General features: G+C 38.5%; 1 protein-coding gene across 1 annotated transcript; it reads left to right on the forward strand.

The window, feature by feature from the left end:
* Window positions 1-3,763: 3,763 nt before the first annotated feature.
* Window positions 3,764-9,453, forward strand: SCG2 (secretogranin II). Its single transcript, XM_019923424.3, has 2 exons — window positions 3,764-3,963; window positions 7,154-9,453. The coding sequence occupies exon 2, from the start codon at window positions 7,168-7,170 to the stop codon at window positions 9,016-9,018; it is 1,851 nt and encodes a 616-aa protein (XP_019778983.2). The 5' UTR covers window positions 3,764-3,963; window positions 7,154-7,167; the 3' UTR covers window positions 9,019-9,453.
* The last annotated feature ends 62,636 nt before the right edge of the window (window positions 9,454-72,089 follow it).

The raw sequence follows: 72,089 nt of genomic DNA on the forward strand, positions 1-72,089 counted from the left end.
AATAAACTTACCTAGAGAGACAAAAGACCTGTATGCAGAAAACTATAAGACACTGATGAAAGAAATTAAAGATGATACCAACTGATGGAGAGATATACAATGTTCTTGGATTGGAAGAATCAATATTGTGAAAATGACTATACTACCCAAAGCAATCTACAGATTTAATGCAATCCCTATCAAATTACTAATGGCATTTTTTACAGAACCAGTAGAAAAAAATCTTAAAATTTGTACAGAGACACAAAGGACCCTGAATAGCCAAAGCAGTATTGAGGGAAAAAAGTGGAGCTAGAGGAATCAGACTCCCTGTCTTCAGGCTATACTACAAAGCTACAGTCATCAATACAATATGGTAGTGGCTCAAAAACAGAAATATAGATCAATGGAACAAGATAGAAAGCCCAGAGACAAACCCATGCACCTATGGTCAACTAATCTACAACAAAGGAGGCAAGGATATACAATGGATAAAAGACAATCTCTTCAATAAGTGGTGCTGGGAAAACTGGACAGCTACATGTAAAAGAATGAAATTAGAACACTCCCTAAAACCATACACAAAAATAAATGCAAAATGGATTCGAGACCTAAATGTAAGACCGGACACTATAAAACTCTTAGAGGAAAACATAGGAAGAACACTCTTTGATATAAATCACAGCAAGATCTTTTTTGATCCACCTCCTAGAGTAATAGAAATAAAAACTAAAATAAACACATGTGACCTAATGAAACTTAAAAGCTTTTGCACAGCAAAGGAAATCATAAACAAGACAAAAAAACAACTGTCAGAATGGGAGAAAATATTTGCAAATGAATCAACAGATAAAGGATTAATCTCCAAAATATATAAACAGCTCATGCAGCTCAATATTAAAAAAAAAAACAAAACCCAATCCAAAAATGGGCAGAAGACCTAAATAGACATTTCTCCAAAGAAGACAAACAGATGGCCAAGAGGCACATGAAAAGCTGCTCAAAATCACTAATTATTAGAGAAATGCAAATCAAGACTACAATGAGGTATCGCCTCACACCAGTTACAATGGGCATCATCAGAAAATCTACAAACAACGAAAATCTACAAACAAACAAATCTACAAACAACCCCTGGAGAGGATGTGGAGAAATGGGAACCCTCTTGTACTGTTGGTGGCAATGTAAATTGATATAGCCACTATGGAGAACAGTATGGAGGTTCCTTAAAAAACTAAAAATAGAATTACCATATGATCCAGCAATCCCACTACTTGGCATATACCCAGAGAAAACCATAATTCAAAAAGACACATGCACCCCAATGTTCATTGTAGCACTATTTACAATAGCCAGGTCTTGGAAGCAACCTAAATGCACATCGACAGACGAATGGATAAAGAAGATACGGTACATATATACAATGATATATTACTCAGCCATAAAAAGGAACGAATCTGGGTCATTTGTGGAGACGTGGATGGATCTAGAGACCATCGTACAGCATGAAGTAAGTCAGAAAGAGAAAACAAATATCGTGTATTAACGCATATATGTGGAATCTAGAAAAATGGTGCAGATGAACCAGTTTGCAGGGCAGAAATTGAGACACAGAGGTAGAGAACAAACGTATGGACACCAAGGGGAGAAAGCTGGGTGGTGGGGGTGTGATGAACTGGGCGATTGGGATTAATATGTAAATATTGATGTGTATAAAATGGAGGACTAATAAGAACCTGCTGTATAAAAAAATAAATTAAATAAAATTGAAAAATTCAAAAAAAACTACTCTCTTAGCAACTTTCAAGTATACAATATTGTTAATTTTGGTCATTACGCTGTGCATTACATCCCGAGAATCTATTCATCTTGTTAAAAAAAAAAAAAAAGAGCAACTTCCTTGAGGGTTGTTGAGACCTCTGCTGAACCTACTCAACCCTCTAAGAGTAACCTTGTGGAATTTTCTGAGGCTGTGTTGATACTGGTTGGTTCCACTGGCCACACAGAACTACTGGAAAGCAAATCAGGTGAAACTCAGAGTGGCTTATCTTTGTCAAGATTTAAAAACATATTATCATGTGTGTAAACTAACAAAGATGTCTGCAAATGAGCTGATTTCATTGAGGTGGTGCTTGAGAAATGAGATTTGTTAACTCAGGTCTCTCCAACCTAGTGCTTAACCTTGCTCGAAAATCCCATTATGAGGCATAAATAGATTAGACAAATTGGCCACAGGACTCCAGTTTAAGCCTGTATGAGTTCCATGTCAATCCACAAATGATGGTCTACCACTCATTAGGAATCAAATAGCTTTACCAGGAGATCAAAGAGAGAGAATGAAGGGCTACTTTTCCCAAGACTATTTTTTTCCCTAAGGTTTTAAACTATCTCTATTTCCTTGAGGAGTTCAAGAGTATTGTGGTTTACCTAGCATCGTTAGAAATCATTAAGTAAAAGCTGGTAATGAGTAATCTCAGCTCAGGCTTCTTTTCCCAGGACCCCCACTGAATTTCTAGATTGAACCATGCTCCCTGCTGTCTGTTCTGGCTGACATCTTTCTTAGTACTTTCCAATTTATATAAAGTCAAAATAATCTGTTTGTCTCTCATCCCCACCAGGCCAAAGGATCCTCAAAAGAAAAAAAGAGCATATATATATACATATATATATATATATATATGTATATATATACATACAAATATATATGTCGTCATCTTTGTATCTGGCAGTTAGTAGGCATTACAACTTACTGAATGGATAAATCAGTGGCTTATTATTCATTTAACAGAGACAAAAGGGATCTCTTATACAGCAAGATTCTTTTGTATACTTAAAGTATATTTCAAAATATACTGTTATTAGGAGAATCATATCTTTAATAAAATGAAGTTACAAATTTAGACTTATATAAATTATTAAAATATATAATCAGGTTACCTGGTAGAGCACAGGAATGATTATGAACTACAAGTCTGAGAGGTTGGAGTTGGAAGTATTATATTATTCCCTAAACTGGTCCCATTTATGGAAGGTATTCAATTCATCTGATTCAACTGGAGAAGGAAAATATTCATAGTATAACTTCAGTTACAAATGAATTACAATTACATATGTGTCACACTTTCCTCAAACAGTGAATATGTTTTTTTTTTTCTTATTGGAAGTATTTTCAACTTCTGAACTTCCTTTTTTGAGATCAAATGTTGTAAAAGATGCCAACAGATTCATATAAAATTATTAATTACTAGACCTGAGACCTTAGAAATACTCACTTCAAAATTATATTGAAGCTCTAAAGCAAAATTCCAACTCGTTAGAGCCTTAAAGGTAACTCACATAAAAAAGAGAAAACTTTTTTATTCAAATAAATATGGTTTTAAAAACAATGCTCCTTGTGGTTATGATATAAAATATGATTTCATATTCATAATGTGTCTTCTGTTCCTCTTGGCGCATATGAGGAATGGTAATGTAATTTCTTTGTGACCACTGAAGGAAAAAAAAAATAGTCCTTGTCTGTAAAACTTTCTTATAACGACGATTACAACAGCAACAGCAAGAGGAAACACTTATCACAAGCTATTAGAACATAGACGAGATTATATTGCAATTAGCCATGTCTACCTGATGGATTTTTCTTTCTAAGGGAAATTGTGCAAAGCATTTTATTTCAAGCCTCAAAGATTTTGATAAAAGAAAAAAAAGGAAACTGCAGTTTTTGCCACAAAAAGACAGGTGGCGTAAGCATGCAACTTTTTTTTTTTTTTTTTTTTAAGATATATAAAGTGCTTATTTTCTCTCTGAAGAAGCTCGCCTATGCTCGGGTTTGTGGCTGAGCCGGTGACGTCAGTGTGGCAGTGCAGTGTCAGGCGCGGCGGCTCTCTATAAGCCGAGGAGCTGTCCGGGTGCTGAAACGGTCCGAGCAGCTCACGCAGCGGGCCAGGAGGAACGTGCTGTGGACGTTCTCTGCCATATAAAAAAGAGGTAAGACTGCTTTTCCCTTTGATTTACTTGAAAGTTCTAAATTGCATGTTCTCTCCTTAATTCTTAGCTAAGAAGAAAAAGACCGTTTGGCAAGCTTGTATGTATAGAATAGCTGAACAGCAACCTGCTGCTCATCAGCCAGTGTAAGGACACTATATATGTGTACATATATATGATCGAATCTGTGATTTATACCACTTGCTGTTAGGTATTTACTAACCGTAGTGCTATTTACATAATCATATATAAGAAGCATGAAAAAGTTTAGGATATTTGTGTCAATACACATTATTAATGTAAAGTTAACCAAGCCTGATATTTTGTTTCTTTCCTTAATTTATTGTTTCTTCCCCTAAGAACCAGATACAAGGCCAAGGATATAATTTATATGCTTAATATTCTTAACAGTAGGTTTCCAATGATTCAAAGGCTGTTAAACACGTTAGTGATAGAAGTAACCAATTTTGGAATTAGGTTTTTTTTTCCCCTTTGACATTTACCTTGCAAGAGCTCAAAGTTAACTAACTATATAAAATTATTTTCCCAATTGGTATACTCTGAAAAGGCTTACATTATTATTTCCTAGTTTTAGTCCTAGGAAGGTAAGATTAGAATGGGCTTCCTTGTTTATTCAGGGTGAAATATTATCTTGGGTTACAGGTTGGATATGACCATGGATTACAGAGAGATCATAATTTGGAATGTATGAGGAAACCATTGATAACTGTAAAAACTATTATTATTATGCTTTGGTTGAAAGAGGTTGTGCAATATTTTGCTAAATATTTTGAATGGGACAAGTGTTTCTTTTTTCTGCATCCTAACTAGTTGAATTGCTCAAATTTGATATATCCAACTGCATTTGTTAATGCTCTAGTCTAATTTCAATAGAAAAGACAGTTTAACTTACAAGGCTTTAGTTCAAACTCTATATAAAATATTAGAGCTGTTGAAACCACCTTCACTACTTAGATGAGCTGCTACCTGGGAAAGAAATCCCTTGAGTCTTACTCAAAGGCAATAACTATGTCATCCAAACTGAATCTGAATAAATGACAAAACAGTAGCTCTCGTTAGGCTGTGGTTTAAATAGCTGCATTGGGTATTTTGCCCCAACTCCACAGCGAAGCCCACCTACAAGACAATGATTTTAAAGACCAGCACATAACCCATCTGTTAAAAATACTTCAGGATAATGGTCTCAAAGAAAATAAGTTCACTAAGATTCTTAAAACTACTAGTCCAAATGCCAATGTTGAAAATTGATTTCCAAATCTAAATTAATCCTGAAATAGTATAAAGAAGAATGCATAATGTACTTTTACTCAAACCTAAGAATTTATGAATACAATTTCCTTTAGTAAACATTGATTCATAGCAAATATTTTAGAAGTTTTCTCTGACATGCCTTTAAAGATTTTCCTTTCAGTAAATTAAGTAGTCAAGTTAATGGGGATCTTTTAAATAAATGTATATATTTACTAACTAATTTTAATAATCATTTTAATAAATAAATATGTGCTAAAGAAATTTCTGTAATTACAACTTTTTTTAGGTTCTAAAAACTGAGAACATTATTTAAATACCAATATAATCTAGTGAACAATGATATTTTCTACAATTGATGTCTAAGCTAGTAGATAATTTTACCTACGTAACTTAGCTTATATATCACAAAACCATAATCCAGTAAAATATCATGAACAAACATAAAATTCTTTTACATTTACTTTATTTGTAACAAAAATTGCAACCTAAACCTATTAAAATAGGTTTAAATGCTATCAATTCCAAATGTAATATATGTAAAAACTAATCCTTTTGCTAATTCATACGTGAGACTATCAGGGCTTGGAGAAAAAAAATGAATGAAAAATTTTAAGTACGAAGAATTCAACACATTGTCTGTATTTATCTAAATTGGGAGTTTCATAGTGGTTATTTTAAGATTTTCTAACAGTATGAGTCATTTAAGATTTCATAGGTCCACACCCAAATAGACACAGACATAAGTCAAGCTGAATCTGAACGCTCACAAGTTCAGAAATAGACTGGTTAAGAAAGCTTATGTTCTCTCTGTAGCATCTGTTATTATTTACTATACACTCTTGAGGGCTGAGGAAAAATATAACCATGATTGCATTTTACAAGACAGTCACAATAAAATTATTAGAAGAAATATGGAGTGCAGATATTTTAAAACAGTTTATATTTTAGTACATTTACACTGAAATAAACTCCACTGGATATCATGGATTTATTATTTTTTGTAACTCTGGCTATTGTGCTTGTGTGTCCTGACAATACCCTGTGTGTTATTACATGTCAATCAAGATGAGTAATTATAAAATACCGACTTCTAAATTAAATATTTTGGAATTCAATGGGTAAATAAATACTGCTTTGGGGATATTTAAAGAAAAACTTCATTAGGTTTACCTACTAGCTGGGACTTGAGAAGACCCATATTCTGGAGGTCATTAAGGTATAGACCTTCCAAAATTAATAGTATGATTTAGTGGCAGAGTGAGAACAAGTTATTTCTGAAAATGTATGTGAATGGGACTCATCCACAAGATAATTCAGTATGATTAACATTAACATGGTGTATCACTTCATCATATATAGTAATGTCACTGCTGCTTTCTGTGTTTCTACAACAAATTAGATGGACAATTCAGGAACTAAATCACATGGTTTTTGATAAGGAGATAACTCTATGTGTGTGTGTGTGTGTGTGTGTGTGTGTGTGTACATGCATGTTTTAAATTAAGCCAGCTAATTTTTTTGCCAGTGATTTCAGAAGGATTGCTGTACACGATAACTAAAACTCATCTTGGAAAGTCTTTATTTAACAGGAACAATGCATACTACAAAACAAACAACATGTTTTATAAATTAAAAAATAAAATTTGAGAAACTTCCTATCAGTGTTTTTGCTATTATTTTAACCAAGAGAATGCCATACAAATTTGATGCAAATGGCTAACAATTTTGCTAAAGATTCCTGTGGTTAGCTTGTGAGGATTGTGTAGGAAATATTTATAGATTTTAAAAAGAGTCATCCTAAATTAATGTGGAATAATCTCTACTATGGTTTCTTTTTCCCCTCAATGGTCAGTAACCTCTTTTGCTATAGCGTCTATTAGTCTGTTTCATTTGTGTTAACTCATGTTTTCTGTGCTTTAAGGAAATCTTTCAAACATGGCAGAAGCTAAGACTCACTGGCTTGGAGCAGCCCTGTCTCTCATCTCTTTAATTTTCCTCCTCTCTGAGGCTGAAGCAGCTTCATTTCAGAGAAACAAGCTGCTTCAGAAGGAACCAGATATCAGATTGGAAAACGTCCAAAGGTTTCCCAGTCCTGAAATGATCAGGGCTTTGGAGTACATAGAAAAGCTCCGACAACAAGCTCACAAAGAAGAAAGCAGCCTAGACTACAATCCCTACCAAGGTGTCTCTGTTCCCCTTCAGCAAAAAGAAAATGGTGACTTGCCAGAAAGTTCAAGGGATTCCCTGAGTGAAGATGAGTGGATGAAGATAATACTTGAAGCTTTGAGACTGGCTGAAATTGAGCCCCAGTCTGCACCAAAAGAAAACAAGCCCTATGCCTTGAATTCAGAAAAGAACTTCCCAGTGGACATGCCTGATGATTATGAGACTCAACAGTGGCCGGAGAGAAAGCTCAAGCACATGAGATTCCCTCCTACATATGAAGAGAATTCCAGGGACAACCCCTTTAAACGCACAAATGAAATAGTAGAGGAACAATACACTCCTCAAAGCCTTGCTACGTTGGAATCTGTCTTCCAAGAGCTGGGGAAACTGACGGGACCAAACAACCAGAAGCGTGAGAGGGTTGACGAGGAGCAAAAACTTTACACAGATGATGAAGATGATATCTACAAGGCTAATAACATTGCCTATGAAGACGTGGTTGGGGGAGAAGATTGGAACCCAGTAGAGGAAAAAATAGAGAGTCAAACCCAGGAAGAGGTAAGAGACAGCAAAGAGAATACAGAAAAAAATGAACAAATCAATGATGAAATGAAGCGTTCAGGGCAGCTGGGCCTCCAGGATGAAGATTTCCAGAAAGAGAGTAAAGACCAACTCTCAGATGATGTCTCCAAAGTAATTGCCTATCTGAAAAGGTTAGTGAATGTTGCGGGAAGTGGGAGGTCACAGAATGGGGAAAACGGGGAAAGAGCAACCAGGCTTTTTGAGAAACCACTTGATTCTCAATCTATTTATCAGCTGATTGAAATCTCAAGGAATTTACAAATACCCCCTGAAGACTTAATTGACATGCTCAAAACTGGAGAGAAGCCAAATGTATCAGTGGAACCAGAGCAGGAGCTTGAAATTCCCCTTGACCCTGAAGACATCTCAGAGGTTGACTTAGACCATCCAGATCTGTTCCAAAATAAGATGTTCTCCAAGAATGGCTACCCCAAAACACCTGGTCGTGCTGTGGCAGAGGCTCAACCAGGTGGGCTCAGTGTTGAGGACATTTTAAATCTTTTAGGGATGGAAAATGCAGCAAATCAAAAGCCTCCATATTTTCCCAATCAGTATAACCAAGAGAAGGTTCTGTCAAGACTCCCCTATGGTCCTGGAAGGTCTAAAGCAAACCAACTTCCCAAAGCTGTCTGGATGCCAGATGTTGAAAACAGACAAATGGCGTATGAAAAGCTGAATGACAAGGATCAAGAATTAGGAGAATACTTGGCCAAGATGCTAGTTAAATACCCTGAGATCATGAATTCAAACCAAGTGAAGCGAGTTCCTAGTCAAGGCTCATCTGAAGATGATCTACAGGAAGAGAACCAAATCGAGCAGGCCCTCAAAGAGCGTTTGAATCAACACAGCTCTCAGGAGACTGACAAACTGGCCTTGGTAAGCAAAAGGCTCCCTGTGGGGTCCCCGAAGAGTGACGATACCCCCAACAGACAGTACTTGGATGAAGATCTGTTAATGAAAGTGCTGGAATACCTCAACCAAGAAAAGGCAGAAAAGGGAAGGGAGCATATTGCTAAGAGAGCAATGGAAAATATGTAAGCAGCTTTCATTAATTGCCCTACTTTCACCCCTCCCACCCCAAGCAAACACCAACATTTCTCTTTAGTGTGTTGACTTCTATCTTGTTAACACTGTTATACCTTTAAATGATGTACAGGCAGGTGATTCCATTTCACTGGGGTGTCTACTTCACTAGCTCTGAGCTGTTCTCGTGTATGGATATGTGTAAATGTTATGACTTCTGAATAAAAATACTAATCATATCCCTTATTCAAGAAAGATATCTATGATAGTGTTTAATAGTGTATCTAATGGCTGTGGCATTGTTGATGCTCACATATGACAAAGAGTGTCCTATAATTCTCTTGAAAGTTTTTAATACTTATTGAATTATTTTGTTACTGTCTGTAGTGTTTTGTGGAGTATTGGAGCAAAAAAAAATAAAGCATTATAAATATATAGTTTTATTTATAAGGCCTTTTCTATTGTGTGTTTTGTTGTTGATTAATAAATGTTATTTCTGGACAACTGTGGGTTATTCATTCTGGAAAACCAGAGACGGTGACTATGGAGCAAGCAGTATGGAGCTAAAAGAGAAAAGCATCACCTTCCACAGTCTATCCAGGTAAGAAATAAGGAATTTAAACATATGACCATACTGCACATTTGTAGAATGCAACATCCTCTAGCAGCCCACTACCTAACGCTTGCCTGTAGTTTTTCTCATATTTATGATTATGGAATAAGACTTTTGGTATCATATTTATACCTTTTACCCTTGTTTTATATAAATGCAAACATTTAAGTCTTCCATAACCAGCACTGAAAAAGAAGAGATGTGTACGGTGCAGTCAGAAACAGTTATAGCAATCTACTATATTGGAAGCAATCTACCTATTCTCAGGTCACCCTGGTCCCCAGAAGACAAGGCTGCTACTATTTTGTATGGTTTGAGAGGGGCCAAAGGATCCGCAAACTGACTGTCAGGTAAGTGAATGGCTTAGGCACAGTGGGAATACCTCAGCTGCCCTCTCTCTTGTCCACGTGTTAGAGAGAATCCTGAGTGGGCTAAGCAGTACATAATTGTTATGATGTGCATCACTTCAGGGGTAGATGCTATCAGCATCCTGACATATCAACAGGGAATCAACAACAACAGCAGCAAGAAAATATATAGAGCAACAAAGCAACAGTGGTCGTAAAAAACTGAGGAAATAAATCAGAGTTACTATTTACTGAATATTTATTTTGCACCAGGCACGATACTAAACACTTTATCTCGTTCAGTTTGTACTGTATCACTGTCAAGGGTCACTTATTATCACCCTTTTACATCAGAAAAAGCAAAACTCAGAAAGTTTAAATAACTTCCCCCAAGTCACCCAATATTATAAATTGCCAAAGCCTGTGTTCTTAACCACTTCACTACACTGCCTCTCTGGGGAGGGCCGTTTCAGCTGAGGGATGGGGCATTGGATGTGGGGTGGTGGGAGGCTTATGTAGTCTCAGTATGGGTCACTTCCAAGGGAGGCCAGTTGTGTGTGTGTGTGTGTGTGTGTGTGTGATAGGTGGGGGGGAGGGACAATCCTGGAATGATTAAAAGGCAATGAGAAGGCCCTGCTCACCTTGGGGAAAACACTAAATGCAGGGTTTCCTATTTTGTAATTTTGCCCAGACTCTTTTCTGTCCAATTATCATACACTTTCATGGAATTCTAGAATCTATAATCTAAGACCTTAGAGGGGAATTGTCTCTACAGTGTTTCTAATAAGTGGTTTTTACTCAAATACCTCATGGGGCAGTACTATGAATTTAAGATTATGGAGAGATCCAGGATATTTGTGCAGCTTAAAGTCTAAGTACATATTTATATGCCATGCTTTGCAGATGTTCACATACACCACTTGCCCATTACATTTTCTCTTTGATTTTCTGTTTCATGCAGCCAGCCACTCCTAGTACCCTAAATCAGTCACGTGACTCTCTCCATGCTTGCCCTAAGCAAAATGAGACCTTGGCACATGTCCACCCAGCAGTGACATGTGATGTGTGAATGTTCTTCACTGTGATGTGTGAATGTTCTACGGGGAGGTTAGAAAACGAGAGCAAGTTAATTGACACAACACAGCTGATGAGGCCCCAGGCTAGGATTTACACACACATTAGTGGGCTGGCAAACCCTGCACTCATTCTGCTACACTGTGCTGCTTTTTCTCAAAGTCTCAGTTACAGTTGAAATTCCCTGATTCTCTAACAGTGACATTTCTGGCATCAGGATTGGCAGTTGGGGAAATATATTAATTTGGGATATATATTCTTTACCTGACTTCTCTCAGACACTAGTCAGCAAGCATCTTTGCCTTTTTGCAGCATCACCATATACCCAGCTATCGAGTCATCAGATTTATTTATTTCTGATCTAAAGGTATTTTTTCATAAGTGTTTTAGTACATTGCTTACTAGCATAAGAAACTAAGCTCTAAGTATCATTCAAGGATGTGGATGACAAAGTAGTCGGGATTAGGGCAACACTGCCCTTTTCCCTGGCAAGAAGCCTCCTTCAGCAGAAGTCAGGAAGTAGCTTGAGCCCTCCTCACAAATGCCTCCTACAGGCCACCGTTGGAAGGGTGCACTACGACTGTACCCCTTTGTAGGAGTCCATGCCTTGACAGGAGTCAGATGGCCTAGCACTCTGTATGCTTTCAGCAAGACCACAACCTACCAACCCTTCCCTTCCTTCAACACTCCCAGCCTCTTGACCCTACCTATTTTGGGGACAGTTAGGACTAAGCTGATGGTGCCCTTTATAAAAAGACTTCCAAGTCATCCCTCATTTCCCATACTGACACCTCCAAACTTTGTATATCACTTCTTTGGACCCCAATTCCCACTCTGTCCCATATCCTATATCTTTTTTCATTTGTCTTTGATACTCAAGGTCAGTCATCAGCAAAATCCCCTGCATCCTCAAACTCTTCTGTGAATGTATTTTTTAACCTTCCTTCTCTGGGGAAAACCTGCCTCTCCTCTGAGGTTCCTGTTTCCCCTGAAACTCTCTTTCTCCTCTTTGCTGCTTACAGTACATCTTCTCTCTTCCATAAAAACATCCGACTTTGAATCTCATGCCATCACTTACTTCCCACCCTTTACCCCCACTGTTGCAGACATCTACTGCCCCAGGTCACTTACCCTTACGCATTAAATATAGGTCCTGATCACTGTCACTTTTTCTAGCACTGCTACTGTGTTCATACTTGTTGTTTTCAATATTCATAAAGATGATCTTTCCAATATTTTCCAGGCTCCATCCTCCATCAGCTATTCACTTGCATGGTTATGCCCTTGCTCTTTTCCTTACTAATAACTGCAACGTATCCTAAAACTGAATTCCAAACATTTTACTCTAACAACCACCTTTTATATTTCCATGGTACTGCCTCTAGTACCTTAATACCAGTAATCCCCCACACCCACAAAAATGTAACCTATGGATCCTACCATCTTTCCACTCTCTCTTATCCCCTTTATTCCTCACCACCCACGTTGCCAAGTTTAAATTTCATGGTTCATCATTATAGTCATTCTTTTGTAAACATTAACTCCCTTCTGTCTCTTGTGTTTCATTGTAACTTCTTTGCTAAACAAGAATTCTAGTAAAGTCCAATTCTCCACCCACTCTTACCTTCTCTCCTACAACTGCATGATCTGGCTCTGAGTTTCCTAATACTCTCTTATTTACTCTCTTTTCTGCCTGCATTGGCTTTCTCACTGTTCCTTGAATATGCCTCAAGAGTTTTGCAATTGCTGTTTCCTCCTTCAGAAGTGCTATTTCCCCAAATATCTACATGGTTTTCCCTCTTACTTCCTTCAAGTTTTCTGTACAAATATTGACTTCTTGATGCCACTCTTTCTAAAATTTCAACTCCTACACACTTTTCCTGTCTCCATTCATTGCCTGATTTTTTATCCTTAGCACTTTTATCTAACATTCTTAATTTTCACTTTTATTTTTTTTATTGTCTACTCCTCCACCACTAGCATGTAATCTCCCTGAGGGTAGGTATTGTTTGTTTTATTCATTGTGCTATCTCTAGCTTCCTAGAACAGTTACTGGAATATAAAAAATGTACAGAAAATAGATATTGACCAAATGAATAAATTGAGAATGAAGAAATAAGGGAGAAAAGATAGGAGAGAAGGAAGAATGGAACTTGACTCTAAATTTAGAATAGTGGGACTAGGAACCAAGATGGCAGAGTAGAAGGACTTGCTCTCACTCCCTCTTGTGAGAACACCAGGATCACAACTAGCTGTTGGACAATCATTGACAGGAAGACACTGGAACTCACCAAAAAAGATACCCCACATCCAAAAACAAAGGAGAAGCCACAATGAGATGGTAGGATTGGCGCAATCACAGTAAAATCAAACCTCATAACTGCTGTGTGGGTGACTCACAGATGGGAGAAGACTTATACCACAGAAGTCCACCCACTGGAATGAAGGTGCTGAGCCCCACAACAGGCTTCCCAACCTGGAGATCTGGCAACAGGAGGAAGAATTTCTAGAGAATCAGACTTTGAAGCCTGGTGGGATTTGATTGCAGGACTTCAACAGGACTGGGGAAAACAGAGACTCCACTTTTGGAGGGCACACACATAGTAGTATGCACATTGGGACCCAGCGGAAGGAGCAGTGACCCCAGGGGAGAATGAACCAGACCTACCTGCTAGTGTTGGAGGGTCTCCTGCAGAGGTGGGGGGTGGCTGTGACTCACTGTGGGGACAAGGACACTGGCAGCAGATGTTCTGGGAAATACTCCTTGGCATGAGCCCTCACAGAGTCTGTCATTAGACCCAACAAAGAGCCCAAGTAGACTCCAGTGTTGGGTTGCCTCAAGCCAAACAACCGACAGGGAAAGAACCCAGCCCCACCCATCAGCAGTCAAGTGGATTAAAGTTTTACTGAGCACAACCCAACAGAGCAACAGTCAGCTCTACCCACCATCAGTCCCTCCCATTAGGAAACTTACACAAACCTCTTAGAGAGCCTCATCCACCAGAGGGCAGACAGCAGAAGCAAGAAGAACTACGATCCTGCAAACTGTGGAACAAAAAGCACATTCACAGAAAGGTAGACAAGATGAAAAGGCAGAGGACTATGAACCAGATGAAGGAAGAAGATAAAACCCCAGAAAAACAACTAAATGAAGAGGAGATAGGCAACCTTCCAGAAAAAGAATTCAGAATAATGATAGTGAAGATGATCCAGGATCTCAGAAAAAGAATGGAGGCAAAGATCGAGAAGATGCAAGAAATGTTTAACAAAGACCTAGAAGAATTAAAGAACAAACACCTAGGATAATAAAAGAACAAAGAAACAGAGATGAATCATACAATAACTGAAATGAAAACTACACTAGAAGGAATCAATAGCAGAATAACTGAGGCAGAAGAACGGATAAGTGACCTGGAAAACAGAATGGTGGAATGCACTGCTGCAGAACAGAATAAAGAAAAAAGAATGAAAAGAAATGAAGACAGCCTAAGAGACCTCTGGGACAACATTAAACAGAACAACATTCACATTGTAGGGGTCCCAGAAGGAGAAGAGGGAGAGAAAGGGCCTGAGAAAATATTTGAAGAGGTTATACTCGAAAATTTCCCTAGCATGGGAAAAGAAATCGCCACCCAAGTCCAGGAAGTGCAGTGAGTCACATACAGGATAAACCCAAGGAGAAACACAATGAGACACATAGTAATCAAATTGGCAAAAATTAAAGACAAAGAAAAATTATTGAAAGCAGCAAGGAAAAAAATGACAAATAACATGCAAGAGAACTCCCATAAGTTAACAGCTGATTTCTCAGCAAAAAAGCTACAAGCCAGAAGGGAGTGGCCTGATATACTTAAAGTGATGAAAGGGAAGAACTACAACCAAGATTACTCTACCCAGCAAGGATCTCATTCAGATTTGATGGAGAAATCAAAAGCTTTACAGACAAGTAAAAGCTAAGAGAATTCAGCACCAACAAATTAGCTCTATAACAAATGTTAAAGGAACTTCTCTAAGTGGGAACCACAAGAGAAGAAAAGGACCAACAAAAACAAACCCAAAACAATTCAGAAAATGGTCATAGGAACATACATATTGATAATTACCTTAAAAGTGAATGGATTAAATGCTCCAAGTAAAAGACATAGGCTTGCTGAATGGATACAAAAACAAGACCCATGGCTTCCCTGGTGGCACAGTGGTTGAGAGTCTGTCTGCCGATGCAGGGGACATGGGTTTGTGCCCAGGTCCGGGAAGATCCCACATGCCACGGAGTGGCTGGGCCCGTGAGCCATGACCACTGAGCCTCCGCATCCAGAGCCTGTGCTCTGCAACGGGAGAGGCCACAACAGTGAGATGCCCGAATACCACAAAAAAAAAAAAAAAAAAAAAGAAAAAAAGAAATAAAGTACAGGGAAGAAAACGTAAAAAACACAAACACATGGAAGCTAAACAATATGTTAGTAAATAACTAAGAGATCACTGAAGAAATCAAAGAAGAAATCAAAATATACCTAGATACAAATGACAATGAAAATACGATGATCCAAAACCTATGGGATGCAGCAAAGGCAGTTCTAAGAGGGAAGATTATAGTTATACAAGCCTACCTCAAGAAACAAGAAAAATCTCAAATAAAAATTCTAACCTTACACTTAAAGGAACTAGAGAAAGAAGAACAAACAAAACACAAAGTTAGCAGAAAGAAAGAAATCATAAAAATCAGAGCAGAAATAAATGAAATACAAACAAAGAAAACAATAGCAAAGATCAATAAAACTAAAAGGTGGTTCTTTGAGAAGATAAACAAAATTGATTAGCCAGACTCATCAAGAAAACGAGGGAGAGGACTCAAATCAATAAATTAGGAATGAAAAAGGAGAAGTTACAACAGACACTGCAGAAATACAAAACATCCTAAGAGACTACTACAAGCAACTTTATGCGAATAAAATGGACAACCTGGAAGAAATGGACAAATTCTTAGAAAGGTATAACCTTCCAAGACCGAACCAGGAAGAAATAGAAAATATGAACAGAACAATCACAAGTAATGAAATTGAAACTGTGATTAAAAAATCTTCCAACAAACAGAAGTCCAGGACCAGATGGCTTCACAGGTGAATTCTATCAAACATTTAGAAAAGAGCTAACACCCATCCTTCTCAAACTCTTCTAAAAAATTGTGGAGGAAGGGACATTCCCAAACTCATTCTATCAGGCCACCATCACCCTGATACCAAAACCAGACAAAGATACTACAAAAAACAACCATACAGACCAACATCACTGATGAATATAGATGCAAAAATCTTCAACAAAATACTAGCAAACAGAATCCAACAACACATTAAAGGAATCATACACCATGATCAAGTGGGATTTATCCCAGGAATGCAAGGATTCTTCAATATACGCAAATCAGTTAATGTGATACACCATATTAACAAATTGAAGAAGAAAAACCATATGATCATCTCAATAGATGCAGAAAAAGCTTTTGACAAAATTCAACACCCATTTATCATAAATTCTCTCCAGAGAGTAGGCATAGAGGGAACATACCTCAACATAATAAAGGCCATATATGACAAATGCACAGCAAATATCATTCTCAATGGTGAAAAACTGAAAGCATTTCCTCTAAGATCAGGAATGAGACAAGGATGTCCACTCTCACCACTATTTTTCAACATAGTTTTGGAAGTCCTAGCCATGGCAATCAGAGAAGAAAAAGCAATAAAAGAAATACAAATTGGAAAAGAAGAAGTAAAACTGTCACTGTCTGCAGATGACGTGATACTATACATAGATAATCCTTAAGATGCCACCAGAAAACTTCTAGAGCTAATCAATGAATTTGGTAAAGTGGCAGGATACAAAATTAACGTACAGAAATCTCTTGCATTCCTATACACTAATGATGAAAAATCTGAAAGAGAAATTAAGGAAACACTCCCATTTACCATTGTAACAATAAGAATCAAACACCTAGGAATAAACCTACCTAGAGAGACAAAAGACCTGTATGCAGAAAACTATAAGACACTGATGAAAGAAATTAAAGATGATACCAACAGATTGAGAGATATACCATGTTCCTGGATTGCAAGAATCAATATTGTGAAAATGACTATACTACCCAAATCAACCTACAGATTCAATGCAATCCCTATCAAATTACTAATGGAATTTTTTACAGAACTAGAACAAAATATCTTAAAATTTGTATGGAGACACAAAAGACCCCAAATAACCAAAGCAGTACTGAGGGAGAAAAGTGGAGCTGGAGGAATCAGACTCCCTGACTTCAGACTATACTACAAAGCTACAGTCATCAATACAATATGGTAGTGGCACAAAAACAGAATTATAGATCAATGGAACAAAATAGAAAACCCAGAGATAAACCCATGCACCTATGGTCAACTAATCTACAACAAAGGAGGCAAGGATATACAATGGAGAAAGGAGAGTCTCTTCAATAAGTGGTGCTGAGAAAACTGGACAGCTACGTGTAAAAGAATGAAATTAGAACACTTCCTAACACCATACACAAAAATAAACTCAAAATGGATTCAAGACCTAAATGTAAGCCTGGACACTATAAAACACTTAGAGGAAAACAGGAAGAACACTCTTTGACATAAGTCACAGCAAGATCTTTTTTGATCCACTTTCTAGAATAATGGAAATAAAAACAAAAATAACAAATGGGACCTAATGAAACTTAAAACCTTTTGCTCAGCAAAGGAAACCATAAACAAGACGAAAAGACAACCCTTAGAATGGGAGAAAATATTTGCAAATGAATCAATGGACAAAGGAGATTAATCTCCAAAATATATAAACAGCTCATGCAGCTCAATATTAAAGAAACAAACAACCCCATCCAAAAATGGGCAGAAGACCTAAATAGACATTTCTCCAAAGAAGACATACAGTTGGCCAAGAAACACATGAAAAGGTGCTTAACATAACTAATTATTAGAGAAATGCAAATCAAAACTACAATGAGGTATCACCTCACAGCAGCTAGAATGGGCATATCAGAATATCTACAAACAACAAATGCTGGAGAGGCTGTGGAGAAAAGGGAACCCTCTTGCACTGTTGGTGGAATGTAATTTGATACAGCCACTATGGAGAACAGTATGGAGGTTCCTTAGAAAACTAAAAATAGAATTACCATATGATCCAGCAATCCCACTACTGGGCATATATCCATAGAAAACCATAATCAAAAAGACACATGCACCCCAATTTTCATTGCAGCCCTATTTACAATAGCCAGGTCATGGAAGCAACCTAAATCCCCATCAGCAGACGAATGGTTAAAGAAGATGTGGTACGTATATACAATGGAATATTACTCAGCCGTAAAAGGAAGGAAATTGGGTCATTTGTTGAGACATGGATGGATCTAGAGACTGTCATACAGAGTGACATAAGTCAGAAAGTGAAAAACAAATAACGTATATTGACGCATGTATGTGGAACCTAGAAAAATAGTACAGATGAACCGGTTTGCAGGGCAGAATTTGAGACACAGATGTAGAGAAGAAACGTATAGACACCAAGGGGGGAAAGCGGCGGGGTGGGGATGGTTGTGTGATGAATTGGGAGATTGGGATTGACATGTATACACTGATGTGTATAAAATTGATGACTAATAAGAACCTACTGTATAAAAAAGTAAATAAAATAAAACAAAAATTAAAAAGAACAAAAAACTAATACTAAACTTTCTTTGGGTTATTTGTATGGAAATATGTTAATATAATCATTTCAGACATTACATGAAATTCCTAAAAATCTTATATGTTCTGGTATAATGTTAAAGTCATAATTCTAGTTCTTATTTTAAAATGTATATCTCAGAAATAACTAAATTTCCCTGTCAATTGCATTATTATGAACTTTCATCAAATCTTTAACTGTGGTCATTTTTAAGTCTTTTGTCATTTACAGACAATTTTGGGTGTACTCTGATGCTTTTGCAAAAATGTTCCTATAAAAGGGTTTCATCTTCAAGGAATTCATGGAAAAGACTGACAAGTACAGGTTTCTGGTAACTGACTATACTGCTGAACTGAATGAATAAGCATTTTCAGAACTCTAATGGAAAACTGATGAATTCATTAAAGTGCTAACAAAAGATCAATATAAAAAAAATTAATTACATGGGACTGAGTGAACTGATGAGGATGATTATAATTTTTGTGACTTTCTCTTTGAATAAAAAAAATTTAGAACAGTGAAACAAGGTAAATCTTTGTTGAAAAAATAAATATCAATTTTATTATATCAATACAAATTTGATTAGACTCATTTTAAATTTTTCAGAGTGAAATTAATGAAAATTAATAACATCAGTAATTAAATTTTTACAGAATAAAATTAATGAAATAAAACTTTTTGATCCAGATTTCAATATCTTTCTTTGCCAAGTCTTTTACCTTTGCCTAAAGGAAACGTAGCAGCAGCTTTGGAACTCAATTACCTCTGTACCTTAGCATTCACAGAAAGGGGATAGGTAAGAGCTGTCAGCTTGTGACAACTGGACCTAGATATTTTTTTCAGTTTAACTTATGCATTATCAGAAGGGCTGATGTCATGATTAGGCAATCCTCTAAAATGCCATAGTTCTCTACCATTACAAAATTATAGTTATTTTGGTATTTTTATCAATATAGGTGAGAATTATAGTTATTTTACCCCATACAAGAAAAAAAATCACTGCTATTATAAATGCTATGGAAATTGGTCACATGCTGATATAAGTTATGCTAGCCCAAATACGTAGCTATTACGGCTAATGATATTTATGCTGCAACTATTCTTCCTGATGGTTGGAAGGATAGGAAGTCCCATGGGCTTTGATGAGGGAACTTCTGAAGGGTGAAAAGAACCAGGGACTGAAAAGCCAGTGGAGTTTTCCTGGCAGATTTAAAACTTTTGATTTGGAACAAAGATGACAATTTGTCTGCAAGTGTTCAGACAGTGTCTACCTTCTAAGGGGTTTATTACAGCAATCATTAGCAAGTTTCTTTTTCTGGAGGGCCAAAGCCACATGTGTATTTATAGTTAATTTCCATATCATTTACATATGGCTACATCCACTCCACTTTCCATTCTCAAGACTTTTTCAAGTAAGAATGTATTGTTTTGGTAGTGTATATATGTCCATGCCACTCTCTCACTTTGTCCCAGCTTACCCTTCCCCCTCCCTGTGTCCTCAAGTCCATTCTCTATGTCTGTGTCTTTATTCCTGTTCTGCCCCTAGGTTCTTCAAAACCATTTTTTTTTTTTTGTTTTAGATTCCATATATATGTGTTAGCATATGGTATTTGTTTTTCTCTTTCTGACTTACTTCACTCTGTATGACAGTCTCTAGGCCCATCCACTCACTACAAATAACTCAATTTGTTTCTTTTTATGGCTGAGTAATATTCCATTGTATATATGTGCCACGTCTTCTTTACCCATTCCTCTGTCGATGGACAGTTAGGTTGCTTCCATGTCCTGGCTATTGTAAACAGAGATGCAACGAACCTTGTGGTACGTGACTCTTTGAATTATGGTTTTCTCAGGGTATATGCCCAATAGTGGGATTGCTGGGTCGTATGGTAGTAATAGTTTTAGTTTTTTAAGGAAACTCTATACTGTTCTCCATAGTGGCTGTATCAATTTACATTCCCACCAACAGTGCAAGAGGGTTCCCTTTTCTCCACACCCTATCCAGAATTTATTGTTTGTAGAGTTTTTGATGATGGCCATTCTGACCGGTGTGAGGTGATACCTCATTGTAGTTTTGATTTGCATTTCTCTAATGATTAGTGATGTTGAGCATCCTTTCATATGTTTGCTGCCAATCTGTATATCTTCTTTGGAGAAATGTATAGCTAGTGGGAAGCAGCCACATAGCACAGGGAGATCAGCTCAGTGCTTTGTGACCACCTAGAGGGATGAGATAGGGAGGGTGGGAGGGAGACACAAGAGGAAAGAGAAATGGGGATATATGTATATGTATAGCTGATTCACTTTGTTATAAAGCAGAAACTGACCCACTATTGTAAAGCAATTATACTCCAATAAAGATGTTAAAAAATGTATTGTTTATGCCTTGAGGTTTGTTATTTTATAGGATTCCTTCTTTTTTCTTGATGACCTTTTATTAAATCATTATCATTGTTGTGACTTCTAAATGTCATCGGGGAGCAGTGGGTTGTAGGGTAGAAGGTCTTGGTGAAGATGGGCTATAAGGTTCATGCTAAGACAAAATGATGTAAGAGCCACATTGGTACTTCCTGTTGCTCCAGCACATATTTATATCTTGATGCTCTTGCTTCCTCAGCCTGCTGGAGTTTTCCAACATTTTAGTCACTTTTCAAGACTTAGTGTACATGCTGCCACCTCCATTAAGAGTGCACTGACTGCTCCTTTCTCTTAGCTCTCACGGTGATTTTCTTTTACCTTTGTTGCAATATTTCTTTTTCTCTTGGTTTTGCTTCATAGCGATGGCTAGTCATGTTGACCTCTCTGTTTCACCTGTTAAATTATAAGCTCTCTGAAGTCAGAGGCTTGCTCTGAATCCCCTCTGCCTATTCTCTACGATGCCCAACCCATGGCTCTTTCATGTGAGCTGCTCAGTATACATGTGTTGAATAAATGAGAAGATGTTATCTAGCATACCTTCCTCTTTGCTGTCTTGTGTTTTTTGGAATCTGTGCATGGACCTCTGTAACCTCAGCTCAATTTAATAGAAAAGAAAAAAGTGCCTACTGTGCCTCCCACATGGTCATCTGAAGGGCTCTTTAGCCTTGGTGTTTTCAGAACATCTGAAATCCCAGAATAGTACCATGGTTTATGCTTCAAACAGTATCAAATTTAATATTTACCTTAGTTTGAGTTTGAACCCGACTGTAGCTCCCCACACTGGTATCCCTTTTTAACTGGCAGTTTTCTAATCCTGAGGTCTAGAAACACGAGTTTGCTATTTTAAACAATTAAGTTTTCACACATGTTTTACAGGGTGAGTTTGGACCACCACGTAATAGTAGCCTTTCTAATGTTGGCTGGCATATCAATTCCTGTATCACACCTCAAAGAGCATTCAGACTTCAGTTCCAGAAAGTCCCTCTGACCTGATAGATTGGAATATTTACTTGGAGAAGAGGCTTTGGAGCTAATAAATGAAACAAAACAAAACAAAGCTGAGTAAAATTCTGGCCTTGTGATTTATTTGATCAGGCACTTAATCTAGCTGGATCTGAGGAAGGGATAATACTTACCTTACAAGGTTATTGTGAGGTTATTGTGCCCAGAACAAAGTAATTGCTAAATATACAAGGTAGAATTTCCCAGTCAATTAATCAACAACTATTATTAACCATTTGCAATGTGTAAATCCTAGTATTAGACATTATGTAGAGAGAGGGATATAAAGGATACATATAATTTATTTCCACAAAAACAGACCACACTCTGAAGGCACTTTGACTCCATTTACAAACAGGATTATTTCTCATGCTGTGGCTATTTTGAGAAAGTGATTTGTGATTAAGCAACAAGTTCTGATTCCATCTGTCATGAGTTCCAATTTAACTGGGGCCATTTCACGGGAATTGGAATATTCAGAAGTCTGTGGGTGGTATGAACCAACACTTCAGGTTTATTTTAAGCTTAAAATTGCAAATCATGCTAAAGTTCCCCAATATGGGCAGGGAAAACTGACAGATCAAGTTCCAATTTCATATATTGTCCTTTCTGCACACTGTCCAAATCTTTTTTTTAAATGAATTTTCAATGAGATAACGAAGACTTTAATCTGATTTTATTTGTTCTCTACATTCCAATGATGATACAATGATAAACTAACCCCTATAGGTTTAACATGAATAGTTAATAACCACGGTGTGTTTAAAAAGCCACATACATTTTAAAAGAAACAACAGAATTATTTCTTCTTGGTCTTCCCATTCATAGGCATTACACAGTAAGCTGACTTAAAAAATAAATAAAGCAGAAGCCCCTTCCCCGTTCCCCTTATTGGTAACCCCACAATTCAATTCATTCTGAACCAACAGGTTGCTATGGTAGCAGGAGAGTCAGGGTTACAGCACCGCTCTGCAGTGTGAAATCAGCACAGCGCTGGAGCCGCTTCAAAATTCATGAGACGGGTGGGAACAATTTTGTGCTTTAACCTTCCGGCTTCTTGCATCTCTAGGAAAATAAAAATAAGAAGGCTGCAGTGCCAACCTGAGCCTCTTTGGTGGTTTAGCGGCCTTTCCAGAGTGTTGGAGGGAGTAAGCCACGGTGTGTGCTTTCTAGTTATTGAGTTTAAGATCTGATCCTGATGAGACTCGTATTATTATAGGAAAGTTACATGTGACAAAACATAATGAGAAGAGTTTCTAATTTTGTGTTCTATACTTCTATTCATTACCAGCCAGAGCTAAACTAAAGGTTTAATTTTAAAAATGCGTATGTTCAACAGATACACTGCGACTGTATTATAATTGGAATGGTTGGAGCACAGAATTCAATATAATATAAAATGCTCACTTTTGAGTCTGCCCATTATGTGAAAACTGCCTTCTTAATACATGTAAATCTCTGTGATATATATAAGATATGTGAATATATATTATGCACAGGCACGTAATATATGCACATTTAAAAGGCATTTTTCACATAATGAACAGACTCATGCGATAAACTCCACATATGTTAATCTTACATGTACACATATGCAAATATACATAAGTATACTGTTTATTTATTTTACTTCTTTAAAGTCTTAACAAGTTTAATAATTGCTAATATCACTTAATATACTCTCCCCATTCTCTCCTCATAAGGAATTGTTGTCTCTCCTTTACCCAGCTGAAATCCTAACCTCTCCTGTGAATGCAGCTGTGACTATAAAATTAAAGAAAAATAGCCATAAAAAGATAGGTAAGCCAACAGACCAGCCTGATTTCTTAAATGCACAGTTTATTCTTACTTGCCATGAATTGAAAGTATCTTAGGACTAAGGGTGCCTTGGAGCTAGAGATGTGTTGTGTCTAGTCCATTAGTCTACCTCTGTGGAAGTGCTCAGATAGGGACTTCAGGGGAGGAATGATGTACCACCATGATGTTCTATGCCTCAGTGACCTGGCATATTCCATTCCCTCCATCTGGATGGTCCTCCATTTTGTCTTTCTACCAACCTTCTGTTCATTCTTTAAGATGTGACCTTGTGAAGGCTTTTCAGACACGACTTTGTCCTACTTCCTGCCCTGTGTACCCTGCCTTCACTGTCTTCCCAGATTTAGTCTTTTCCTTCTTTGTAGTAACTACTCCTTCACCAGCACCTACTGTATTCTACTGTAATTATCTATTTCTATGTAACTTGATGATAAAATATTGAGCTTCTTAAAAACAGGGAACATGTAGTAAGGAACTGTGTATTTTTTGTTTGTTTTTGTATGCTCAGCACTCCACTCCTTCTTTCTTCTGCTCACACCACCACACCTTGCCTTTCCCCATTTCATATGTATGTGTTGGGTCTGGTAACTGTGGTACCTCCCCACCTGCAACCACAGAACCACACGGCATCCTGAGTTTGTTCAATCATGGTACTCCATCCTCTTAGTTATGGCTTAGGGATGGGCATGTGATCCAAGCTGGGCTCATCAGCGTTCTTCCCTAAGAATTTATATATGATGCTATGAGAGAGAATTTATTAGGACTTTGAATATTTTATGCCTGCATATGTCTATTGCCTTGTTGGACTCCCAGGCCTGAGGCTGATGAAAGACATGGCAGAAAGAGGAATGTGTCCAGGGAAAACTGAAGTGAGACTTAATTGACCAGGGGCTACTACCAATCACTGACAAAACTTAGAGAGATCAGACTATGAGTGAGATCAGCCTGGAAAGCCAGCAAGGCAAGCAGCCTTTGGTTGGACAAGGGCCATTGTCCCAGGGTGCCAGTAAACTTCTCCAGGAAGCAGGCCCTGAGATGAGGTAAGGGTTCAAAATGTTTATTGAGGGGTAACACTCCTGAGAGAAAAAGGGAGTGTTGGTTTGTGCCCTTAGGAGCTGCCCAGGTGAAATCTGAAACTGGCCCCCATACACAGAGGGCAAGGAAGGACCAAAGAAAGAGGCAAACCACACCAGGTTTGTAGGTGGCAGTTTTAATAAGCCAGGGAGAGTTGTCTCGGGAGCTGCAAGATGGGTAGATCTCCACCCCAACCAGCCAGAATCTTAAAAGTCTATATAGAGGCCTTAATGGGCTCAGTCATGTGGTAAGTCCAGATGGGCTCACAATGCCCTACTCTTTCAAGGTTACATGCTTGGAAAACTCCCACTGTGGGAATGGTGGGCAGAAAGTATGTTCCAAGGACAGTCCCGCACTCAGACATTGATCAAGACCACCCAAGAAAAGCAGGACCCCAGCCTGAAAGTTGAGTCTGACACCCTGAAGGAGTTAACATCTGGAGGTTGTCAGCTAATGTCTTGCAAATAGGCAGAAAGTTGTTTCTTGCAGTGAGATCTGGGAGCTGCACCTCTGTGTCTGAAACACTTGAAAACAAGAGGGAGATGATGACACTGCAGAGGATTCTAATTATTTCCTGGGGTTTCTAGGGGTTCCTAGGACACATATGTCTTCCTCTGACCCTATAGACACCATTTTAAGGAGAAAATCTGATGAGGTAGGAGATGATCTAAGAGACCTAGTATTTTTTTTTTTTTTTAAACAGGATTTTTTTAGATAGTAATTTTTGGGTTAGGGTCTGTTACTGCCCTTTTTCAAGGGGTGGGAGGCTTGTTTGTTTTTGTTTTTTGCAGTACGCGGGCCCCTCACTGTTGTGGCCTCTCCCGTTGCGGAGCACAGGGTCCCGACACGCAGGCCCAGCGGCCATGGCTCACGGGCCCAGTCGCTCCGCGGCATGTGGGATCTTCCCAGACCGGGTCACGAACCCGTGTCCCCTGCATCGGCAGGCGGACTCTCAACCAGTGCGCCACCAGGGAAGCCCAGAGACCTAGTATTTTTAACAACTGGAAAGTTATTTCCTGAAGAGACTGTTCAAATTATTGTATTGGATATTAGGTTGTTTTTCTGGTAATCCAGTAATGAGGGCTCAGGAGAATGACTGAATTAGTTATAGCAAAATAAAGTTTTTTATTCTTTCTCATCACAAAGAAATAGTAATTGAATTTTGTACCCTATCATTAGTGTTATTTTTACTGTCAGATTCATAATGTAGTGCTAGCAAATCGTTACAGAGAAGACCATCTTAGCTGTGAGTGTGTGCAAAGTACTTTCAGGGGATGGTTATTTTTAAGATTTTACATAATTTTAACGTTTTTTTTTTTGGTTGGGAGTGTTGTGGGAAAGAAAAAAAATTTCTACTTCTTGTTCCTTTCCTCTGATAATGTGTTTCTTCCCCTGTATATATATTGTAAATCAACAACAGAGTGTAACAAAGAAAATTGGGTCCTTGCAGTGAAAGCATGTTGGAGGGTAACTCTCACCTGAGGGTGTCAAAGTGACTTATTGATGACATGTTACGTATTGTATTTCATGTGCTCTGACTGCATCCCAGGACACAGCAACAATTAGTCTGGCTGACTTCTCTGTAATGGATGCAACAACTGAAGTCATGTGACGAGGTCAAACTGCAAGAGAAATAATAGCAGAGTGTTGGAGCTGAAACCAGGAGAATGAGAACTTTACTTTCTGCTTCATTCAATTCATTCATTTTAAAATCATTCATTATTGTTTGTTTATTAAATGTAGGGCACTAACTGTTAGGATGACAAAGACAAAACATACAGTTTTGCCTTTGAGGGGCTCACAATCCAATTATGTCAACTGCCCTATGAAAATGTTTATTTGGAAAAAATTATAAAATAGAGCTATGTGTAAATTACTATAGAGCAAGAAGAATTAGACATTTAGGGGAGAGTCTGTGAAACAGTTTCAAATTTTTCTGGTTCATGAAGTAAATACAATAACTTGATATGGACAAACAAAACAAAACAAACACATGAAATCAAATCAAACAAAATAAAAGAAAGCTGATCTAGGTCATAGGCACAGCTGTAAAGTCCTAGTCACTTGTATCCAGACTGCTGAGGCACTTCTTGGTGTCCTCCCCAGCCTTCATGCATCATGACTCTCCCTTTATCCTCTTTGAGGATTCTGGGTCTATATAAAAAATCCTGGGAGTTGGGGTCTTGAAATAACAAGGTGCTGTGTTAGCCAAGAAGCGAGTCCTGTTTTCTGCAGGAGGAGAGTCTGCAAGGTGGATCTGAGTTGCTGCCTGTGGACCTTACCTCTTCCTGTGTCTTAGTCCAGCGCTTCTCATACTTTAATGTACACACAAATTACCTGGATATCTTGTACAAATGCAGGTTCTGGTTCAGAAGGTCTGGGGTGGGGCCTGAGATTTTACATTCTAACAGGCTCCTCCACGGGGCTGATGTGGCTGGTCTCAGTTCTATAGTTTGAATAGCAAGCCCAGAATCATACTGACCCTATAAGTAGTCTGGGGAAACAAAGACATAAATGGATTTTCTTGGGCATCATGAGATTTCCTATTTTCTGCCCTTTCTCTTCCTGGGACCCCTTTCTGGCTTTTATTTGTACCTAGTGTCTTCTATACACACCTTTATCTTCTTCCTCTAAGAACAATGGTGAGGAATTGGAAGGTCTGAGTCCATGTCTCAATCAAAATTACCTGTGTAATTTTTTAGGTTGCTCCAGTCTCAGTTTCCTCATTTGTAAAAAATAATCAGGCATCAGATAATTTATAGACTCATCCACTTCGCATATTTATGGATCTGTGAATGCCTTGCCTTTGAGGACACTATTGTCATTTTATACTGTTGTATCAATTCCTCTCCAGGAGGATTGCATTGGATTTACTCTTATCTCTAATGGTAGAATGAGAGGTTGAAATCCCTGATAATGGATTGCCCCTAACAGCAAATATGTGGTGAGTGGGATGGATGCCCTTCTTAATGTCTCTGAACTTTTAGTATAGAAGCTGTCTCTTCTTCCAAAAGGTGCAGCTGGTGGTTCTGGATGGGAATAAGAAAGGAGGAAGTGGTGCTACTGTTTTTTTGAGGAATAGCATCATTCAGGCTTCTCTCCTTAAGAGTGATAGGGAGGCTGTGGATGTGAAAGTGCAAAAGTCCTGAAGGCATATATTCATGGTTCTAGAATGATATCCTGACTCTGTGGGAATCATATCTGCTGAGTGTAAAAGGAACAAATAAGTGACTCATGAAATCTTCAATAGGTCATTGAGAATCAGGAAGCACAGCATCTTCTACTATTAAGTTCACAGAATTGATTCATCCAATCACACATGCTGCAAGTTGAATATGTTCTCTGTCCCCAGTCTCTCTACCTCATTCGGATAAGCAACTTCCTGCGATCACTGGGGACAAAGAATTCTTCCAGTGATGAGAAGGTTGATAAGAACATGGAGCTATCCAACCCAAAGGGACATTAAGGAGGAAATAAAGGAGGATGGATATTTCCCATACTTTTCCCATCTGTCGCACACATATTGCCTCCACAAGACTGAGAGCTGCCTCTAGGACAATGTCTGTGCCTTATATGTATGTGTCTTTGACCATATTCAGTCCTTAAACATTTTACATGCAGTGGAATATTAACTGGGATACCTTGGGGTTGAGGGCTTATACCCTTTGTAACCAACACACTAGTCTTCAAAGGGAAGGAAATTGTAGCTGCTGGGACAGAAAGCCTAAGTCTGAAAGCCACAAGTGAGTCTCATCCCAGTGGCTTTCACGGTAATTTATGCCTAGTTATGTTCCCTGCCACTAGACCCTGAGTCCTTGATCTCTGCTAATGGGTCAAGAGCTGAGAATGAGCTATCAGGGTGGGGGTGAGGGGCACAAAATAGAAGACCCTATGTCCCAGTTTACCCAGAGCAGTGCAGGTTTGAGCCTATTGTCCTCGTGTCTTATCTGTTTAACATTTCCTTGAATTTTTCATTTTTAATGAAGCTTTCCAATTAGAACTTACATTTAAATATGCTGGGGTGAGTTTTGCAGACCCTCCACTGTGTACTTCCAACTGCTGCTACGATCACATAGTTTTGAGATTCTTGTGTAGAGAACAGAGTTCTTTAACACGTGGTTAAATCTGAAAGACAATTGGAAGTTAACTCGTTTCTCCTTTCCCAACCGTTTCTAGATGCAGTGTAACAACCACTTTTCTTTCAAAGACAGCATGCAGGATGCTTCCTGATAAAACAAAGTACATTCGAACAAGAGATTAGGGGAGGCTAACTCTTCCCAGTATCAGATGGTGGTGGGAGAAGTATATGAAGCTGCTGCACGTGCCAGCTTTGTTGTGCCACCCAGTGATGCTATGACCTTAGCTGTGATCTGTGCGATTCAGATGGTTGCCAGACTGCCATTTGGTGCGGGTTCAGGTCAGTGGAAAAACTCCAAAAATTATAGGTTATGTGACCATGAAATATACATGAGGAAGAGATACTAATCTATTCTGCCATAGAGTGCTTGGAAAGTTATTGGAACATTCTTATTATGGTGGTTTTATAATTTATCCTATGTTGCAAGTCAACAACTGCTTTTTTCTGATGAGTTAAAAAATTTCTATAATAAGCCTTAAAAACAGAAATGAGCTAATGAATGATGAGTGCATGTTAATAATAAATTAACTACTAAGTTTCTATTTCTCAAGAAAGTTGTGATGATCTTTTAATTTGCTTAAAATGTTGCCCATGCTTTTCATTTACCATGGGAACTCTCATAACAAAACTGACCATAAGAGAGCCAGGAGGCACAAATCTTTTGAGGTAACATGAGCAACTATTTTATTTTTATTTTTTGAATTTTTATTGAAATATAGTTGATTTACAATGTTGTGTTAGTTTCAGGCCTACAGCAAAGTGATTCAGTTATACGCACGTGTGTGTATGTGTATAATTTGTTTTTAGATTCTTTTTCCACTCTAGGCTATTAGAAGATATTGAATAGAGTTCCCTGTGTCCTTATTCGTTATCTATGCCATATATAGTAGTGTGTATATTTTTATCCCAAACTCCTAATTTATCCCTCCCTCCCTTCCCCCCTTTGTTAACCATAAGTTTGTTTTCTATGTCTTAGAGTCTACTTCTGTTTGGTAAATAAGTTCATTCGTATCATTTTTTTTTTTTTAGATTCCACATACAAGCGATATCATATGATATTTGTCCTTTTCTGTCCGACTTACTTCACTCAGTATGATAATCTCTAGATCCGTTCATGGTCTGCAACTATTTTAAAAGTCAGTAATTATTTTTTGGGAACTGTGCCCCAAATCTATGTCTTTATATGTGTAGGCGAAGATATAGGCACATATCATGATTTTTCATTTAGATCAAATTAGTGCATTTTTAAATTAATCTAACTCATTTTAAATTCCAGGTAATAGTTGCCAATGTGTTGGCTTCATGAGCAGAAGGACATTGCAAATAATTGATTACAGTTTAATATCAGTATTATTAGGTATTTTGATAGAAAACAGTTAATTTAATCCCAATATTTTGCTATTTCTGATATCCTTTCCCCCCTGAAGCCATGAGTATTTAAGCCTGTAAATACACTTCGCTCACTGCAGTTTAGTGAATTTTCAGGAAGGAACAGAGTTTAGCCCAGTTTCCAGAGCAACAAGGCCTGGGTTGGGAAGTGGCACAGTGTCACATCTGCCTCCTTCTCTTGGTCAGACCAAAGCGTGAAGCCAGCTCAGAGGCCAGGGGTGGAAAGAGAGGCTCCACATTCTGATGGAAGGGGTTGCAAAGCCACATTGCAGAGGGACCTAGATGTAGAGAAAGCACTATTTGTTGCCATTTTATCAAACTGCCACAATCTCCTCTTGAAAGTTATACCCACGGATATTATAGATTCTATGTCCTAAATGTGTCTTAAATGAATATTCTTTCCACTCCCATGGCGTGGTCATGGATTAGGGAAGCCTCATCCTCTCTCTCTTTAACAGATTCCTTGCTGCTTTCTTTGCATCCAATTTGACTCTGCTCCACACCATCATCTCTAGCCTGATTTACACCTCATCTGAATATGTCACTCCGCTGTTTAAAAGCTTTTAATAGTTCCTCACAATCTATGAGACAGCGTCCAGAATTATTTTGGCATTGTAAGGTGCTTCATGGTCTTATAACTGTCTGTTTCCAGACTTCTCTTCTGCCACTCTCTAAAACGCATCTTTACACTACTGCTGATTTCCCCACTAACTCTCCAAATATGCTATGATTTCTTATTGTATTTGGACTTTACAGATACTGTACCATTGCATGAAAAAAAACCCTCACTACCCCCAACTCCTTAACCCAATAATTTTCCTGTTTGCAAACACTTATCCTTCAAGGTCTAGCTTACGTATCATCTCTTCCAGGAAGCCTTCCATATACCCTCAGATTTTGAGGACCGTCTTCTGTGTGCTCAACACTCTTTGGAATAATTCTGTGATAGCAGTTATCATGCTGTATCACAATTAATGAGTTACTTCTCTGACTTGCCTGCTGGACTGTGAGATCACGGAGGGCAGGAACTATGTCTTAGATTTCTGATTATCTAGTTCTTAATACAGTTGACTAACCTGCAGTTATTTTTGTTGTGTTTTCTTCCAAGAGAAATGAAATTAGAATAAATGTAATTACACAGAGGGTAGACAATTTAAATTAACTGCTTTGAATTATACCTACTGTCTCCCTTGTAATTAATTATTGCTTCTAGAAATCCATTTAAAATTTATCAAACAAGGTGATAATGCAATTTTTCAACAAAGGAGATTATTACTTGTGCTTATAAGTAGAACAGTAGCTCAACTATTAATTCAAGTTTTTAAATTTCAAGCATTTAAATTTCAATTTAATTTTAAATTTCAAGCTTTTAAAATTCAGGCCAGTTCTTTGATTTGTGCACTGACGGTTTTCTTCTATGAAACAAAATGTGGGTTCTCTAAAAATTTTTTTTTCTGATAGTAGTGGGAGGGAGGTGGTAATTCTTTTATATCCAATATAAGAAAAAAGTGTTACAAATATGTTTTTAAAATTTTAATATTAAATCATGTATTATTTCAAAAAATGAAAACTCATCACCCAGACTTAATTGATGATATCATTTTGTTATATGTGAATCTTAACTCTCTTATAAAGGAAATGTTACAAACGTATCCAAAAGCCTCCCCCATTCAATTCTTTTCATTCTCCCCTAGATATAATAATTTATTCATTCGTTTATTCAAAGATAATTATTGAGTACCTACAATTTGTCAGGAACTCTTCTAGGCATGGGGAATACCTGTAAATAAGTCCCTGTCCTCGTGAAATGTATAGTCTAATTTTTTATTGTAGCCTTCACTTAGCAAATTGATGCATGTCATACCAATGTGTGTGTTTATATATATTTACCATGTGCATATATGCTAATAAATGATATATGTTATATCTTGTATACATTAAAAGTCATGTAGTTAATTAACATATAAAGTTAGCATTCATTATATTAAATGACATATTCTATAAATGATATACTACCTGAATATCTTTTTCAACTTTTTCCATCGTAATTATATAGTGTGATTTTCCTTCTTGATTCTACTTAGTTCATTCATTTCGTAGTATTTCATAATATGCTCAGACCAGAGCATATAATGTCTCCATTCCCCCCCTGGTGGATAATAAGGTTGTTTTCACTGTTTTGGTATCACAAATAGTACATGCACATCTCTGAATATGTCTCTTTGTCATATGAGTGAGTTTCTCTTGGACAGCAGCATAGACATGAATTGCTGGGTCAAAAGGCATGTACAACCTCAACTTCTAGAGCTTGCCTTACAAAATGGCTGGAACAATTCACAGTCTTATCGACAATGCATGATTCTGCTTTCCTCACATCACTACCAACACCCTATTGATTTTTTCCCCCAATGTTACGGGTGACTTGAAAATATTTACATTGTTTACTGGTCACTTAATTTTCTCTTCTGAGAAATTCCTGTTGATATTTTTGTTCAGTCTCCTATAGAACTATTTGTCTTTTTCATATTGATTTGTATGCTTTGTTTTATTTTATTTTAAAAATAAATTATGGATTTTCATAATTAATGGTTATAAATGTTTAAAATACCTTCGTTCTTTTAATTTATCTTTTAACTTTATGATGTTTTATGTTGTGCATAGGTTTTTAATTTTTAAGGTAGTTTAATTTTAGTGTTTTCTTCTTTATGGTTTGTACATTTTGCTTCTTGTTTATTAAATGTCCTAATTTTTATGAAAATTCCCTAATTTTTCCCTAAAATTTCTATATTTTTTCTTAAAAGTGTTGTTGCTTACATTTAGGTTTTTAGCACATCTGGATTTTTAAAAATGATATATTAGATAAGGATCTAGCATTATCCTTTACATGTAGAGATCTACTTATCCCAACATTTTACTTTGGCAAATCCATATTTCCTCCTGTGCTTTGCAATGGCACATTGAATTTTCTTAGGTTTCCCTTTCCCTTTAATGATCCAAGGTCTTGATGGTTCAATCTTGAGTCATTGTATTTGTGTTTGAAGTACAGTCATCCCTTGGTATCCATGTGGGATTGGTTTCAGACTACCCTACAAATACCAAAATCCACAGATGCTCTAATCCCTTATATTAAATGCAGTAGTATTTGCATATAACCTATGCACATCCTCTCATATACTTTAAATCATCTCTAGATTACTTATAGTACCTAATACAATGTAAATGTTATGTAAATAGTTGCTGGTACATGACAATTCAAGTTTTGCTTTATGGAAATTTCTGGAATTTTAAAAGATTATTTTTGATCTGTGGTTGGTTGACTCCACAAATGTGGAACTCAGGAATACACAACACAGATGGTATTGTAGAAGTTCCTCTACTCTGAATATAACTCGGGTCTTTTTTGCTCCTTATAGGTTTGAGTAAACTTGGCTGAAATCCTCTTAACTTGGGTGAGTTTTCCATCCCCTTGATTTATTCTTTTTTATTCATACAAGCCAGTTCATTTCTTTTCTTATCAGTTGGTGCAAAATTCTCTTCCCAAGTGTCCCATGTTCCTTGCTATTTTTACTAGTGGCTTGAGTTGTTGAGTAGAGAGATCATTCCCTCTATGTCGCAGCACCCCACATCCATGGAGGTGGGCCCATTCATTCTGTGATAATGCATTCATACTCCCTTCCCTTTCAAAGTCTGTGATTTAGACTTGTGACACACAGCTCTGGGACATGTAGTTCAGTCCCCTGCTTTACCTGCTTTTCTCTCAGATGCCTCCCTTAGAATCTTGGTGAATAACATTTCAAAATATTGCATTACAAACTCTTTTTTTTAAGTTATTAATATGCTCCTCTAGAAACTGCTGTTGCACTCAAAGGAACTGGCTTAGAAGTTTTTTGGACACAACTCTCTGAATGGAGAGGTTAATATTCAATGGCTGTGTTAGTTTTATATTGCTACATAAAAATTACCACAAATTTAGTAGAGTAAAATGACATGTTTTTTATGTTACACTTTCCATGGCATAGTTGGGTTCTCTGTTCAGGGTCTCACCAGCTGAAATCAAAGTGTCAGCAGAGCAAACATCCCATCTGGAGCTTGAGGTCCTCTTCTGCACTCCTTCAGATTGTTTTTAGAATTAAATTCTTTGTGGTTGTAGGACTGAGGTCCCAGCTTTCTTGGTCATTGTTGACCGGGGGTTGTTCTCAGCTTCTTGAGGTTTCCCTCAGGTTCTAAATATGTAGCCTCACCATAGACTATTTACAACACAGCTATCTGTTTTCTTCAGAACCAGTAGTAGCACATCTCTTGGAGCTTCATCTTCTTTTAGAGAGCACACTTGAATAGTTAGACCCACCAGGATAACCTCCTTTAATTAACTTATCGCCCATTTATTAGTAACCTAATAACAGCAGCAATAGTCTACACTGTTCAATACATCACTCATACTCAAGGGGAGGGAATTATACAAGTGAGAACCCCAAGGAGTGGAAACCTTGAGGGCCATCTTGAAATTTGGTTTACCAAAATAGGCTTAAATTCTAAATCCAGTTTCCTTATATTTTGAATACTTGAGTAAGGTTTACTTTCCCTGGCAGGGTTTTTGAGGAAAGACCATTAGATATCACCCTTCCTCCCTGCTCGATTTTTTTTTCAACACATTGAGAAAGCAAACAAAAGAGCCAGCATATGTAGAAACAACGTCACCTTCATTACTTGTAAGTTTAATGGTAAGAATGTAGCTTAGTGACAGAACCAAATAAACTTTTTATCTCCTTTGCTCACCAAATTTAGACTTTGGGTCTACTTGTCCAAGGGCAGATTTTGATCTGGAAGGAAATCATTGCCTCACACCAATCTAGGATGGAAGAAGAAGGGGAAAGAGACCCAAATCCCCACGCTTATGGTTTTTGGTAGATTAATTCCACCCAAGACCTATAATTATTACTCACCAACAAGTAACTGGATCTAGTTCCAGAGAAAGTTTTGTGACAGAGGCTTAAAGTGTTTGAGAAAAATTTTTCCTCATGGAAACCAGAGCACAGGGGAGAGAATTTTCGCTCTAATACTTATTTATGCTTTCAGTGTGTTTCTAAGGATCAGATTTTCCTAAGCTGAATAATTTGAAAATAATAATACATACCTTTTCTCTTCCAACTAAAACCCTAGAAGCACTTGCTGCTTATTGCTGATCAAGTGAGACAAAGAAAACTATTTGGGAAATGTTTACTTCAAAGAGCATAAAAGTTTCACATAAGAATGGGCAACATAAATATTAGATGACATCAATCCAGGATGCATTGAAGCATGGCCAGGATTTCTTAGAATGTGCAGGAGGTGCTCTTTGGGTCCATATTTGAACCCTGAGGGGAGAACTAGCTCATTAGAACTCAAGGTAGAGGAATTATTGTTTCATCCTCACTGCTCTCCCATCTCTGAGCAAGAGGAGCAATCTATTTTCTCTGTATAGAAACTTACTTCTGTAGTCCAAAGTGATTTTAAGTTATCACCAAACTGAATTAAAATGACGTTGGCAAAAACAGTGATGTATTTTGCTCTGCTCCAGACTGCCAACAAGAGGAAAATTAGATTTCTTTGGACTTAGAAATGGAAAGAGGGAAAATACTTATATAACTCTGGTCCACTCACTTCACTTTCCTGTCTAATTCTCAGTCTCTTTATTTGTGAAATAGTAAAAATATCCTCACTATTCAACAGATTTATTACCAGGGCAAAGTTAATAAATATGAAAGTTATATAATTATAATTTATTATCAATTATTATTTACATGATGTGAATCCAAATTTCTAAAATCTTTCTTAAAACATTGATGTTTGAAGGGTATATTAATTCTATAAAACTTTGATTTAGATCACTTTTAACTTCCATCTGACAAGGTAGGAAAATTTCTCTTGAACTTCACAAGGGATTAAAAAGATTTTTTAGTGCTTAAGCTAAATTTGTAATTTGGACTTTTACATTTCTTTATGATTTCCTTTTAGTAGTGCATGACACAGTTATCTATATGCCACTTTCTCCTAAATTCAACAGATTTTTAAATTTTCAATTCGAGTCTGTGACATGAGAAATAAAGACAGCTTGGACCTGAAGACTCCCAAAAGACTGATGCCTTCTGGATAAGAAAGGAAACCTATCTGCAAAACTCCTATTGATATTGATGTCAATATTCACCTTTGTAGTTTAGGGTTAAGTGTTTTCCATTCCATTATCCATCTCTCAAACTTTGAAAATTTAATTCAAATCCCTTAAGGATGAGTTTATTTGGTTTACTGCCTTCCCTTTGGCATAATTTGAATTCTTGAGTCATGACTCAGAAGGTGTCCAGAATGTCAACAAAACTCAATAATCTTTGGTTAACCAATTTTCTTGAGGATTTCAGAAAATCAAGGACAGGCTGGAAATATTATTCACAAAACAAATACTCTGGGATGTTTACACAAGAGCCTCAAGAAGAGAGAACAAAATGGTATTCAGGATTTCATAGTTCCCTCCACCTTCTGAAGTGATAAAGGAAATAAAGAGGCAAGCAATTCATGAGACTAGGCAAGACCATAGACCTAATGCTTTACCTGTCTATCTAACCACCAAAGCATCCAGGAGAAAATAATTAAAAATAATTGAAAACTGTAATTAAGGCATTATGTATATACTATAAAACACACATGCAAACGTAAAAAATAATTTAAAAAACTACATTAAATTGGCTGTTAGATCAAATAAGTCATGTAAATCAAGCCCTTGGGTATCTGCTTGGTTGATAACTTCCAAGCTAAACTTACAAGTTTGTCTCAATTTGTTCAGTTTTCTTGACCTATGGGTGAGTACTTCATGGGTGTATGCTAATTTTACTAGCAAAGTGTTTTCCTGAGCAAGATTTATTTTGTGCTTTCATTCATTCAGCCAGCATTTATTAAGTACCTGTGGTGTATAAGGTACCACACTAAAAGCTTTGTGATGACTTCCATGTGAAAATGGATAGGCCCTTTTAAACAACAGTTTTTACAGAAGGCACAACATTACTTTATTAACACCAAATTCTGCAATAGGATAAAGAATTACTTTTTAGCTTCCAGGACAATCTTCAGGTGATACCTACAACATGTCAAAATAAACAACCTACCTCTTAAAGCAGAATATCTCAGGTGAGAAATGAAATATTTAGAATCCTTTAAGCGTGAGAATTTCTGTTAGCAGGGATCATTCAGAACCACCCACCAAGACCAGGCCATCCATTCAATCATTCATTCATTGATTAACTTAGTAAATATAAATGGATACAGAGTATATGGCAGGAACTGTTGCTTCTGAGATACAACCGTGACCCAGGCACAGCCCCTGCCTTCAGATAGTCCAGGTAAATGGGTATTTGTAAGGCTTTTATAATGCAGTCTGGCCAGTGGTACAACAGTGGTGGGTATAAGGTATCACAGAGGTTCCCAGGTGTGATGTGGACCACAGTCTTGGGTCTCAGGGTAAGCCTCCTGAAGAATATTTAAGTAATAATAAGGAATATCTATGTCAAGTCAATAGTGGTGTAATCCAGGTGATGGGGAGGAAAAGTGTAGCTCTAAGAAGGAATAGGGCTTCCCTGGTGGCGCAGTGGTTGACAGTCTGCCTGCCGATGCAGGGCACACGGGTTCGAGACCCGGTCCGGGAGGATCCCACGTGCTGTGGAGCGGCTGGGCCCATGCGCCATGGCCGCTGAGCCTGCGCGTCCCGCAACGGGAGAGGCCACAACAGTGAGAGGCCCGCATACTGGAAAAAAAAAAAAAGAAAGAATAACATGCAGAAAGTCCTAAATTGAGAGAGAATATGATGCGTATTCAGACTCTGCAAGAAATTCAGTATCTTGAGCATAGTATTGGTGAGGCAGGTACTGGCAATGTTGAGAAATGAAGCTGAAGAGTTGGCAGTGTAGGATGAAGGGCCCCTTTGGAGCAGGCTAAGCTATTTGACTTTTATCCTGAGGGCAAAAGGGAGCAACACTCTGAATACTGGTGCGGATCACCTCTTTTGTGCCCAGCACTGTCCAGGCACTGCTGGAAATTCTAATAACGTGAAAGATCTGTTCTGTGGCCCCTGAAGAACCTCTGAGTTAGCTGGGGTGATAGGAGAAACAAACAAAACAATTAGGGAACAGTTTCCAACATTAACCAAATACTAGGCCAGCTATGTGGCTCTGACCACCAAGAGTTGCATTGTGGGTGAAAATTGAAGAGGGAGAGGTCAGTGGGGCTGAATGAGGTGGTAGGACACCCATATTTAGAGAATTGATTTCCATGTGGGTTCATGCTGTTTACTGTTCTTCAAGCCAGAGAACTTAGTATCCTCCAGTTTTTTTGGTCTGTATAAGACATCATACAAGCTCTGGCCCTTCCACTTGCAATGGTTGCCCCTCCAAACTGCCTTCTCTAACTAGCCTAACCAGACTGAACTTTGTGAAGTGTTAAAACATGTGTTTAGTGTCTTTATTTTTTTTTTTAAGTTTTCATTTCCTTTTCATAGAAGGGTGTCCAGATCATACAGCTAGAAAATAATTGGATTTGGGTTAAATTCTCACCCCAAGAGTCAGGGTGAAGGACACAGGGTTTAGGAGACCTCATATTATGAAAGCAGCTGTTGAGTTCCTCATTATGGCCAATTGTTTTCTTTTTCCCCTGATTCACCAGATTTCTATACTATTTTTAAGCCTTTGACTCAATAGCAGCTATTTTCTGATCAAAGTAGTCCTCATTCTCACTGCGTGATTACCTAATAAAATAGAATACAAGGAAAGTAATTAATCAAAGTCATAGTGGCTGCCTGGAATGCCCCCAGCCACGGTTGCAACGCAGAAACAAACTTCCAGTAAGAGGGCTATCTCTTATGGATGGTGTGTGCTCTTATGTCCTTAGATTATTATTCTGTGCTGTTCAGTAAAAACCACCAAATTGCGTTCTTCGCAATCACTCTGAAAAAAAAATTGTTCCGTTAGAGGACATTCCCATAAGCCCTGATTCAACTGCATTATTGAATCTATTATTTTTGAGGAGGACCTGAAACACGGGTCTCATTTAAAAGATTCTCCATGGTTTGCATTTTACCTTCATTGGTTACTTTGGCTTCCTATAATCTGTCTGAATATTAACACATTGTTTCATTTATATTTTTTTCCTTCATGTACAATTTCTTGGTATTTCTCTAAGAAATGTCAATATCTAATCCTGCTTGATCTATGAAAAGTTTTCTTTCACTTGTGTTAGTCAATGGTCTGAAATGACTGGACTCATGGAACATAATTCTAATGATAAACTCTAATGATAGCTTGGGTTCATCAGGAGAATTTTCTAGGTTATTACAGCCAGGCTGCTTATTAATTCATCTTCGCAACATTACAAGTCAAATAATTATATATTGGCAAAGTTGTTTGTATAAGTTATTCAATATTCCTAATTCTAAATTAGAGATGAGTGTGTAAGTATTAGAGGCCTAGAGTCCTTAAACTCAGTTCCTCCCTTCCCAATTCTAGGTGTGATACGTGCTTGCAAGGAACTGAAAGCCCAGTGGGAATGTTTATAAATGGCCAAGTGAGTCTCTTTTATTCACTAAAGTGCAGGGTTTCTGGTTGTATTAAAAAAAGTGGAGTATTCTCTTTTCTGCCTTCCACCTGAAATTGAAAACAACCAGACAAATGGGGCAGGGACAGACTGATTTACTCACCAGTGTATGGGCAGAGAAATGACGAGTAGAGGAGAGGGAGGGAGGGGGGAAGGGAGGGAGGGAAGAGAGAGGGAGAGAGAGAGAGAAACCAGATGGAAAGACACAAAATCTCCCTTTTGTCCTGGATTTTCTCTAAACCATCAGGTGAGTCACTCCTCCTCCCACACATGGAAGCAGTGAGTGATCAATAAACACCGATGATGGAAATGGCCACTCCAAGATGCAAACTGCAGAGAGAAGAGAGGAAGCTCTATAACCTTTAAAATGAGAAGTCTAGCACTTCATGACCCACAATAAGAGAATAAAGGAGTCAATCCCGCTCCTCTGGACTCTGCAGGTTTTCCTTCTTCTTGCGTGCACGGCAAGCAAAAGCAACAATCCTAACCCTCTCTCACTCAGGCAGGAGATGTATTACTCTTACCCAAAGGATGTATATTACAAACAAATACTATATGCATTACCAAGGTGATCTTATCAAACTTGATTTTGAATTTTATTTGAATAGAACATAATTCCTTACTCTAATGGGTGACTCTCATGCAGCATCAATATATTGCTGAAGAAGATTGTGGAATGTGATGATCCTGGCATTTTCCAGTTTTAATCTGTCTCCTCTGGCTGACTTGTTGAGGGCCCGCGGGTGAAAATTCCAGAAAGAAAAAAGGAACAATAATTCAAGGGGAACACTACCTACATCACCAAACAAAGTCTATGGCAGCATGGGATGGAGAGAAAGGTGCTGATGGCTAATTGTGGTCTAACTAAATAATAGGTATGGATTCAAAAATAGGCAGAGAAGGGGGCTGCCCACAAACATAATTTTAGGACTTTTGCAAAGGCCTCTCTGTTCCCCAGATAGTACATCCATCTGTTCACTGATATTCTACTAGCAACAAAAGGAGCAACAAAGACTTATATGATGCTTACTTTATGTCAGGCAGCATTCTAGCAGCATATATATATATATATATATATATATATATATATAAATATACTTAATTATCATAACAACCTTTTAAATGGTTATGATAATTCCCATTTTATGAATGAGGCAACTGAGACACACAGCTAGTAAGGGGCAGAACCAAAATTTAAACCCACATGACTAGCCCATTGTATTGTCTAGGCTTTCACCACCTTGATGTACTCTAAATGGAAATTTCCCCAGGGCAGGGAGCTTATTGTCGGAGATTCACACCAAAGGGTAAATGACTTGTATTGGCTTCTCACCGAAAAGGAGGTATGAATGCAAGGGAGATAGACCCTTGGGACATTTATACTTTAGTTTCTGGTATTTTCAAATTTCTATTAGGGCAACTTTGAGTCATGTTATTTAGAAATGTGTTTTTAAATTTCTAAATATTTAAAGGTTTTTAAAAAGTTATCACTTAAAAAAATAGATTTCAAACTTTATTGCCTTGTGTTGAAAATGCACTTCTTGGGTGTTTATTGGGACTTATTTTGTGACTGAGAATTTTATTTTTTAGTGGTTTTTGCAAGGTTCCATGTATGTTCTTTATTTTTATTATTTATTTATTTATTTATTTAACATCTTTATTGGAGCATAATTGCTTTACAATGTTGCATTAGTTTCTGCTGTATAACAAAGTGAATCAGCTATATGTATACATATATCCCCATATCCCCTCCCTCTTACATCTCCCTCCCATCTTCCCTATCCCACTCCTCTAGGTGGTTACAAAGCACTGAGTTGATCTCCCTGTGCTATGAGGCTGCATGTATGTTCCTTAGATCAAGCTTGTCAATTGTGTTATGTTAATTGGGTGTTATGGATAACAATATACATGTTAACACCTATAATTTTGGAAGATACATTAAATAACTGTTTTTGTTTGTTAGCCAGAAGAATTTGGAATTTACTTCTTCTCCCTTTATGCATAAAGATGAAATATTCTGATCTCTGATAGAGTCATTATTCTAAAACAATATGTATGAATTATATTTTTCATGTCAGTATGGAATTATTTTTACTTATCCTCCTTGAGACTTAGTCTATTCTGAATCTGATAATTCATTTTTTTCATCAATTCTGGATGATTCTCAGCCATTGTCTCTTTAAATGTACTTCTCCCTATTCTTTCTTCATGTATGAAACTCCAAATAGATAGAGAAATGTTAAAAATTTTCCTTCTTCCCTTTATGTCTTTTAATACAGTAGTTAAAATTGTAGACTTCAGGGCTTCCCTGGTGGTGCAGTGGTTGAGAGTCCACCTGCCGATGCAGGGGACGCGGGTTTGTGCCCCGGACCGGGAAGATCCCACATGCCTTGGAGCAGCTAGGCCCGTGAGCCATGGCTGCTGAGCCTGCATGTCTGGATCCTGTGCTGCGCAGCAGGAGAGGCCATGGCAGTGAGAGGCCTGCGTACTGCAAAAATAATAATAATAATAATAAAATATTAAAACAAACAGATATAAATGGGAAAAATATCTATAACAAAACCAAATGCATTCAAGAAATTTCACAATTTCTTGAATTTCTCATTGTGCTATATGAGATCCCGTTTTCAGAGCCCGTGTTGCTTCCCTGCCGTTAGGACTTTTCTTTGCCCTGTTAAGCCTTCATATTGCCATTGGATTGACATCTACTGAGAAAATCAGCAGTGTGTCTGTGGTCCTGGAATTGTTACTTCCCTTGATGGCCAAATGACTTGCAGAAACTCAGTGGAGGATATTTCTTCTTGAAATTTTGAAATCCCTGGCCTATATCTCGTTAATGTTTCCTTGTTTTCTGTGAGACTTTGGCCATGCATCATTGACATTTTATGTTATGTCATTTCAATTAACAGAACAACTGGCATTCTTCTTTTGGCAACGGGGGATCAACTTTAAATCACTCAGCCCACGTGGACAGTCTAGTGTGACAGGATCCCGGGGTATGAAGCTCTCTGGTGTCTGTTGTATAAACACTCAGCAAACAGATAATAATGGGGGAATAATTAACTTGGGAGTTGCCAGAATTCACTGTTGTTTAAAAGCTCTGCACAAGGGCCTGTGTAGGAGGCAACATGATGAAATGGAAAGAAATTAGAGCAGATAGGTCAGATTTTAAATCCTGGCCCCTTCCTTAACTGATGTATGTCCTCAGGGAAATGAAGTATGTATATTATCCAAACTTTACTTTCCTCATCTGTAAAATAGATATATCATGTATCTCTTGTAGGATTGAAATAAAGAATAAATGTTAAAAAATATACGAAGGCACCTGGATCATATTAGATTTTTATTCATTTAGTTCTTCTTGTAGGCTGCTCTCGTAGGAAGCTGCATTTCTTGAGGTGTGTTATTCTTCTTTCTCGACCATTGGATGCTCATTTGTAAAATTTAAAGGTGGAACTAAAAAATTTGTAAGATTTCTTTTGGCTTTAATATCAGTTATCAAAGTTACAGTTCTCGAAAAAATCAAATATAAATGAATATTCAGAATAAAGTTATAATTGAAATATAAGGTTACACATTTTTAGTTATTTTTAAAACTTCAAAAATAATATGTGAAAGGACTTTAAAAATCAAAACAATTTGAAAGTAAAAAGAGAGAGAGAGAGAAAGGAAATTCCTCATAACCCATATTACTGGACTCGTCTCACCATGGGAAAACAGCTGTACCAGTTATGTTGGGGTAGAACATTAATTTTTTTTTCTGTATAGCTTCTCTCACATACACATAGACACACACAAGCATATATATAGTATTATATACTATATACAAACATAATTTAAAAAAACACAAATCAGATTATTTTATACATATTATTCCCCAGCTCCTTCCATTTTCTGTTACACATTTTTTTAGCATATGGCTTTTATTCTCAAGTTCACTACATCATCTAAGAAAGCTACTGGAGCTCTAGCCATTGCAGCCCTATTGCAGAGAAGAATAAAGAAGACAGAGATGGGAAGAATGTAAAAACAAGTTAAAAGACTGAGCCAGTCCCCTTTAACTTTTGTTTATACAGCTTTGGCTATCTCTCTTGCAAGGAAGACTTTATCTGAGTACATTTCTATTTCAAGTGAAATAGAAGTTCAATCAGTAAAGAAAGAGAAGAGAATGGATGTTGGTTAGCTCATATAATAGTCATGATTGGAGATGCTTTAATCAGTCTTTCTCTATATATATCTTTCTCATTCTTTTGCCTGATGCAGAGTATTCCATAGAATGGATCTACCACACATTATATAACCATTAGACTATTATAGATTATTAGGTTGTTTCCAGTTTTCTATTGCAAATAATACTAACATTGACATCTTCAAACAAATATCTGTATGCATGTGTCTTGGGCAATTTTGTAGGTTAGATATCTAAAATTGGAATTTCTAGGTTGAAAGATAATGTGTACTTTAATTTTGTTATATAACACCAAACTATAGTAGCAATGATTAGTTTATATTTTCTATCAGAAGCTACAATTTCCTATTTGCCTGTATACGTGCCTATGCTGGGTATTATCAGCCTGTTCTATTTTTGCCAGTCTGATGGCATCTGTTGTTGTTTTAATTTGCATTTACCTGATTACTTGCTAGGTTAAGTGTCTTTTCACATGTTACTTGGGTTTTGTATTTTATCTTCTGGGAATTACCTATTCATCTGTTTTGCCCATTTTTCTATTAGTTTGCTGACCTTCTTCTTACTAGGAGCTCTTTATATATCCTAGATATCATTATTGTGTCTCCTCCTTATGTTGCCTGTTTTTCCTTTCAGTCATCAGTTGGTTACTACATTTGTTGATCATTTTTCTGTGTGTGAATAATTGTCAAAATTTTATATAATCAAATATTTCAGTCCTTTCTTATATGACATTTTTGGCAATTATTCTGGTAACCTTTCTTATCTCCACAGTTTTAAATGTGTTCTCTGATATTTTCTTCTAGTATTCTTATGGTATTCATTCTTTTTTTTTTACTTTTAGTTCTTTGATTCATCTAGAAATTCTTTGTTTATGGTGTGATGTAAGAAATCTCATTTTTTCTATATATCTATATCTCATCAATATCTACATGTGTGTATATATGAGTGTGTGTGTATACACACACACATTTCCAAGTAGATGGCTAATGGCTACAACACCATTTAGTATAGAAGACTTTCTTTTCCTAGAGATTTGAAATATAGCTATTTGTATATTACCATGTATATGTGGGTTTGTTTCTATTAGTTTACTTCTGAGTCAAAACTCTATTTTAAAAATTACCATAGCCTTATCATTTGCTTTGGTATATGTTAGAGCAAGTGACTACATGTATTTGTTACTCCTTGACAAAATTTTCGTGTCCATTTTTGCACGCTTTTCTCTTCTAGATGAATTTGAGAAACTGCTTACCAAGTTTTATACGCTATTTATAAACATAATGTGTCTCCTCAGAATATCTTTCATGCTCTTCATAAAAGTAATGCACAAATTTACTGGGATTATTTTCTGGGTGTTTCATAGTTTTTGTTACTATTATTATTGTAATCTTTCTGTTCCATTACATTTTCTAACTGATTATTGCTAATATAATAAAAAGCAATAAATTCTGTCCAGTTCTTTCTTTTTTAATTGAGGTATAGTTGTTTTACAATTTTGTGTTAGTTTCTACTGTACAGTGAAGTGAATTAGCTATATGTATACATACATCCCCTCTTTTTTGGATCTCCTTCCCATTTAGGTCACCACAGAGCATTGAGTAGAGTTCCCTGTACTATATAGCAGGTTCTCATTAGTTATCTATTTTAGACCTATTGGTGTATATATATCAATCCCAATCTCCCAATTCATGTCACTTCTGTCCAGTTTTAAAACTTTCTTATTAGTTCTTATAGGATTTTTTTTCTCATTAAATTCTCTTGGGTCTTCTAGGTACACAGTCATATCATCTAAATAATGAGCTTTTGATTCATTGTTTCTAAAGTGAATAAATACCCTTATATTTTTTCTTACCTTTTCCATTGGCCAGGACTGCCAACAGAATGTCAAAGAGCAATAGTGATGGTGGGCATCCTTACCATCTTCCTGATTTTGATGAACATGCTTCACATGTTTTACCAATAGGTAAAACATTTGCTCTCAATTTCTCTTAGGCATTGTTTATACAATACGTAAGTTTCTTTTTATTCCTCATTTGTTAATAACAATTTTAAAAATAGAAACATGTTGAATTTTATCAAATGCTGAGTAGAATCTAGTAAGATCTTTTAGAATGATTATATGGATATCTTCTTTAATTTGTTAATGACTGTAACGTAATTGATTGCTCCATAATTTTCTTTTTTTTTTTCTTCTATTTTTGTGGTTTTTCTATCAGGGTTACAGTGGTTTTGTTGAATAAGTTGGAAAATAGTCTATCAATTTTTAAAATTCTGGATCAGAATATAGAAACTTATACAATATGGGTATTATGTTTTCCATGAAGATTTGGGGAAATCTGGGTATGAAATTATAAGTCTGATGCCTTTAACAAAATTTAGTTGTCATTTGACCAACTTTCCATTTTCTCCAGCGTCTATTCATCTATCCATGATTTCTATACCTCTTATTGAGTTAAATATATATATTTACCTATATATATTAATTTATATATAATGTATATTTATATACAAACTTTCTGAGAAAATCATCCTTTTTGTATATATTTTCAAAAATTTTGGCATAACTCTGTATAGAGTATTCTCTTATGACTTAAGGAGTCTTACCTGTATCTGCAGATGGGGTCCCCAAGACATTAGTTATTCTGTGATTCTGTTGGGAAAACTTCCCTTTCCTGGTGAACCTCTTTTTTTGCCTGCATGGAGTTCCTTCAAATGTGAACCACTCCCTTAGAATACGAGGTGTCTCCCACAAGAAGCAGGTTCTTTTTTTTTAATATAAGTTTATTTATTTTTTTATTTTTATTTTTTCCTGCTTTGGGTCTTTGTTGCTGCGTGCGGGCTTTCTCTGGTTGCCGCGAGCGGGGGTTACTCTTTGTTGCGGTGCGCGGGTTTCTCATTGCAGTGGCTTCTCTTGTTGCGGAGAACGGGCTCTAGGCGTGCAGGCTTCAGTAGTTGTGGCATGCGGGCTCAGTAGTTGTGGCACGCAAGCTCTAGGGCACAGGCTCGGTAGTTGTGGCGCACGGGCTTAGTTGCTTCGTGGCATGTGGGATCTTCCCGGGTCAGGGCTCAAACCCGTGTCCCCTGTACTGGCAGGTGAATTCTTAACCACTGCGCCACCAGGGAAGCCCCAAGAAACAGGTTCTTAAGAGCAGGGACTTCTGCCTGCTTGGCACACAGTACACACTCATTAGTATTTGTTGGTGAGTAAATGTTGCCGATCATTACCAACTGTTCCATCTTCTGACAACTTTTCTGCCTTTTTTGGAGCTGCGGCGACTATGTTTTTATATTTCTTTTGTGACTGTAATGGGATTTGGGATAGAGGAGCACATGTTCTCAACTATCACACAGCAGTGCATGGTGCAGGGCACCATGCAATCTTTCCGGTGGTTTAATGCCTAGCAATAAAGACACACTGTTCCCTTAGGAACAGTGTTTGCCTTTCCTTTTCATTTTATCCCTCCCCCTCCCACAATTCTCAGAAGAGTCATATATTAAAAGATAACTCCATTGAGAGATTTGCTTAATGCTCCTTATCAACTTAATTCTTTATCAATAGTCCCTGGTCATCTTAACTTTTCTTAATGATCATTCCCTCACTCTTTTGAAGTAGAACTCTGTTTTTTCCTTTCTTTCAAAATTCTCACACCATTTCTTCAAATACCACGCTTCCTTTACAGTGTGACAAGATCTGGCTTCCAAATTGAAAAGTGCATATTCTTGGTTAAACAGGCCTCCCTTGTAGCTCTATTCTGATCATTAAGGAAGAAAACCAAAATTCCCATATTACAGAATGTGTGAAGCTAAAGGGCACATTATTCAAAAAGAAACAAGCAGCCAAGAAAGTAAGCAAACTAACAGACCAAATTCACAAAAATATAAATGGTTAATGAATTTGGGTATGGTGTGTACGTGTTCTCTATGTCAGGGGTCCCCCCACCTGTTAGGAACAGGGCTTCACAGCAGGAAGTGAGTGGCAGGCTAGTAAGAGAAGCTTCATCTGCTGTTCCCCATCACTCACATTCCCGCCTGAACCATCAACCCCCCAACCCCACACCACGGTCCAAGGAAAAATTGTCTTCCATGAAACCTGTCCCTGGTGCCAAAAATGTTGGGGACTGCTGCTCTATGCAATTTTTGCAACTTTTCTGTACATGTGAAATTACATCACAATGAAAAGTTACTAAAAACAGCAAGCAAACATCATCTAAACACCATATATAGGAAACCACCAGAGTTTATCAATTAGGTTGGAAGAACTTTTCTTCTTCGCCATCCCCTGGCATTTATAACCAGCTGTTACACTGTAAACTGGAGCTTGGTCTCAGGTTTCAGAGGTGGAGGGAGTTAGGTGTCACTACTCGGGAAGATACCAGGCAAACACAGAAAAATCTGGGTGATAACAAGGGTAATCCTCTTTGACACTCTCTGCCCGACCTCAGAAATCCTTCTCTCCATTACAAGTTAGATTCTAGGAATTCCTTGGTAGTCCAGTGGTTAGGACTCCGTGCTTCCACTGCGGGGGGCCCGGGTTTGATCCATGGTTGGGGAACTAAGATCCTGAATGCCGTGTGGTATGGCCAAAAAATTGAAAAAAGAAAGGATACGTTCTGTGATTAAATGAGAATCATCTGAAATGAAAGAATGTAGTCTTGTTTCCCTGCTAATTGTCATTTTTGTATTATAGTTCCCTGGGTATCAGAGTAATTCCCAATTCTTCCCACTTAGTCTTCTTATTTTAAAGCCATGGGACTAAGAGTGAAGGCTAATGGCTCCATATGAAGTGCTGCAGCCGGCCACAGCTTCTTCAGAGACAAAACTGCTGGTAGAAGATAGTACATATATTGTGAACTTTTAGCTGCATGGGGAGAAGATGGAGGTATCCAGCTTCCAAAACACTCCAAATGTGCTCTATATGTCTACCACAGAGCCTGAGAGGTTGCTAGATGTGAAGAATAATCTTACAAAAGGGTCTTATGCAAAAGGTAAAAAAGAGGGAAGACTTTTAAGGAACCTCTATACTGTTCTCCACAGTGGCTGTATCAATTTACATTCCCACCAACAGTGCAAAAGGGTTCCCTTTTCTCCACACCCTCTCCAGCATTTATTGTTTGTAGACTTTTTGATGATGGCCATTCTGACTGGTGTGGGGTGATACCTCATTGTAGTTTTGATTTGCATTTCTCTGATAATTAGTGATGTTGAGCATTGTTTCATGTGCCTCTTGGCCATCTGTATGTCTTCTTTGGTGAAATGTTTCTTTAGATCTTCTGCCCATTTCTTAATTGGGTTGTTTGTTTATTGAGCTCCATGGACCTAGAGTCTGTCGTACAGAGTGAAGTAAGCCAGAAAGAGAAAAACAAATATCGTATATTAACGCATATATGTGGAATCTAGAAAAATGGTACAGAAGAACCTATTCGTAGGGAAGGAATAGAGACGTAGACATAGAGAATGGACATGTGGACCCGGGGGGGGGAAGGGGAGGGTGGGCTGAATTGGGAGATTAGGTTTGGCATAAATACACTACCATGTGTAAAGCAGGTGGCTAGTGGGAACCTGCTGTATAGCACGGGGAGCTCAGCTCGGTGCTCTGTGGTGACCTAGATGGGTGGGATGGGGGGCGGAGGGAGGTCCAAGAGGGAGGGGATATAGGTATACATATAGCTGATTCACTTCATTGTACAGCAGAAAGTAACAACATTGTAAAGCAATTTTACTCCAATTAAAAAAAAAAAAGAGGGGCGAGCCATCACTAGCTGCTGGGTGGCCTCATTTGGGCAGCTGCTCCATATTAAGCCACTGGAAAGGGGAGACAGACACAACCACACCATCCGTAGGGGGCTATCATGAAAGAGAAATGAAATAAATGGATGATGGCTCAGTTTCCATATGCACATATCTGCCCTTCTCTGAGGCTAAGCCTAGCCCTCCAGTCCCCCTGTCACATCCTGAAGTGGAGGCGTGACCTGCTGACAACCATGGGAGCAGAGCCATATCCCGCCTTGAGCACACTGCCTTTCCATCAGATTCCATGGAAATACTGACAGTAGGGCACAGGGTGAATATTGTTTCGAAGATTGCTTTTTGGAGGAAATCAGACTCCAAAAGAAAGTTTGATGGAAAAAAGCATTATTCTTTGAAGCCAGGCTGAATGCTGATGCTCTGTTGAGAGTTTTATTTTGATGTTTGTTAAGATGATGAAAGATGATCCATTAACGGTAAAGAGCTTTCTTTTTCATGGCAAAAGCAATCTGATAAACAGGACTTGAGATGAAGAAAAAGATCAGTTAAATGCATATCACTCACAGAAATAGCAAAACAAAACAAAAAGCAGGTACTTGAAGCTTTTTTTTTTTTACAGGAGTTTTGGAATCTGGTTGCTCTAGCAGGTTAATTAATATGTGCCTCAGCTGCAGAGATTTACCTGGAATTCACTTGGTAGGTCCCTCCAGTCTAATCCTTATGAATGAATGATCAACATATAAAATTGAATTGAATAGCTGAACCGTGATTCTGTTCACAGGACACTGTAAGTTCTATACGGTGACATCTCCTGTGCCTTCTTTCACTGCTGCATCTCCACCTCTGAGTACAACAGTGACTTGCACGATTCAATGAATATGTTGAGTAAGTGACTCGGCTCTGAGGATCCTGCTGAAGCTCTACTCTCCAGACCTAAGGTCAGAGGATGGGACACCCCCTCCTCCTGGTCTTCTGAGGAGTGGAACTCAGCAAACCAACAGCTTTCAAAAACATTCTTCCCAAATTCTCCCTCAATTTCCAGCGTTCTAACCTTTCCCCTCCACCTCCTTATTACAGATGAAAGGTTTAAGAGTTGGCTGATCTTGATCGCGTAATTAGAAATTTTAACTTTGTGGTCTCCCTCGAATCTACTGTTTTCATGCGTCAGCTAACGTGGAGACAGAAGCAATCTCGTTATAATACAGCATACGGTGTCGTAGAAATTTAATTTGCATTTCACTAACTATGGGTAGATGCAACATTTAAAAATATCGATAGGTCTCGTGTGTGTTTTTCTGTGCGTGTGCATGTGTTTGAGAACTATCTTTTCATATCCTTAGTCAAATTTTGTGTTTGACCTTTCCTTACTGACTTGTAAAAGCTCTTTGTATGTTAAAGAATAAGTTCTTTGTACTATGTCCAGGAGGAACAGAATCTATATTTTATTCATGTATCCCTTGACATGTAATAGGTAAATATTTGTTAAATGAATGAATTAATATGTATTGCAAATATTGTCCACAGGGACATTTTCACTTGTAATTCTCTTCATTTGCATCATGAAACCAGGGTAATAGGGCTACTAGCAATATGAAAATAGAGATAAAGACTGTGTACATTTGAATCAATAATCATTTCCAATACTCCTAAGGTAAACATGGACCTTCTGCTTACCTTTATTAACAATAAAATATTCAACTGACCTATGAGCATATAGAGTTTGGATTATCTGGACCACTCTGAAAAAGCTTGGTGGTATTTTGCTGTAAACAAATATAGAGCATTATTAGTAATAGCTGGCGTTACTGAGTACATGTTCTGTGCCAGACACAGGGCTAAATGCTTTACACATATAGCAAAGGAACTCTATTTTGGAGCTTCCCTTATCAGTAAACTGATTTCTTTTCCTGATCTCCTTTTACCTTTATGGTCCCAGAGAGGTGGGCAAGTTGAATGCCACTTCCAAAAGGAAGATATGACATTGCAATGTTCCTTCCAGACAAAGAAAAGAGGTAAAGAGCCTGTGTGAAGAGAGCATTGTTGGAGGACGACATATGCTTTACTAGCTCTCTCCGGACCAAAGTTCCAAGGAGGACAAGGGTGAGAAGGGTATTATATGGGTTGAGATACATTTGAAACAAGGACTCTGATCCCATTCTCTCTTTGAAACCCTGGGAGGAAGCTGCTATGCAAGTGGCCCTATATGTTCAAGGGAATGATGGCATAAAATGGAGTAGCCAGACAAGCTAGCTTTCTTTCTTTTTTTTTTTTTCTGGCTGTGCTGTGTGGCATGTGGAATCTTAGTACCCCAACCAGGGATCAAACCCATGCCCTCTGCAATGGAAGTGAGGAGTCTTAACCACTGGACCACCAGGGAAGTCCCCAAGCTAACTTTCTTGAGCTGCACTTAGCTCCAGTGGAGCATGCAAGGGACCCATACGTTCCCAGAAGTGAAGGTGAATCTGGCCTCTGTACCCTGACACTAAATAAATCTCAGAGACAGAGTTTTGGTTGAAGTAGAAAAGAATAACTTTATTGCTTTGCCAGGCAAAAGGGGCCACAGCAGGCTAATGCCCTCAAAACTGTATGTCTCAATGTGGAGGGGGTAGTGAGAAGTTTCATGGTAATGGTTCAGAGAGGATGTGATCAGCTCGTGGACATTCTCCTGACTGGTTGGTGGTGAGGTAAGTGGGAGTCAGCAGCATCAACCTTTTGGTTCCAGCCAGTCTGGGGTCTACTGTTTGCAGGCAGCATACAGTTAACTTCTCCCACCTGGTGGGGGCTTCAGTATCTGCAAAACAGCTCAAAGATATTGTTATGTGTATCTTTTGAGGGGGAACAAGGACGCTGCCCCAAGGCTGCACTGTTGTCTCTTGACTCCTCCTCCTTTGTCACCCACATTCCCTCCCTTCCCTAATTAGCAACTGTTTGAACCTGCCCTTTGGAACTCAGGGACTGTCATGGAGGTTGAATGATGCCTATTTCCTGTAATCAAGAAATGGGGGACACAGAAAGGCTTTTGTGCCCAGGAGCCCCACAGGATCCTGCTTGGAATCAGGAGCCCTTATCTGGTGGTAAGGAGAAGAGCTAAGAGTTTTCTAGGGTAGCCAGAGACAGAAAAATATGGGAGTCACAACCAGGTGTCATAGCAAACCTGCACACTGAAGCAGGGCTCAGGAAGCGAAGCAAGTCTTGACTGAGTCAAAGAAATAGATCACAACTGTGTCAGTTTCAGATGTGCAGTGGACGCAGTAAAGGATGCCCCCAACCAGGGACCCTAATGAAACAGGAGGGATGGGGGAAGCACAACGTTGAAAAGAATGACATAGCCCTAGGACATAACATAAACTGATTAGAACCAAATAGGTCCAAGATGGCAGACGAGTCGACTTCCACGAGACCTTGAGCCTCAGTATATGCTCACTGTGACACATCAGCACACTAAGTGACACACCCACAGGCGCCATGAAAGTTCCAAGGCCAAAAGATCAAAAAGTGGGCAGTGGCGCAATTTCTGGAAATCCCCGCCCCTTCCTGAAATAGCTGGAATACTCCTCCCACTCATTAGCCTATGAAATGACCCACCCCTATAAAAACTGACAACCCCATACCCTGGTGCCACTCTCACCTTCTGAAATGGCCCACACTCTGTCTGTGAAGTGTCTTTCTCCCTAAATAAATCCACTTCTTACCCATCGCTTTGTCTCTCACTGAATTCTTTCTTCAATGAGACATCAAGAACCTGAGCTTCATTAAGTCCTGAGACCAAGTGTGTGATCTCAGTTAAAAGACCGTGGGTTCAAGTCCCAATATGGGTTTTGGCCAGGTTCGAGTCTCAGCACGTGGGTTCAAGTTCCATCTGAGTTACATGGTTTCACTATCACTGGTACCTCCACCAGAGCCCAAGCCTGGGCAAGACCAGCTCAACCACTATGCAATAGAGAGGGATCAGGGAATACCACAGCTAAGCATTTTCTCCATCTTCCCTGCAAATGTAAGTCTCCCTGGAAATCCATCTTGCAAAAGAGAAGGAGGGTGGGAAGATTCAACAATGTTTACATGAAATATGCTGTGTTATTCAAGAGACTCTTAAACTGGAAAGAATTGAGATCTTTGAGAGCAGAGTTTAGTGTTTTATTATGCTGCAGTTGTTTCTTTAACCCCCCCCCCCCCCATACTCATGGTGGGTTAGGCGTGGGGATCCTTAGGGAAGAAGATTTCAATCAGTTATGGAAATAAGAGCTTACTTTTCTCAGCTCATTGAGTAGTGCTGCCTGAATGCTTATTTGCAACCCTGGTACACCAAGTATCTCTAATTCTTACCAAAAGTCTGTTAGTTGGGTGTTTTACAAATGAAGATACTGAAATTTAGAGAGATTAAGTGATTTTATATGTCTACTCAGCAAGCCAAATGGCTAAATCTACAGTCAAACAAAAATTGGTAGACTTGTAATCCCTACAGCATTTTGTGAACTGTTATGTGAACTATTGCAACAGTAGGCAATCATTTTCCCAGGGCTTGGGGTGCTTTCAGGTTTAGCACCGTGGCAGCAGAGTAACCTGGAAATGGTCTGTTCAGCTTAGAGGGAATGTTTTGAGTTTGAGCTCTGTTGCTGATGCAGCTTGGTGCTGTGGAGTTAGGAACTGTTTTTGCCCAGCCATCAGAGCAGAAATGCGTGGGAACACACGGTGTGTTTGTTGGGCTCCTACCGTGGGTGAATGTGGTGCACATGATCCTACTGAGGATGAAATGCCTGCTGGAGAGATATTCAATGGGTTAATTGTGCACATTCACGGATGAGTCAGCCCATGATTGCTGACACCAATATGTTTGCTGTTGCTGCCTCAGGGGCTTGGTGTGTGAGTCAGATGACGAATATGAGGAGAAACTTGGCCTTATTTCCTGAAATCTTAGCAACTGTATAATAAATTATTGAACTTGGTCTGAGATCAAAATCACTTTAGGGAAAAAAAGTAAAAGCCAGAATGAAAAACTTGTGATTAATATCTCTCTATGCCTTATGAGGTAACTGAATTGAACAGCTAACTGTAATGTAACCAGCTATTAGTTTTTATGAAGGTGAATGCAATCAGCTTAACCTAATTTAAAATCTCAGTTTTCCTTCCCCAAGCATATATTTTCTATTTACAGCCTCAGAATGAACCTTAGGAAACCAGTGAAGCCCTCAAGCCTGCAGTAATTGCATAGGTCACCCATGGCAAAACAGGTGGGTCTATTCAGCCTGCTGGTATCTTGTGGATTTCTTCATCCTTTTTTTTAAAAATATTTATTTATTTATGTGGTTGTACCAGGTCTTAGTTGTGGCATATGAACTCTTAGTAGCGGCATGCATGTGGGCTCTAGTTCCCTGACCAGGGATCAAACCTGGACCCCCTGCATTGGGAGTGCGGAGTCTTATCCACTGCACCACCAGGGAAGTCCCTCTGCATCCTTTTTGACTTCCTTTTATTTTTTGAATATGTAAAGCACTTAGGTGATTCAAAAGGCCTTTGAAAAGGTATAGCCATAGAATTATCATTTTCAGTCCTAGCCCTCACACCCTTATCCCGCTCACTCCCATAGGTAGCCATGTTCATTTGTTTTATCAATGTTTTTGTTTTATAACACACAAAAGCAACATGGAAACAAAGCGTCCATCAACAGATGAATGGGTAAAAAAGAAAAAAATAGTGGTATATATAAACAATGGACTATTATTAGATCTTAAGAAAGAAGGAAACCCTGCCATTTACACAACACAGATGAACCCAGAGGACATCATGCCAAGTGTATAGTAAGTCAGTCACAGAAGTACAAATACTGCATGATTCCACTTATATGAGGTATCTAAATAGTCAAACTCAGGAATTCCCTGGCGGTCCAGTGGTTCGGACTCTGCTTTCACTGCTGAGGACCCGAGTTCGATCCGTGGTAGAGGAACTAAGATCCCACAAGCCATGTGGAGTGGCCAATAAAATAAAATAATCAAACTCACAGAAGCAGAGAATACAATAGTGATTGCCAGGAGCTGGGGGTGGGGATGGGGGAAGCAGGGAGTTTTTGTTCAGTGGGTGTGAAGTTTTAGTTTGCTAGATGAATAAACTCTAGAGATCCTCTGTACAACATAGTGGTTAAGGTTGACAATATGTATTGTGCATTTCAAAATTTAAGAGGGTAGATGGCATGTTAACTGTTCTTATCAAAGCAAAACAAAACAAAAACAAATGGATACATGGAAACTTTGGGAGGTGCTGGATATGTCAATGAGTTTGACTGTGGTGTTGGTATTAAGGTTGTTTGCATATGTCCAAACTCTTAGAATTGTATGTATTAAATACGATCAGTTCTTTGTATATCAGTTATATCTCAATAAAACTGATTTAAAAAAAAAACAAAAGTAGCATAGGCATTATTTTGTATCTTGCCTTTTTTTTTTTTTTTTTTTTTTTTGCGGTACGCGGGCCTCTCACTGTTGTGGCCTCTCCCGTTGCGGAGCATAGGCTCCGGACGCGCAGGCTCAGCAGCTACGGCTCACGGGCCCAGCCGCTCCACGGCATGTGGGATTTTCCCGGACCGGGACACGAACCCGCGGCCGCTGCATCGGCAGGCGGACTCCCAACCACTGCGCCACCAGGGAAGCTCGTATTTTGCCTTTTTAACCTTACAATATATATCGGAATCCACTTTGTACCCATCCTTAAAGTGCTTCCTCTTTTTTTTTTTTTTTTCAACAGCTGCAAAGTACTTCATTGTGTGGATGTACCATATTTAATTCAACAGGTCCCCAGTTATTGCATATTTGGATTGTTTTCAATCTTTTGTAACTGTACACGATACCTCAATGAATAACCTTATTTTTGTTGTTTCCTTTTGTGGAGGTACGCCCTCAGGTAGATTCCTAGCATTGGGATTGCTAGGTCATAGGGTAAATGCACGTGATTTTGTAAAAATCTGCTGACTGCCCAGCTTAGGTTAGTACCATTTTATATAGAGTTCAGCAACATAACAGCAACATATGACAATACTGTCTGTCACCTCAAACCTGGCCAGGAGGGTGTTTCTCACCCTTTTGCTTTTTGCTAATCTGAGAGGAGAGATGTGGTATCTCAGTATTGTGTTGTGCATTTATTTTCCCATAAGCAAAATTGGGCATCTTTTCTGGTTTACATGTTCATTTGTGTGTCTTTTTTATGGAGCTATATATTTATGTCTTCTGTTCATTTTTGTACCTTAGTCCCTTTGCACCGGCTCTTCCCTCTGCTTAGATCACACATGAATAGACCTTCACTAATCAAGTTACCCAAATTACCCCCACCCACTCTCCTTTCACATTATTTAGCTTGATTTTTCATAGCACCTATTAGTATCTGAGATTGTTCACTTATTGATTCATATCTAATATATGTACGAATGGATTATGGATCATGGATGAATAAATGGATTGATTTACTAGCTTTACTTACTGGCATGCAAGTTTCATGAAAATTGGGATCCTATCTCATTCGCTACTGCATCTTCAGCCCACGGCTAAATGCCTGACATTGGTTGGTGCTCAATGAATAGTTGTTGAAGGAATGAATGGGTTGTTTCAGAAACTGGATGGGTCTGAGTTGGCTTGTTGCAGGTTACTGTGCCTGAAACTGGCAAGGCTAAGCAGGAAAACTTACAAGCTTCAATAATTCTTTTCCAGCTGGTGTGTATTTACAGATCCAGTTGAGCATTTTTATTCTGGCTTTCTTTGCTGAAAACCAAGGATGATGGCAAAAAGTTGGCATAGGATTTGATCCCAGTGGGTTCCTGTTTATGTAACCAGTACTTGTTTCCCCAGTGTTTCACCACAGAAGTTTTTCCTCTCAAGACTAGGGGTGTTTTGCAGAGGTGCATCTGTCCTTTCAAATATTTGCTCGTCTTCCTGCTGGTGCCCATCTCAGTTGCTAAGACAGTTTCTATGGGAAAGGCCCGCCAGCCAAGTGAGGATTACATACAGTAAATATTTTAAACAGATGAACTTGACATAGGAGCATCTGCTTTTCACCAAGCAGAAGGTGTGAGTGTACTGGGATCCGATTGGCAACTTCAGCAGCATTTTGAACCCTTGCTATGGGCCGCAATGACTGGCTTTGGGGTTTCTGCCATTGGCCTTTGTGGTGAAAAAGTCCATTCAAAGTGTGTGTGCATTTAAGAACATTCCAGCTTACTGAAAGGATATATAGAAGCTATTTTACAAAGTGAAAGTTTGGCAGACATTTTACAATAAAAAGATGATGTAGAACCAGCTGGAGGCCTGCTGCTGATTGCTTGAAAAGTGAGATTCCTGCTAGACTTTAGATGTTAAGAAAAAAAGGCTGTTACAGAGAAGACATGCAGAAAGGCTTGGTTTGGCTTGAGGGTTTATCATGCAGATCAAAGGTTAGGTTCTTTCCATGATCTAGCATAGGGACCTTGAAGAGTTTTCAGCCACTTTCACTGACAGCTATGGTCATCAGACATTCTCCAGAGCCACAGATGTACTTACCTAGTTTTCTCTGTAAAGTGGTTATTGCAATCTATCCCTGCCAGTTCCACATATTCCTTCCACCAATGCTGGAAGCCATTTATACACTAGCCAGATAACACTTTTTTGTACAGAAAGTGAAGCTAATCTCAATTAACACTTGAAAATTTGCAGCTTGGTGTATTCAAGTACTAAGACCTTATAAATATCCTTAACTGCAGCTTATATGTGTGAAGCCAGCTCTCACCTTTTCTTCAATTTTCTTTCTTTCTTTTTCTTTTTTTACAGTATTGAGATAAGAGCTGCTTTCTTTATATATCTTACAGTTCCTTTTGGAATCTCCTAGAGATTTCTGGGACCTCCAGTCACCCTCTTTTACCTTTATTCCAAAGAGTTATATTTTGACCCCAGTTGTATGAGGACTTAAAGAGCAGTGGCTTAAGTTCAGAGTTCTCCAGCTCATGGCAAGCATCATGTATGCTCTGCTCTCCTTTATTCCTTTTCAATCAACAAACATTTTTTGATCACTGTCATGTGTAAACTAACCGTGGTGGGCGTTACAGCAGACAAAGACAGCTAAGGTGGCTTACAGCGAACTCATGCTCCAGCAAGTTTTGAAAAATACTTCCAGCACTCAGTGTACCTTTTACTCCTTCTAGGACTTCTGCCGTTTCCCAGGTTCGCTGCAGCCTTCTCTAGTATTATATTATGACACAACACACATGCTTGTGTGTACATGAATAAGTGTCAAATTGTATTTTGAGTAGAGTATCCAGGGAAGTTGGGAATCATAGTTATCTCAGTCATGCTTCTGACTTTATTTCTGATCCTGGTCTGATCCTGGGTTTAAATGAATTATAGGACATCCATACCACAAAATACAATGTAGCTATTTGGAATGAAAATTCAAGCATATATTTAATAATGTGAAATATATACACACTTTACTGTTGATTGAAGAATAATAAATTATAAACTATGTTTCAGGATGATACCTTTTGTAAAAAGAATATATATATATGTGTGTGTGTGTGTACATATGTACATGTATGCACAGGAAGAGGATGTAGTTCATTTACATGTTTATATGTACCTATTTATATTTCCTAAGATAAGTCTAGAATGTTATAGATAAAATATTAATGATGGCTATCACTGATAGGTAGCATCACAGAAGATTAAGATTTTTCCTAACATTTTCCTCCAAGAAATTTCCACAATGAATGTGTATTTTGTGTAATGGAGGCATAAGTAGGTAATAGGGTTAAAGATATGGGGACACAGGGACATATAAGAGTTTGAGGAGAATTCCATGTTGCAGCGAATCTTCTCATGTACATATCTGAGTCCTCTGTAGGACCTACTCCCCAGAGGAAGGAAAGAGATGGCATCTCAGAACTCAGTTCTCTTTAATGAAACAGTGATATATCCAGTCATTTTCCAGCAGTTAACCTTTCCTCTCTAAAATTGAATTTTTTAAATTCAGAGAATACCTACAGTTCTTTCATACTGAAATCTATGCAGGAAAACACACACACACACACACATACACGCGCAGTAGAGTGTGAAATGGATAAGACAAGGAAATATCTCTGAAGCTCTTCTTGCAACGTTTTGTCAAGAGAGAGTGTCTGTCGCACTCTGCCTTGGTCCCGGCTAGGTTTGCTGTTCGAGTAAACGCCAGCAGTTACTCTCCTTTTCTGCAGTATCCCCAGGTTGCCAAAGGGCTTCGAAAGCTGGGAGAGACTCACCAGTTACAATGGTGTTCACAGTAGCAATGTTTATTTTCCCCCAAGACGATATTCCTGGCTTTGCGTACATTTGCTCTTTTCAATGAACCATGTCCTCTAAATGTCACCTTGCTTGCATTCAGCATGGCCAGTGTTCTGACTGTCCAGGGGCCTCCAGGAACAGCCAGCAGATTGATGGCTTGCTGAAATCTCCCTCATTACCTTTCACTGTACGTTCGTTTCATGAGGGATCTCTTGTGTGCTGAACGCAGAGCTCCTTTGTGTGCGTGCTGTGAAATAAAATCTCAGATAATGTGTGAGGTGATTTTCTAATATTCTCTCTCCCACCCCATTATCCCTGCAATGTGACCTCGGAGTCAACTGTTTATTTAATTACAAAAGCTCAGCTTAGAGACACTAATCGGTGAAGGATGAAAAGTAAAGGATGTTAGCATGTTTAAACAAAGAAAAAGGTGTGCGTGTGTGGTGGGTGTGTATCAGGAAAGAACACTCTTGAAAAACTAGTACTGGAAAGTATATATTTTTATGTTGTAAGAGATTGTTTTTATTATCATTTACCTTAAAAAAAAGAAGGAAAATTGCTTCTTTGCTATAATTTTTACCCCAAAGATGCTCCTAAGACATTTGCCAAATTTTTAAAAATATAAATATACAGGTTATAATCAGCTTCTCTAGAGCAACTGCTATTTAAATCGAATTCAGTATACTCTTCTCCAATCACATATGCAAAAACCTCGAGCTCATACCAACTCCTTCTCCTTTAAACATTAGCCATTTTTTGCAGTAGCATTTGAAGAACTCTGCATTCAAAATTCTCACCTTAAAGAAGGCTCTGTGTTCCTCTATTATTGTTGTCCTGATCTCCTCACCTGCCCCTATCTCTCTGCGCGGATGGGCCGTAGTTGAGTGAGGGAGCATTTTCGTGGGCCATGGTGTTTGGGAGAAGAATGTTGACCATCACAAAAAAGGGAGTTGGGACCTGGGGCCGTCAAGACTGGCTGCTTCAGCTCTCGCCTCCTTTCTCTGCGGATGCTCTCTCTATGTCTCTCTCTCAAGGATGCAGTGCTAAGGAGACCGGGAGCAGGATAAGCAAGGTGTGAAGCATACATGCAATAGAATACCATTCAGCAATTAAAAGGAATAAAATACTGGTACATGCTACAACATGGATGAACCAGCAACATGCTAAGCGAGAGAAGCCAGCCACAAAAGACCACATATTGTATAATATGATTCCATTTACATGAAATATCTAGAAAAGACAAATTTATGGAGACAGAAAGTAGATTAGTGCACTCTTGGGACTTCACTGGGACAGAAGCGTGGCCATAAACAGGCATAAGAGATCTTTTGAGGTTTATGGAAATGTTCTAAAATTGGATTATAATGATGGCTGCACAAATCTGTAGGTTTACTAAAAATCATTGAATTGTACACTGAATATGAATAAATTTCAGGGTATATAAATTACACCTTCAACAAAGCTGATTCAAGAAATTAGAAGTGGGCTTCCCTCGTGGTGCAGTGGTGAAGAATCTGCCTGCCAATGCGGGGGACACGGGTTTGAGCCCCGGTCTGGGAAGATCCCACATGCCACAGAGCAACTAAGCCCGTGAGCCACAACTACTGAGCCCGCATGCCACAACTACTGAAGCCCGTGTGCCTAGAGCCTGTGCTCCACAACAAGAGAAGCCACCATAGTGAGAAGCCCACGCACCGCAAGGAAGAGTGGCCCACCACTTGCTGCAACTAGAGAAAGCCCACGCGCAGCAACGAAGACCCAACACAGCCAAAAAGAAAAAAAGAAAAGAAATTAGAAGTAAATTCCTAACGGAAAAAGAGAAGACCTGGAGGCCGTCCACTCTGGGGACAGTTCCACGGGGGGGGGTGCCTGGATGGTCCACCTAGACCTGCTGTGCTCTGGCTGGGGGCCAAACCCCAGATGTTGCTGCTTCTTGCTAAATGGTGCTTATATTTTATCTTGGCTTTACGAGAAAATCAAGACAGGGTGTCCCAAGGTACTAAGTGCTCAAGGTACAAAGATAAATTTGATATCTTTGGCTTGTTTCTTATCCTTACGGAGATCTGTGGTATGGGAGTCAGATATGTAAACATTCTTTCTGAAGAATAGCCAGTGCTCAGGAGTGGTTGTCCTGCAGGATGGAATTCTGAAAGGCCTCTTACAGGCACTGGTGGAAAGGGGAAAGGATTCATTAGAAATTCATTTAAGGTCCAGTTGATTTGTGTATTTTCTTATCATTTTAATTTGTAATTTTTGTTTCAGAAGCAAATATTCATGTTGCCCAAATTTCTGATTGACCTTGATGTAGAGAGACTGATGGGGAAAGTATGATGGGTTTGATTTTTATATCAAATCATCAGGCATGGAGAAATATCTTTTAGAAGTGTTAAAATAAATGTTCCTACTGTATATTTAAAATACCAAATATACAGTAGGAATATTTATTTGAGCTGTCAGTGAATGAGAAGTAAGTGGCCAGGTGGAAAAGGCAGAAGTGAGAAAAGTAGAGTAGATAAAAGTTTTTGTTCTTTCTGCATGCCACCCTCCCACTCTTTTCACTCCTTGCCATCTCACTCCCTCTCCCTCAACTCACCCCCAATATCTCCTATCAAGGTTGGGTCCTGATTCACGGTAGATAATCAGGGAACTCATACCTCTGGCACAGAGGTGGATTCATGGGTAGGTGCAGGGCTCAAGCTGTGCTAATTGGAGTTCTCATTGAAATTTAATATAATTGGCTCTCTTTTTTAGTGTCAGGAGCCATAATCATGTAGTTTTATGGCTACCAGCAGCCATATTTTCCTTTGCATGGAGAAAGGCTGTTTGTGGAGTGGCGCTTACTGATGGAGAGAAGCAGGGCAGAGACATGTGATGATGTAACAGAAAGGGGGGTGGCTGTTAGCTTGTGACATCATTCAAAGCCCTGCACCCTAAGCAATAAACACCACTCCCCACTCACCTTTATTTTAAACCTTCTCTACTTTTGGTTGAGTTTCTGTTACCTATAATTTGGAAATCTTAACTAATTTGAAAGGCTTATAAATGGAAAGAATGCCCTTCCCTGAGCCTGCCAGCATGAATGGTCATGGGCTCCTTAGGGAATGGTGAAGAGCAGGTGACGAGAGGTAGCATGGCAATTGCTTCAACTGGGGTATGGTTGTGAGGGTCTCTGATATGTCCCGTCACTCTTACTCTGTTTAGCCTCTCTTGAGCCTTCCACTGCAAGATACCTTGCAGTCTTGAGTCACCGGGGAAGGGAAGGACCTCATTGCTATGGGAAGCGGTGGGAAGGATACACGATCCTCTCCTAAGATGTGGCTTTCCATGGTTATGGTGGCAGCGCCCATGGTAGAAACAGAACTACGTTCTCTGAGTGGTATTTAGTTGCACATGTTTCTTTCCCTTCATAAGCAGCAACCAAGAGGAAGCTGCCAGGGTTTGTCTTCTCCACAAGCAAGGTGAGAGAAGCGAAGTTTTCTTCTTTCCGACTGGTCTTAGAGGGGCTCATGGCAGGAGTTGGCAGAACAGAAAAAAGTATCTTTCGCTCTTGAAATCCATGCAAGAAGGCATTGCATATTCCAACAAGGTCATATGGAAACTAGGAACCCCTAGAACAAGGTGGTGAGAAAGTAGCTCTTTAGGAGACCTGAGGGTGGGACATTCACTCCTTGTACAATCTGAGGTGAAGGTGTCTTAGTGTTGTTGACTAAGTGTTGACTAAGAAGTGGGTCATCTTATTTGGTCAAAGGACTGGGACTGACCAGTGCTTTTCAACGTTTGAACTACAGATTGCCTTCATCGGAATCACCAATATCCTTATTAACTATAGATTCCTGGGTTTTACCCAAAAACTACTGGGGGATGTGTGATATTATGATTTATAAGAAATCTCCCCAAACCCTTGGAACTTCCTGTGTGATAAGAGCAATGCAAGCATCTTTTGTCATAATATTTGGTCTCTTGTCCTCAATTCCCGGAATTGCTTCAGATGAATTAGGTGTCATTATTCATAACAAGCCACTTTCTACTACAACGGGGCTTATGATAATAAGATGACTCTTGGAAAGTACCTAAGGATGGGGGCTGGTTGCCAGGGGGAAGCAACCATAAATAGTGTTGGAACTTTCAGTCCCACTTCCCTGACCTCCAGGAAGGAGAGAAGGGCTGGAGGTTGAACCAGTTATTGATGGCCAATGACTTAATCAATCATGCCTATGTTGTAATGAAGCCTCCATTAAAAACCTAAAGGATGAGGTTCAAAGAGCTTCAGGGTTGTTAAACAAGTGGGGAGAACAGTGCACCTGGAGAGGGCATAGAAGCTCCATGCCCTTTCCCCATACCTTGTTCTATGCATCTCTTCCATCTGACTGTTTCTTAGTTACATCCTACTATAATAAACTGGTAATGTAAGTAAAATGATTCTTTGAGTTCTGTGAGCCACTCTGGCAAATTAATCAAGTCCAAGGGGGTTCTTGGACTCTGCAATCTACAGCCAGTGGAAGCACAAGTGATAACCTAGGCTTGAAGCTGGCTTCTGAAGTTGGGGAAGGGGTACAGTCTTGCAGGGCTGAGCCCTTAACCTGTGAAATCTGATGCTGTCTTCATGTAGACAGTGTCAGAGTTGAGTTGAATTGTAGGACACCCAGCTGGTGTCAGAGCTTTGCTCGGTGGAGTGGGAATCAATTCCCTCTGCACATCAAAATTGGTGACTAGAATCTGTAGGGTGTGTCTTGAAAATGTGGGCTGTTAACAAACTCTCCAGGTGATTCTATTATGTACATGAACATTTGAGAACAACTAGCAGAGACTCTGGTATGGGCTCATGATTCAGGTTAGGGAACTCAAGAGGTATTGCTCTCCGAGTAAAAATTTCCCCTGTTTACTCACAAAGGGGGCTCTCTAGAACCACACCCCTTTTAGTCTAAAAAGCACAGGAAGTGTAGCAAATTGAGAAGTCTCCACCACACACATGCAGTGGATAGGCAATGCTTGTATGTTTCAGATAAGATGATCGGACTTGATTGTTCAGCAAACTCACTGGCTTGGGAGCCAGTTCTTAACAATGCACCAGGGACATGACAGCTGGGGAGTTTTGCAGGCAGTAAGGATGCCACTATTCTAATACTTAGGCTTCAAACCTTGGATTTTGTGTGGACATTGTATAATGAAATTCGTTACACTAAACACAAACGCTTCACTTTATTTTTTTCTCGTTTTCATATCAGGGCACGCAGATATAAGCAAAATCCAGGAACCAGAAAAACAAAAAGTACTAAAATATTATGTAACTCTCTGCCCTCTTATGATTAAACAGGTTCACAGTATTCAAACTCTGGAGGTGTTTTCTGTCCATCAGACAAATAAAGTTCTCTCTATCAAGGTAGCATCTAATACAATTATTTTCAGCTTCTCAAACAAACACACAAGACAAAGAAACAAATAACTCCTGTCCCCATGAAGCAGCGGCCAAGGTCTGATAATGAAAATGACAACTGAATGGCTGTCGACACTGCCTTTTCCCCGGAGTTTGCCTGGTAATTTCTTTTCTCATGAATGACAAATGGAGAGGCAGCTGCTGCAGCAAATAGGATTCAAAACCCCATTAATATCGGTGACTCATCAGCCAGATTCTTTTCCCATATCTGAAAATGTCAGGAAATTAAAAAGACACCGTGGCATCTCCCAGAGACAAGTCCCATGTCAGAGCCGTAATCACTTCTAAATATTCTTGGCCTCATTTGGAAATTGGCTGTCACCTGGGACATGGCCTAGTTTGTAGTCCCATCCACGGGGGCAGGAGAGACTACCCATCTCACCGAATAAACCACCAGTCAGCCCTCCCGCAGAGCTGACATTGTGAGCCTCGGGGTGTTGACACTTATTATGAGATAAAATGGATAGGACAACTACACATGTTCTGGGTACCCGGCTTGGCTTCTTTAAGGGCATCAGGAAAGAGAGTAATAGGTGAGGGCTGAAGTTACATGAACCCCTCATTTAACTAAACACATTTTTCTTGTTCCTTGTATAAAATATAGGTAGAGAGGGATTTTTTTTATTATTATTTTTTAAATTAATTAATTAATTTTATAGTTAAATCCTTGTTGGTTATCTATGTAAGTATAACAGTGTGTACCTGTCAATAGAGAGGGATATTTAGAAACGTCTGGATAATTTTGTTTTGATTTTTAGTCTTTCCCTGAAGAGTTAATGCTAACCATTGTCTTCCCAATTGCTTGAAACTCTATAATCTTATTTTAATTCAACTAGCTTTTTCAGCCTACAATAGGGGGGAGTAGTCACTTTGTGTGTATAGATTGAACAAAAATAAATCTTTGGAAAATGAAATTTCAAATCCTTATTGCAAAACTGGAATGATAAGGATATCTAGAATGGTAATGTGGCTTATATAGTTGTTAGGTTCTTTGGCTATAACTCACTTAATAAACTTATTTTTTGATTGGCATCCCAAACCAGGAACTTGAATGACATGAATCATTACGGGAAGTCCCTGTTCAGGAGGAAAAAAGATATGTATATGAACATCTGTACCAGAGCATGGGCTGTGGGAATCAGGGAAAGTGTAGGGGAATTTGTAGCATTTGAGCCATACTTTGATGAAGCGGCAGCATGGGGGCATGTGGGGATGGTGAGTAAAGCCCTCCTGGGGGCAGTGCAGGAGGAGAGGCTTACAAGTTGGAAAACAGTCAGGCTGAGAGGTTTGGGATCTCATGGGGAAGTGTAATCGGAATGGTGAATTATAGAAAGTGTCTGGGAGGTGGAAATTTACCTGTCTACCCCTCTTGCGTTCTTGAGGCAGGACTAATAATAAAATTGACATAAGACAGATTAACAGGAGAAAAAGAAACACATTTTAATTTGTGTGCGTGGAGGTCTCACGTAAATGGAACCTTCAGAAGTGGCCAAATCAGGCAGCTTTTCTACTTTTTAGACAAAGAGGCGATAAATTTGTGAGCGATTGGCAAGACAAAGAAACTCAGGTTTTCAGATGCTCAATTAATGAAGAATCCAAACAAGTTTGTAATTGGGGCAGTAAATTAGAGAAGTAACAAGGTTTGTTTATATTGGGTTCTTGGTTTGAATTACCTATCTGTAGTGATAAGAGTGTCCTTCTACCTCCCGATGCAGGGAGTGCATCTTTCATATGAGAGATTTATTTCCTGCTTGTAGGGAGACAGAAAGGAGGGTCAGAGTGTCCCTTTTTCATTGGCCTTTTCTTAAGTAACTCTAATTCCTACTGTATAGCACAAGGAACTCTGCTCAGTATTCTGTAATAACCTAAATGGGAAAAGAATTTGAAAAAGAATAGATACATGTATATGTAAATATAACTGAATCACTTTGCTGTATACCTGAAACTAACACAACATTGTTAATCAGCTATACTCCAATATAAAATAAAAATAAAAAAACTCCAAATAATCAATATGTCATTGTGGCATATTTTGGAGTGACCCTCTCTGAGCCCCAACAAAAGACCTTAAAGCTGAAGGGAGCAATTTATGTGTCATTTCACAGTCAATGAAATATCATTGAAAGTTTCTCATCAGAGATAAGAGGGTTCTCTTATTTGTTCATTCATTTGCCTGATATTTGTTGAACTCCTACTATGTGCATTCATAGTCATTTTTGATAAAGAAGTGAAAAGCAGGATGCCCTGGTTATCTCAGATTTGGGGAAAGAGTAGAGAAGACAGATAAGAAGCCAACAGAAAATATACACAATCCAGAAGAGTATGTAACTGCTATTTAGGTAAGAGGTCAGGGGAGGCTTTTGGGAGTTGATTCTTTCCATCAAAGTCCTGAAAAAAGTGAGGGAGTGAGTAAGTCATATATGTCTTAAGGAAGGTCATTTCAGCAAATGCTAAGGCCCTGAGGTGGGAGCTTATGCTTGAGGAAGAGCAAGGAAATTGCTACGTCTAGAATAAATGAACAGGAATAAACAGAAGGAAATAATGTCCAAGACAACTGGGGGGGGGGGTGTCAGATCTTTCTGCTATTTAATGGGCTCTGGCTTTACCCTGAAAGAGACGGGAGTAACTGGAAGATTTTGAGTACAAAAGCCAATATGTCTGAGTTGTTTCTAAAGCATCCCTCTAGCTTGTCTCTTGAGAATAGATTTTAGAAAGACAAGGACAGGATGATGAAGAGCAGATAGGAGACTATTGCAGTAATTCAAAAGAGAGGTCCTGGTGGGTTAAACCCGGGTAGCAGTGAGAAGGCAATGAGCAGTGGTCAGATTCTGGATATAATTTGAAGGGAGAGCCAACAAGATCTGCTGATAGATTGAATGCGTGAAGTGAGAGGAAGAAAATGATCAATAATTACTCCACAGTTTTGTCTTGAATAATAACTAAATGAATGTAGTTGGGATAACTGAGTTGAGAAAAACTGTGCAAGGATAGGTTTGGGGGGGTCAGGAATTTGGCCAGGAAAGTGGGGTACAAGAAAACTATTAACCACCCAAGTGGAGACATGGAGCAGGGAGTTTAGGGGGAGAAGCAAAGGCTGTGTATATACATTCAGGAGTTAACAGTGTACACATGACATTTCAAACATGGGTGTGCTGTGCTCATTTGTGGATTGAGAAAAGATGTAGAAGCTTCCAGAACTGAACTGACGATATTTCAAACTTTAAGAGCCAAGGAAACGAGGACTATCCATCCATAGATCCTGATAAGGAGAAATATTTGGATAAAGGAGGAACCAAGAATAGAGTGGGGTTCCTACCAATTCCAAGGAAAGAATCATTATCGTCATCACCCTTTAAGAAGTGGTCCTAAGTTTACACAGCTTATAAAGGGCAGTGCCCATACTCCTAACCATTATCCTATTCTGCTTCTAATAGAGTTAAGAGTTACCTGTACTGAGTGGTAACAAAGCATTTTGTTTTATAACTAAGTTTTTGAGTTCCACAGTCAAAAGCTATGCTTGGTTAGTGAATCTGCTCCACTATTGCTGGAAATCCAGGTGGAAACTCAATAATCCTGGCACTGCATCAAAGAGTGAAGAACTCACCTTGAGTTTCCAGAATAAGATTTTAAAAAATTTTATTTTATACTGGAGCACAATTGATTAACAACATTGTATTCATTTCAGGTGTACAGCAAAATGATTCAGTTATACATATATATGTATCTATTCTTTTTAAAATTCTTTTCCCATTTAGGTTATTACAGAATATTGAGCACCTTTCCCTGTGCTATTCAGTAGGACCTTGCTGGTTATCTATTTTATATTTTTGGTTACCTATTTTAAATATAACAGTGTGTACATGTCAATCCCAAACTCCCAATCTATCTCTTCCCAGAACCCTTCCCTCCTGGTAACCATAAGTTCATTCTCTAAGTCTTGTGAGTCTGTTTCTGTTTTGTTAATAAGTTCATTTGTATCATTTTTTTTTAGATTCCACATTTAAGGGATATCATATGATATTTGTCTTTCTCTGACTTTCTTCACTTAGTATGATAATCTCCAGGTCCATCAATGTTGCTGCAAATGGCATTATTTCATTCCTTTTTATGGCTGAGTAATATTCCATTGTATATATGTACCACATCCTCTTTATCCATTCATTTGTCAATGGATATTTAGGTTGCTTCCATGTCTTGGCTATTGTAAACAGTGCTGCAATGAACTTTGGGGTGCATGTATCCTTTATTATATTTTAACAGTAAAATACATTGTACTATTTATATATATATATAACTAGTCTTCTATTAATTATTGGTCAATTGAAACCACTATAGTACGAAACTAAGATTCATTTTATTCCATTGGGACAGTGAAGACACTGGGCTGCTAATTATATTGAGGCGTGAATAGGTATAGTGTCCTGTTTTTATCATCCAGAATGCTCATCTCCATGTCTTGTTTTTCCAACAACCTGAGCTGACTTGTCTCCAGTTTGATCCTGCACTGCTGGACCCACTGAATGACCTGGGGCAAGTCACTAAACATCTTTGGGCTGCAATATACTCCTCTACAAATAAGGGGTCATATAAATGAGATCATTTTCAAGACCCCATTCCATCTCTAGCATCCACATCTCACTATTTCTGGCAAATTTATTCATGTATCGAATTCCTGCAATACAGTGCATGATTCCCCAGTGCTGTGTCTGTCAAACCCTGTATTACTTTAAAATATGAATGCTGAAGATATCAGCTTTGCAGATAATTTTAAATGCTCCAAATCAGATTGAACAATTTCTGAAACCTGATGATCTTTCTAAATTTCCTTCTGGCTTTAATTTTCCAGGCACAGGAAAAATACCAACCTCTCCCTCCTTGAGACACTCGGAACACGTTATCTCTGTTTTGCTTAGGACATAAAAAAAAATTCTTTGCACCTACACACGTTAAGTATTTGCATCAGGAAAGTGTGGCTGAACGACAATCTCCTTATATCTTCCAAACCCAGTGTATCAGATTGCTATGGCTGCCATAACAAAGTGCCAAACCACAGACTGGCAGCTTAAACAACAAAGATTCATCTTCTCACAATTCTGGAGGCTATAAGTCTGAGATCAAGGTGTTGGCAGTATTGGTTTCTTTTGAGGACTTTCTCCTTGGCTAGTAGATCGCCACATTTTCCCTGTGTCTTTTCCTGGTTTTCCATCCTGGTTTATGTCCTAATCTCTTTTAATAAGGACACCAGTCATACTGAATTAGAGTCCACTCTAAAGACCTCATTTTAATTTGATTACCTCTTTAAAGACCCCATCTCCAAATATAGTCAGATTCTGAGGTATTGGGGATAAGGGCTGCAACACGTAAATTTTGGGGGGACACAGTTCAACCCATAAGACCCAATTCCCTACATGATCCTGCGTCTGTCTACCACAGTGCCAACTGTTCAGCTTCCATCTCTGAGAAGTTGCACGTGTGCTCCAGCTGATCTATAGGTAAGGCAGCACTCATAAATAACATTAGAAATAAAAGAACTTAAAAACTGACCATTATAATTAAGTCAGTACTCATACTCGTCTACCAAGATGTGCTTCACTCTGACTTCTGGTCTTTATGGAGCTTTGCGGCTCTCACCTAAAAGCAGATGGTATATTTTTCATGAGAAAAATTATGGTCTGCTTTAGGGCACAATTTTGCCCTGAAAGGAGTTCTGCTGCTTTGAAACACAGCATTTCATTTGCTCTTTTGGAAGTATATGCCATACCACTTACCCGATGCTTAAAGGTAAACCCATAAAAATCAAGACCCTTTTCATACCTGGTGAAAGGTATAATCCATTTAACATGGTACCTAATTTCTGGAAACCATACCCAAACTTGGCTGATTACATTGCCTTAAAAACTGTGTTCCCTTAAAAAACCCGTTACAGCTCTCCCATCTGAAATTCTCTAAAACACTTTGGAGCCTCTTAGAGAATTTTAAGCCTGAGGAAACTGTTAAGAAGAGTGTTTCCATATTTTGAACTAAAGGTGTTATTTTAATGGCATTTGGGGTACAGCAAATGAGTATAGTTGTATTCATGTTTCAGTTTATGTCCCGTTCTTGGAGTCAGAAGATCAGAGCTTAAGTAGCAGCGAGGCTCGGACCTCAGGAAATAAGCTCAACCACTTTTCAGCCTTAATTCCTGAAATCAGAATTGTGTCACTCCTACATCTTGGATGGCTGAATAACAAAGTG

This window comes from Tursiops truncatus, chromosome 7 (genome assembly GCF_011762595.2).
Source record: "Tursiops truncatus isolate mTurTru1 chromosome 7, mTurTru1.mat.Y, whole genome shotgun sequence".
NCBI lineage: Eukaryota > Metazoa > Chordata > Mammalia > Artiodactyla > Delphinidae > Tursiops > Tursiops truncatus.

What these genes read in the sequence shown, in the direction of transcription:
- SCG2 (XM_019923424.3), top strand. Translation starts at nt 7,168, where the DNA reads ATGGCAGAAGCTAAGACTCACTGGCTTGGAGCAGCCCTGTCTCTCATC.